This window comes from Anopheles merus, chromosome 2L, assembly GCF_017562075.2.
Source record: "Anopheles merus strain MAF chromosome 2L, AmerM5.1, whole genome shotgun sequence".
Classification (NCBI taxonomy): Eukaryota; Metazoa; Arthropoda; class Insecta; order Diptera; family Culicidae; genus Anopheles; species Anopheles merus.
The window spans coordinates 34720245-34790959 of NC_054083.1; the positions used below are offsets into that span (position 1 = coordinate 34720245).

General features: G+C 44.2%; 6 protein-coding genes across 15 annotated transcripts in view; 4 read left to right on the forward strand and 2 right to left on the reverse strand.

Moving 5' to 3' along the window:
* Window positions 1–11748, forward strand: part of LOC121591692 (tyrosine-protein kinase Src64B) — a 67231-nt gene extending 55483 nt beyond the window's left edge. For all 3 annotated transcript variants that reach the window (XM_041912493.1, XM_041912496.1, XM_041912494.1), the window contains exons 3-6: window positions 6565–8025; window positions 9520–9733; window positions 9812–10065; window positions 10144–11748. In XM_041912493.1, the coding sequence (XP_041768427.1) occupies window positions 7800–8025; window positions 9520–9733; window positions 9812–10065; window positions 10144–11066 (1617 nt within the window). In that variant the 5' untranslated portion in view covers window positions 6565–7799 and the 3' untranslated portion in view covers window positions 11067–11748. The remainder of the gene's footprint in view (window positions 1–6564; window positions 8026–9519; window positions 9734–9811; window positions 10066–10143) is intronic.
* Window positions 11749–16847: 5099 nt separating this feature from the next.
* On the reverse strand, window positions 16848–18395 carry LOC121591693 (adenosine 3'-phospho 5'-phosphosulfate transporter 2). The gene is made up of 2 exons (XM_041912497.1): window positions 17220–18395; window positions 16848–17127 (listed from the first exon to the last, which is right to left on the reverse strand). Exons 1-2 carry the CDS (start codon window positions 18176–18178, stop codon window positions 16953–16955), a joined length of 1134 nt encoding a protein of 377 aa, XP_041768431.1. The 5' UTR covers window positions 18179–18395; the 3' UTR covers window positions 16848–16952.
* Window positions 18396–20564: 2169 nt separating this feature from the next.
* On the forward strand, window positions 20565–49372 carry LOC121591569 (calcium-binding mitochondrial carrier protein SCaMC-2). 7 transcript variants are annotated; one of them, XM_041912230.1, is made up of 7 exons: window positions 20565–20767; window positions 21026–21870; window positions 27001–27242; window positions 27340–27451; window positions 46601–46759; window positions 46830–47397; window positions 47482–49372. In XM_041912230.1, the coding sequence occupies exons 2-7, from the start codon at window positions 21631–21633 to the stop codon at window positions 47685–47687; spliced, it is 1527 nt and encodes a 508-aa protein (XP_041768164.1). In that variant the 5' UTR covers window positions 20565–20767; window positions 21026–21630; the 3' UTR covers window positions 47688–49372. The 7 variants fall into 7 exon arrangements, with proteins under 7 accessions (XP_041768164.1, XP_041768165.1, XP_041768166.1 ...); XM_041912231.1 differs by having other exon boundaries at window positions 21350–21870; XM_041912232.1 differs by having other exon boundaries at window positions 21543–21870.
* A 2296-nt stretch (window positions 49373–51668) lies between these two features.
* LOC121593047 lies at window positions 51669–52455 on the reverse strand. Of its 2 annotated transcripts, XM_041915087.1 has the most exons (2): window positions 51959–52455; window positions 51669–51886 (listed from the first exon to the last, which is right to left on the reverse strand). In XM_041915087.1, the coding sequence occupies exons 1-2, from the start codon at window positions 52388–52390 to the stop codon at window positions 51773–51775; spliced, it is 546 nt and encodes a 181-aa protein (XP_041771021.1). In that variant the 5' UTR covers window positions 52391–52455; the 3' UTR covers window positions 51669–51772. The 2 variants fall into 2 exon arrangements, with proteins under 2 accessions (XP_041771021.1, XP_041771020.1); XM_041915086.1 differs by having other exon boundaries at window positions 51669–52455.
* Window positions 52456–52791: 336 nt separating this feature from the next.
* On the forward strand, window positions 52792–53247 carry LOC121593048. The gene has a single exon (XM_041915088.1). It carries the CDS (start codon window positions 52843–52845, stop codon window positions 53185–53187), a length of 345 nt encoding a protein of 114 aa, XP_041771022.1. The 5' UTR covers window positions 52792–52842; the 3' UTR covers window positions 53188–53247.
* A 5407-nt stretch (window positions 53248–58654) lies between these two features.
* Window positions 58655–59571, forward strand: LOC121593289 (spidroin-2-like). The gene has a single exon (XM_041915532.1). The coding sequence runs from the start codon at window positions 58707–58709 to the stop codon at window positions 59208–59210; it is 504 nt and encodes a 167-aa protein (XP_041771466.1). The 5' UTR covers window positions 58655–58706; the 3' UTR covers window positions 59211–59571.
* The last annotated feature ends 11144 nt before the right edge of the window (window positions 59572–70715 follow it).

The window sequence follows — 70715 nt, forward strand, 5'->3', positions numbered from 1 at the left end:
AACTCTCGCCCCACAGGCCCCACGGCGGGGGCTCTCTACTTCCAGCTGTGCGAAGTAAAGGGACGCAAAAGTGTGAAGGCGTGACATTACAAAAGACGAAAGCGCTAGCTACTGCTGTGTGGTTTAGTTGAGCGCACCGAATAGGAGCCAACTCCTGGCACGAAAGGAGAACTTTACTCTGTCAGGTGTGCTCAAGTGTTTATTAGCGTTTCTTTTAGTTCCTTTTTTTCGACCATGTAACCTACTTTATTACTTCACATGATCCCCGTAAGGAATGTGGAATGTGTTACCTTTCGCCCAGGTTATCGGTCACGTTACATCTAGCGTGTTGTGATGGATTTAACATTTTCGGTGCATTAAAACAGACCCTGAACGACAAATATTCAACACTCCACTGACCATTATTGTGCAAGCCGGCGACGTGCTCCACAACTCGCGTGTGTTTGCTACGCTTAATGACCGGTTTGTAACGTTCCACAAGCGGAAAAACTAAACGATTAGGAAGACGTGAATGATGGTACTGGTGGTGGTGGTGGTGGTGGTGGTGGTGGAAGCGTGTTGTGCCACAAAAAATAGCTCACTTCCCGAACTGCCACCACCGACTCCTAATGTGCACGGATGGATGGGATGTTGGGAAATGAAATATTACTATTTGTCATCGTGCTCGAAGGACCAACGTGTGGTGCGTTACTAGTTGAGAGGGTGGTGACGACGACGACGACACCATGACGGGCGTCGATTCTCTCCTCCATCGCAGTTTCACGGCCTCCAGTGCCTGGGTGTTGTGTCCGATCGATCGATAACGACCGGTGGGAATATGTATATTTATTTGCCACCGTAGTTTTTTTTTTCTTTTCGGCAATGAATGGTGACAATCACGCTGGCGACAACGATTACTTCTCTCTCTCTCTTTAGCTACCTTTGGCAGTATGTGCCCAGGTAAGAGAGTCGATACTGAATGTGATATCGATATATATATTCTTCCTGCAAGGTGTGGATGAGTGTTGTTGAAGAAGAGACACGTTTTGACAAATTACCCTTAGCGTCTGGCGAAAGGGCCATTAAAAATGGCAATGAGTAGCAAACGAACCTTCCAGCTCCCTCAAAATCCTACCAAAAAAAAATCAGATATTCCAGACGTATAGCACCGAGATTCGCAGCAGATGATCATTTTTCTTACCATCTGTCATAAATTTCTGCCCGGTCCGGAGGATTTCTTGTTCTGTGGCAGCAATTACGCGCCAATTTTTTTCCTTCTTTGCTGCTCGAATGTCTCATTTTGAAAATGTTTTAATGGCATTCCAAAATGTACAATCGAAATTGATAAACGGTAAGGCCGGTATGCGATGGGTGAGAAATTTGTATAATGATGGCAGCTTTAATCTAAACAAAGAATAATATTTGAATAATGGCTCTCAGTATAATAGCCTTTGCGTTTGGAGCTGCTTTCAAAACTTTCGAAACAATAAAGTGGCTTCGAAATTAAACAACGCTCCAGATGTACGGTATCCTTCACGTGACGTCATAAGGGGTGTATGTAGTTTACTTCAGCATGTATGTGACGTTACGAGCGTTAGCACCGTTATGATCATAACAGCATTACTTGATGGCTCATACCGAATCTTGATGACCACCAATTCTACATGATTCACGAAATCAAACCTTTGAGTCAATATTTTTTAATAGCGATATTTGTTTTCCACTATCTTTATCCATTACTATAAGTTCAAACACTAAAGTTTGCTAGAGAGAAGTACGGTGAAATTCAAATTCCATCTGTAAAATTTGATCCCAAAGCCTCAATCGTTAAAGAACATAGAAATATGCGACTAAATGTTGTTTTATAAACGGATTCAGTCGAGATTTTGTCCACGTTCTAACTTGTTGCTATCCTGCATGTTATTAATTGTACTATTGAGTGGTTCTCAAGAACCAACACTAACTGACAATATGAATCCATCCTCATACTATGCTTGAGAATGCTTTGTTTTCTTGTTCATTTGGCTTTTTTTGAATAATGGCCTGTTGTCATTTAGCTAGTCGTTCTTTGAAGTACTATTTCCATCCCGATCCTAGGAACTCATTTGAAGGTTGATATGCCACAAAAAGATTGCTCAAATCACGTAAACCTTCCCTCGTTTCTGTTAGAAAAATAAACATTAACAGAGCAACGGGACGACGGGATAATCTGCTTCGCCGGCACAACTTCCTTCGCTCGATCAATCTATATAATCCGCTTAAAATATTCAATCATTCATCCGATTTTTCCCGCTCCCCTGCAACAACAGACCAAAGTCTTTCTGCAAAACGCCCCCACGGCACTCTGTGCGTGGGTCACGCTGTTATCTTGTCCTGTTCGATGTCCTGTAAATTCTAGTGCTCAACAACATCAACGTCCTGGAAGCTAAGGTTCTCGAGCCGGCATGAACCACTCGCGTGGCGCATGGAAGGATGATTACGTCCGGTGTGCAATTTCCTCCATCTGTTGCGCGACATTGCGTCAGCGTTTGTGCCAACTGCCTGCTGGAACTGCTGGCTGCCATCAAACTTTTCCGCTTGCCTGTTCGTTTCATTTCTTTACGCTGGCGACGTTTATTGACATGACCGATAATTAGTGGTAGGTTGGTGAGTGGGAAAGGTTGATGTGACGCAATCTCTTCCTGTTTGTACTAAGGGCAAAAGGATATTATCCTTTGGTCTGCGTGTATGTGTATTAGTATCAATAAGCGCACCGGTTATGGAACTTAATGAGGAAAAATATTTATAATCACTTCGCCATTTCACTTTTTCCGGTTGTCGTCTCCTGTTTTTCAATTTTCCACCCTGCGCCGTTTGTTGATTCCGTTGGCGTCGTGTCGAATGGGGTGACATTTATTGGGTGACGGCGCGGTGTGGTGTCATTTGCACGTCATTGAACGACCTGTTGCCCTGGAAAGCGGGAGCCGAAGGACTATGGTGGAATTTGTTTGTTTATTACCGTTGCCTTGTACCATCAAGCACAACACAAGGACGTAAGAACCCATTGGAGTCAACACAAACAGGCTTTGAGGTGATGTTCGTCGGTTCTAACACACTCTGGGACACTTTCATTTGCCCAGTTAGTCAATTTCGTCCTGTGTGGGTGTACAGTCTGCTTTGAACTAGAAAGCTTTCAGCATGGTAAAGCTGTTACGCATTTCATCGCCCAAGGATATTAGACTTCTAAATTTTGTTGTACCCAGGATTGCTACGGCATCGGGCGCAACGTTTCTGATGTTGAAATATCGTTTGGAGCAGATTTTCGGCTTTCTCTGATGAGAGTGCATTTTCATCCAAATGCGTGTACACACACACTTTCTTGTCCCGGAGTTGCCCGGACGTGATTGATGCGTATTTTATGGCTGTGGCATTCATCTATCCGTTCATCATCAAGTAGATTCAGCAGATTATTTTTGCATTTCATCGCGAAGGAGTATCGTGTTGCGAAAGACCTTGGTCATCTTGTTTTCATTCGAACGCGAACGTAAAACGGCTTATAGTTCCCTTGCCGGCTATAGAACCCTGCGAAGTCTAGTCAGAAGATTAAAATCCTCGACTCATTCGGTGCGTTTAAATAACTGTACATTAAACAGCGCGTCCGTGTTGTGGCTGACATTGCATTCCTGCTCTTAGAAGCTGCTATATTACTAGAAATATCTTAATTAATAGCGGTGGTGTGTTCTAGCCAAGCTTGACTACTAGAAGACATCATATAATACATAAATCTAGTGGAATAGTCATAGAACCAAAGTCGAAAATGATCAAAATTACGTATGCTTTTACCATCATCCAGGACTCCTCTCTCGATAGGGAAGCAGTTTAATTTGCACAGGAACTAGGTCACAACTCCAAACTTTTATTACCCAAAACTCATTTCGCTCATTACATTCTTTTTTTCCAACTCCAAACTGGACTCGTTAATAGGCGTTGATGAGGTCTATTAGTATCGCCAGCCAGATTTTAAGTCATTTATCTCATTTCTTCTCCTTCTCCTTGCATTTACATATACATCTCGCAATTCTAGTACAACTCACAATAAGAACGGAAGGAAAAAGAAAGCAAAAAATCGAATAAGTTCACTTACAAAATCGCCAAACAACGGGGGCCAATCAGGTGTGGAGAGCAGTGGAGGAAATTTAAGTGGCATTGCTTATGCTTTGACGTTGTGCCAATTTTATTATTGCTCCTGGTGTAGCGACAGGAATTGTTGCCGGTTGCGCAAATGCTTAAATGCGTGAAAGTGTAATTTAATAATTAAGTTTTACTGCTCCAATGTTAAATATGCGTATGGAGGTAAGATTGTGTGTGTGTGTGTGCGCCTCCGAGCGGAAGTAACGAAACGTCAACCACCGTCTGTCAACGCGACTACTTACCTATTGGGGGACCTTGCTGGGGACAAGTTTTGCTCGAACATGGGGGGGATGAAATTTAACTGCAGCACTTCAAAATTTTGCTCTCATTCAATTATGACGCGTAATGTAGCGTGTCGATTCATAAATCCTGAGTGATGGGCGACTTGCCGATACATTTTTGTATTTGGATTGGTTGTTAGTGAATTTCTTTCCAGTAGTAGGACAGTCGGAAGAGCTTCACCGACGACTTGCGTCAACGTCTTCTCCAAAGAGTTCCGTAATTGGGCTCCCCGTCGTCCGCAAGGAGTCCATGGTCATTAAGAACTTGTTGAAGGATGCTACCTTGAGGGAGAGATTGGAGCGTTAACATGGGAGGGCAATCTGAAATAGCTAAAGGTTATGATTAGGTTGAGCAAATGAAAATTACGCTGTTTTCTATCTTATTTACCGCAGTTGCCGTTTACGGTTTCCGTCTGTATGACTGCGGGTACATTTAAACATTAATGTCACAATTCCACTACATAGAGACATACGGTGAGTGACGCCCGGTACTGCTAAGCCTGGAGTTATAAAACCTGGAGGGGATTGACGTCCGTGATTCGTTGTGGAGAAGGGTGTGGTATGGGAAACACGTGGTATGGGAAACACTCTTTCCTGGATTTATCAATAATTAAAATGCATATGTTTGTAGCACTTACTCCCCGTCTCTACGCCACTGCACCGCACTGCAGTATAGGTAATGCATGGGCTCAAACGGGCGCCATCAGCTTCCTGTACACCCAGTACACGTTCCTCAGTGCAGTGGCCCGACAGTTGCCTTCGTCTGTGTGTTTGTTTCGTACAGATTTCAAATCGTATGCAGCACGCATATGACGAGGGCTGGCGGTACACCGACGGATCGAATGACACACGAAGTGCATATGTGCATCAACTGCTGCTGTTGGGGGAAACCCTTCGCTCGGTTGTTTGAAACCATTCAAAATCCCATCTGGCTTGCACACGCGGGCCGGAGGTAAACGGACTCTCGCATACGGCGGCGCTATATGTTTTCCGTTTTTAATGTCCCTTTCTCGTGTGTGTATGTCCCTTTTCTAGATGTGTGGAGTTTGCGACTTGCCTGGAGCTAATTTAAAAGGACCCTTTTTGTTGAAGGTTAACGTATGCATTTGAAATTACATGCAAAAATCATATCACTGTCCTTCAGTTCCCTTCGAGATCTGATGATAAATCTGTTTTTAAAATGCTAGAGAAATGTAAACCATCAGATCTTTTTATCACCAGAAAAACCATCACACCTTTCCAAGCCACAGCTTTAAGACCCATTTGGTTGGGGGCATCTTTTAATTCCTCAACCGTGTGGCAACTATGGTCCCCAAAGTGAAGCAAACACGTCGTCTTCGTCGTCGTTTTATTTAGCTTCTGGGTGCGAAACCATCCGGTCCCCGAGACCAGTTCCACGGGGCTTGTTGTTGTGTGATTCTTTAATATATGTGCCACACATTGCCCACTGCCTCCGTCCCAAAACTGCTGTAATGTTCTTCAACTACTACTGCTGCTGCTGCTGCTGCTGGTGTTTTGCGGTTGTGCGCGCTGGTACGATGACGGTGGTGGCGTGCAAGAATTACCACGCTATTTCGCGGTGCGATATCTTCGCTCCCGGCTTCGGGGCACAAAATGTTATCCGCGACGCATGGTGGTAGCCGAGGCCTTCACATCTCTTCCCTTCCTCTCGACCGATCGCGCAAATGTTGCTCATGCTTTTTAGATGCCTCTTCCCGATTTGCTGCGCTACTGGTGTGGCGGAGCCGCCACGGCAGCACATCTCGCAGACGTGACGTTCATTTTTAAAGGGGGCGTTTTGGCACCAGACGGCATTACATTTTTAAAATGTGCTTTGGGTATATAGTGTGGTGTGTTCGTATGTTGGGCGTTGATTCGTCCGTGTGTGTGTTTTATTCATAAAAAACCCTCCCGCAATCAAGGAACATCTGAAATGTGAATCGTTTTCCGATGATGGCAAAGCATGTAATCTCAATAAACGGCTATCAAGAAAGAGATTTGTGTTAGAAAGATGTTACCGGGAGAAATCTTTGAAATAACCTTCAATTTTATTTGTAGAACCTACAAATAATGTCTGATACATTATATGGTAATATTTCTCTTTTCTTCTTCTTCTTTTTCTTCTCCAAAATAGATCATCTCTGAACATCTCCCCGTATGGTTCTTCATGCATCCACAACCGGCATCCTGTGAAGTGAAGCGACCAACCTTAAAAGGGAACTTCTACCCCAAAAACAGAAATTCCCGCTGTCTCAAACACACTCTCACGCTAACACTATGATTGCACTGGTCACGGCAAAAGCGAACCGACCAACTACAGCACCGCCGGCAACAGCACCAAAACAGAATCGTTGCAATTTGTCGTTCGGCGATTTGCATACTTGCAGCTGCGGCACAAACTTCCCCGAAGGAATTCTGTTCGTTTAAGGAAGAGGAAACACTCTCTGTGTGTAGTGGCCTCCCAATCAGGGGCTTGGAAAGTTCTCGTCGTCGACGAACAAGCAAAGGACAGCTCGTGTTTTTACCCACAAGGCAGCATAAAGTGTAGAGGAGTTCTGACTGTTGTTGTTGTTCGGTGAAAGTTTCACGTTTTCGCTGGGTTGGCTAATGAAAAAAGTTACCGTCAGCGATTAATACTACTACAGCTGCAACGATCACTATCACCAGTACACGACTGACAGTGAGAAAAAAGGAATAGCTGTGCTGGTGTGTTTATCATGTGAAGAGGCTATTAGTTCGACGAGAGAGGAGATACAAGCTACGAAGAGAAGAAATTAGAATCCATTAATTAACTCGGAAAAACGAAGACCGACCCGACCGCGCATACACAACAAAAAAGGAACCAAACATCAACCGTCCTCTGGTCCATTTGTCCAAGAACCTGCGCTCACTGGTTACCACGTTGCATCGGTTGATTATCCTTTCCCCCCAAATGTGGATTCCTTCAACGAGCATCGCACGTTCACGTCGGTTGTTGTTGTCATCGTCAGTTTCGGCCGGCTCGCGGTTGCCCTCGCCAGCATCATCCTGTCCGTGCGTTTCGGCCGCGTTTGCACCGGTACCGGGCTACTACCCGTGTTCACGAACCGGCAGCCGGACGTGAAAACAAGCAGCAGCAGCAGCAGCAACACGAGCAGCATCACAAACAACCCTCGATAGCTGATACACACCGAGTGTGTATGAGAAAAGCTTGCGGCGCCATCTGAGTTTCACCGTGAAGTGGACCAGTAAAAACCTCAGCAAAAACTCCAGATAACGTGCGCCGTACCGCGAGCACCCGTAGAGCGAGCGGTATCGTTTCGCTTCGTTCCGCCTTTTTCCCTAAATCCGCTCCCCGGTCCTCCGCTGTTTCTTCCTGTGCGTTCAACGATGGGCAATAAATGTTGCAGCAAGCGTCAGGACCAGGAACTAGCGCTTGCCTATCCCGGCGGCTATAAGAAGGGCGACAGCAGCTTCAACTCGAACCTGTCCGGCGGTCCGAAGCACAACAATGGCGGCTCGATCGATTCGCGGTACACGCCCGACCCGAACCGGGGCCAGCTCATAAAGCATCCGAAGGGTGGTGTGGACATCATACGGCCCCGGACGACACCACGTAAGTTTGGGGGGCTGCGTTGGGGATGATTAGGAGCTCCAGTAAGGTTTGGTGGGACTCCATGGGCCGTTTGAAGTGTAGTGTTGTGATTGATTCAGACATCTTAGGCGATTAGTGATTCGAAAATTGATTCTCCAATAATTCATGAATCGCGAAAGATTCATATCTGAAGATTAATGAATTTCCAAAAATTCATGAATCTCTAAATCTTTATGAATATCTGATGATTCATGAATCGTTTCAAAACCTCAGAATCTCAGAATTTCTATGTATTTATTTCGATTCTTGAATCTCTATAGATTTATTAAACTAAAGAGTTTAATAAATATATTTTAATATATATGTTTATGAATATCTAGTCTCTAAAAATCATTTCATGCTGAACTTCAGAGATTTTTGAAGCTTCAGAGACACTGGAATACTTAGAGATTCATGATTCTTTGAGTTCATGAGTTCACGAATCTTTATTTATTCATGATTCTATGGAGATACATAAATCTCAAAGTTGGAGTTTCAGATTCGTCCATTCATTTCAGAAGATTAACTAAGAATCATGAATCTGAATCAGAATTTCCCATCTCTGCTTTGAAGTGCTTCAGCAAATGTTAATCTGGGCAGGATTTTCAGATACGACGTCGTCTGGCCCTTTGTCAATGTTCCTAGGAACTTCAAGTTTGATGACGCTTCTTCAACACACTGCAGGCTTGGATTGAATGCAATCAAAATCTTGCGTTCAATGCGTCCACTATCATCGTCTCTCCAGCGCCTAATGAGTGCTTCCTGTGTCTTTGCGCCTTCCAGTGGCGCAAATTGGCGCTATCGACGTTCAAAATCCAATGTTTCTCATGCGCGCGTCCCGCGCAAGACAAAGAAACGGCCACCAACACCGATCTTTTGTTGTTTGCCACTGTTTTGAAGTGGAATTTACAGAGCGTTAACGCTCCTCCCTTGTCCTGTTCCCGGTGTTCGATTCCGTCCGTGTGCGTGTGTGCCGCTTGTGCAGTGAGTCGCGGCCGCCGCCTCTTATCTATTTGCTGCGCTCTCGACTCGACGCTTGCCATTGAAGCCAGCAGCCAGCCAGCGGCTCTATTGTGGATGATGATGCTGATGGGTGATTACATCAGGGGCAGTGTGCGCTTGTGTTTACGGACCGAATCGCGGGTAGCTAACGGTTTCGGATCAGCACCAGCTTTGGCCTGCTTATCGCTTTCTTATGTTCTTGATATACCTCCCCATACTCCGGGGGTCGCACCAGCAGATGATGTGATGGCAGGCAAAACTGAGCGTGAGCGTGTGCAATATTGTTTGCGATTATGATCCCGCAGGCCGGCTGGAGGCTCATTAGAAAACTACGGGAGTACGCACAACGCAAGAGTATTTATTGTTTTGCTTAAAATGAAAACATCCACTGGGAACACATAACCTCTTCCGGGTATGGGTGATGCTTTGTCGTCTTTTGATTAATTTTTGTTTAACATTTTTTGCTATTTGTAGTTCTGCCCGGTCATAACACACGAAGGATAGTGGTCGCACTCTACAACTACAATGCCCGCGAGGAAACGGACGTCAGCTTCGTCAAGGGCGACCGGATGGAGGTGCTGGACGATACAGAATCCGACTGGTGGCGCGTCGTGCATCTGAAAACGCGCCAGGAAGGGCTCATCCCGTGGAACTTCGTCGCCGAGGATCGCAGCGTTAACAGTGAAGAGTGTGTATCACCTTCTATCCCATCAATTTGGCATCAAATAAATAATGAAAATTACTTTTCCCTTCGTGTCTTTGGCAGCTGGTTCTTTGAAAATGTCTCACGGAAAGAGGCCGACAAGCTGCTGCTGGCGAACGAGAACCCGCGCGGCACCTTCCTGGTCCGTCCGTCCGAGCACAACCCGAACGGGTTCTCGCTCTCCGTGAAAGACTGGGAGGAAAGCCGCGGCTACCACGTGAAGCACTACAAGATCAAACCACTGGACAATGGAGGCTACTACATTGCAACGAATCAAACGTTCCCGTCGCTCCCGGCCCTCGTGATGGCATATTCAAGTGAGTGTGCGGCAGCTTGAGCGAACTTTTGCTACGGTTTTTTTTTTAAATTATATTTTTCCCCCGTTTTTCTCGCAGAGAATGCCCTCGGCCTGTGTCACGTGCTGTCCAGTCCCTGTCCCAAGCCGCAGCCACAGGTGTGGGACCTCGGGCCGGAACTGCGCGACAAGTGGGAAATCAACCGGAACGAGATCCAGCTAATTCGCAAGCTCGGCCACGGCAACTTCGGCGAGGTGTACTACGGCAAGTGGCGGAACAACATCGAGGTGGCGGTGAAAACGCTGCGCGAGGGCACCATGTCGACGCAGGCCTTCCTGCAGGAGGCGGCCATCATGAAGAAGTTCCGCCACAGCCGGCTGGTGGCGCTGTACGCCGTCTGCTCCAAGGAGGAACCGATCTACATCGTGCAGGAGTACATGTCGAAGGGCAGCCTGCTCGACTTCCTGCGCACCGGCGACGGCCAGTTCCTGCAGTTCGAGGATCTGATCTACATCGCGGCGCAGGTCGCGTCCGGCATGGAGTACCTCGAGCTGAAGCAGCTGATCCATCGCGATCTGGCCGCCCGGAACGTGCTGATCGGCGAGAACAACGTGGCAAAGATCTGTGATTTCGGGCTGGCGCGCGTGATAGCGGACGACGAGTACTGCCCGAAGCAGGGCTCCCGCTTCCCGGTCAAGTGGACCGCACCGGAGGCGATCGTGTACGGCAAGTTCTCGATCAAGTCGGACGTCTGGTCGTACGGCATCCTGCTGATGGAGCTGTTCACGTACGGGCAGGTGCCGTACCCGGGCATGCACAGCCGGGAGGTGATCGAGCAGATCGAGCGCGGCTACCGGATGCCGAAGCCGACCGCCCACCACCTGCCGGACGACATCTACAGCCTGATGCTCAAGTGCTGGGACGCGATACCGGACAAGCGGCCCACGTTCGAGTTTCTGAACCACTATTTCCAGAACTTTACCATCACCTCGGAGGTGCCGTACCGAGAGGTGCAGGATTAAGCAAGGGGTGGGGGGAGAGGGGGGGGAGTTGTGTGCCACCCGGTTATTAGGGTTTAAGAATCGTACCAGATGTGTGTGAGTGTGTGTCATGCACAGACAAAGAACACATCACAAACAACGTACCACGTGTTGCGCGCTACTGTTCTTCTTTCGTCCCACGCACGCACGCTTCAATTCTTTCGATCGTTTAAATATTGCTTGGTAGTTGGTTGTGTGCGTTGTTGTCAGATCCTTACCTTCGGTCGGTATCCTTAGCCGCTAGCGATTCTAGGAGTAATAAGGAGAGGCATAATAATAGGTAGAGCCTCCGAACTACTCGCCACAGAAGGTTTCCGCCGGAAGAGCAGATGCGCACAATTTCATCTAATTAGTTAGATGCTGCAATCTTTGCTTTAGTAGAGAGGATACACGACGCCACACACACACCGTAGCTTGACGCGTGTATCCGTTCAGCGCTCCAGTTGCCAACAAATTGATTATCCCCCAGTGGATGGGGGACGGGTGAAGATGGCTTGTGCGTGCCTAGGACACGCATCCTAGGACATTATTCACTGTGCTGGAGGGGTGAAGGTTTTGTTTTAAAAGTGTAAAGCAACCGTTACTGCTAGGAAAATGTGAAATATTTAAGATCACACACACACACACTGCGAGTATGTTAGAGCACAAAACACAGAAACACTGTGTGACACACCAAATCAATCACACACACACACATACCCGATAGTGTAAATTTACATTTTTTGTGTGTGGTAAGGAGGAAAGTGAAAATACAGTTTTTGTGTTTGGTCAAAACTGTATCCACCTACGACGAAGGGCTGTAGCGAGCGCGTACACAAGAAGAACCAGTAGCAAAACGTGTGGTGTGGTGTGAGGGTACAGGCTTTTCCTGAACGTTATTAGTTTTAAAAATGATCGTATATTGCTTAAGAGGAAAAAAAACAGTGAAATCGTTAGTGATTAATGGAAATTCGAGACCTTTGTCTCTAACGCTAATGACAGCTAATGTGTGTGTGCGTGTTTGTATGTGCTGCGTACAGAGAGAGAGAGAGAGAGGAAAAATCATGTAGCTTGCGCGCAAAACGAACGGTCCTCTTGTGCGAGCACAGTAGCGATTAAGGTGTCGTCACCCAGCAGCGGTTAGAAGTTAACTAGGAGGAGGTGGAAAACGATTATGTTCCCTTTTTTCAAGATGGTTAAACGCAATCAGACACATACACACACATACATACAGTAACAGTAACAGCTATTTGTTTCCAATTGTTTGTGCTCTTTTACATCTCTTCCTCTGAATTTCACTCTCTCGGGACAGTACACACCTATAGAACGTACGTTTCGGACGAACAATTCGGACAGAGAGAGAGAGAGAGCGAGAGAAGGGACAACGCGTAAGGAGCTTTAGGGTAAAAGTCAGAAAACGGCGAAGCATAAGGAAAAGAGAGAAAAAAACGAAAGAAAGAAAGAAAAAAAACCAAAGTTCAAATGTTATTCTTCTAATTCTAAACTTATGTGTAAACGTGCGTAGGTTTTGAGACTAATTTTTAAAAACAACAAACGAAACTGACAAAACAAACCAATCAAGCAAGAAGTGCAGCTAAGGCGCGTTAGACGAAGGGACATGGGACTTTCTTGAATCAATGGGAAAGTGTTCGGTTTGTTGTGCGGTGCGGTATTTGTGTAATTATTATTGGATAGTTTTGCCTCCTTCTTCTCTCCTCTAACTCCTCTCTCTCTCTTCTGTTCTGTTCTCTTCGTTGCTCTTTGTTTTTCGTCTCCCTTCTTCTTATACTATGTGTAACTAAAACTAAAAAGGGCAAAAAAGGGGGACGCATAAGAAAGCATAAAATGAACAAAATGAACTGGCCAAGTTAAAAATGTTGTAATGGATAATCAGGCCCGAGTTGTAGCAATTCGCACACAAAAAGACGTGTAGGAGCAGTGAGTGAGTTTGATTCTCACAACTGTTTAGCGGGGCAGCAAAGTAAACGACGGCATTAGAGAATGTATGAAGAGATGCACAACACAAAAGACATTTCCAGTTTGTTTTTAAGAACAACCGCAATGACAGGCATAGTATACCTATTGCTTCTTTGTTGCTTGCGAAAATCGAAGCTGTAGGAAAGCGAAGGCAAATCTCTAGTCCCTACGGTATGTGTGGGTGTGTGCGTGTGTGTATAATGCTGCCTCTCCACAAGCCAATGACAATGCGTGTTTTACATGCAACACAACGTCCTTAAACGATTGTTTTCTCGAAGAGCACAAATGTTTTAGTAGTAGAGATGAGGTGGTGCGCGCTCTATCTTTGAATCAAACGTGTCTTCAAACTGCCATAGAAGAGGGAAGCAAAAAGAGGGGAGGGGTGGAGAGTGCATAGATTGTGCTTCTACTCTACTATTTCACCAACTCTTCCTTCCATTGTTACACATCAATCGGTTGGTCTTTTCCTTTTTTTGGTCAATCTCTGGGCTCACTTACTCTTTTGATACGTCGTTTCGCTGTTGTGAGCCTTTTTTTAGTGTGAACTGAATTAGAAGCGCAAATAGACGAATCTTACTAAAGGGGGAGACAGAGTATGTGTATGTGTGTAGGTATTTTTCTCCTCCATACACAGCGCAAAAGCCACAGACACACAGAACCGGATACAATAATGAACATGTGCATTTCGACAGGTTTCGATCACAAACCCATCCACATACACACACACACACACATACAAAGCATAAGCGCATAAATTCGCAAACACATGTGTGTGTGTGTTATCACCATTAGTGAAAGGAGGAGAAGGACACTGTCTGTCCCAGAGGAAGGCATCCGTCGTGTGGCGGTTTTGGCCAATTTTATCAATACTTAGGACTAGAGGAATACACAAAAGCTGAAACACCACAGACACACCATATACATATACCATAAGATAAGACACACCAAGAGCTGCTGCTACCCTTCAGATACCAGAAACAGATAACAAAACAAAAAAAACCCCTTTAAGAAGAGAGGGAGAAGAAACACACATCCATGTACGAAACTAGCAGGAGGATGAGAGAGACACACACATTACATGGTACGCGTAAGTAAAAGCATAAAGTAAACACTAAATTAAATTAGATATATTCGAACATTATAAGTGAAGGCAGTGAATTGGAAGAACGAGCAAGGAAAAAACTGAAAAGGAAATGTAAAAAAAAACAAAAACGAATTAAACGAACACATTAAAACTCCTCGTACCGCATATGTGTATATATGTTGTGTTGTGTTGAGCACGAAACGAAGAAGGAAAACCCGGAAAACACGTGAAAAAGACGCAGGAGAGACACACACACACACACACACACACACACCAAAACCAACGCCAAATCAAACAGAGCACAGAGCCAACCACCACCACTAACCTAGATCGGCATCTTTCATCATTCGCTGCGCTCGTCCTGATCATACAAACCGCACATCGTTTGTCGGTCATCATCATCATCATCATCATCGTTCTTATACACTTACACCTACCTACCTGGAAGCCTTTTTAAACTGGTCGTTCTAGCGAGAAGATGCTCGTGAAGCGCAAGGAGCGAACATTAGTAGCACAGCGACCACTTAGAACAATGATGACGCAGGAAAGCGGTGATGGGACATTTTACAAGTACCTCCTCGATGTGTGTGTGTATGTGATTGTGTAATGGCCCTTTTTCCTGTGCACGATCGTTGCTTGAGGCGTGATTTTTGACCCATTTTTGCTGCCATACTTCCCGTTTCTTCTTCTGCGTGTACGCCAGAAATCGGCAGAGAAGAAACTTCACAAAACAACGGAAACGGTTGAGGATCTTTTTATTTAGTGGAAAGCATTTTATTAAAACTAATAAAAACAAAAACTGGAGGGAAATGTTCAAATCCCCTCCAAAAAAAAAGGGTACACATGACGTCTTGTTATATCATTTTTTTAAAGAACAACAAAGTAATCGCCTATAAACTAATACAACAAAAAACAATACAACAATACTGAACAAATTTCCAAACTATTGCACACCCCCGGGAACCCCACAATAAATACTAGCAGGAGAAAACTATTCCGACCAAGGAAGGGAGAGGATGCTGAAGGTGTGTGGGGAATTTAAAACGCAAATATGGTATTTCATAATGAAACGTAATCCAATCAACAAAACCAGCCAAGCTACTAATGCACACTTTACGGGAAACTATCTTTTACACCAGGTCAGGGAAGCTGTTGTGTACTAAAAGCAAGGGATTTAATGGAAAATCTTTAACTTAATCGAATGCACCCCCCTACACAAAGCGCGAAAAACACAACGCACACATACGTACACGTTCTCTTTAGCTAACCCTTTTACCCGTTTTTCTCAAAGAACATTAAAAATAAAACTCCCCGCAACACTATACATACCAAACCCATTAAACTAGAAACGGAAGGCGTAAAACACACAGTAAAACCACAGTAAACCAATCTACCAACTAAAATAACGAAACCCTTAATCGAGAAGTAGGGGAGTTCCTTTATAAAACATGAAAACGTAAGGAGCAAACGAAAGGAAGGAACGTCATCACAGTTAGCAAACTACCGAAACATACCAAAATCAATAAATAAACACGGGGGAAAAAGAGGGAAGAAAACATACAACTTGTAGCATATATACTAAACATAATAATAATAATAACAATAATAATAGTAATAGTAGAACAAAACGAAAATGAGAAAAAAAGATTTTTTTACTAAAACGAAACAAATTCAAACGAGTGCTGGTAGTGTGGTCGCGGTAAAAGGGGAGACATTTTATACAAAAACAAGCTGGTGAACAGAACAGAAAAGAAAACCCGCACAAGCAGAGAAAGAGGAGCAACAAGAGGAAGAAGAGAAGAAGAAAACGCTTGTAAAAGGAAAAACAAAAACAAAATAGCGCAATCTTCGCACTTTAATCTCACTCCGCCATGCCCAGTACCCCCAATCTCCCAGTTCCAGTTGCGCGAAGAGGCAAAACAGATACGTTGGTTTTAAAAAGAAAAATGCTTTCTGTAAATGATGATAATCAGCATAAGTGGTGGGGAGGGAATTCTCGCAAGATTTGAAGCCATTAAAGGGAAGCAGGCAGGCTTACAATCAAACCAACTCCTTTGCCACGTGTTGCAGATCCTTTGCAGATTAGCTAGTGTGTGTGTGTGTGTAGTAGCGTGCAAGGTAGTAGTGCAGTTAGTGAACGTGAGTACTGTCGTAAACACACATCCTTATGAGCAAACTACCAGCAACGGAAAGTGGGAGAGATCGTGTATAGAAATGAGCTCATCCCGAACCCGAACGAGAACAGCAGCACGTGCGTTTCGCGGTGGAAAAGCGAGATTTTCAAATTCAATGTTACAGTGGTTTGTGTTGTGTATACCGGTAGCGGTGTATCGATGGTGCCGTTAGCTCAGAAGCCGCAAAAAAAAACCTAACCTTACTACATAATTAAGATTTTCGCATAAAACAAAACGAAAAACGAAACTCTTTGCCTCTTTGCACAAACAGAAAACGAGCAGAAAAAAAAACCCGGGGGAGGGAAAGGAACGTCTTACGCGTGAAAGAGCGGCAGTGCATGATTATTACACAGAAGGCGCAACACGGGAAGACGTTGAAATGAAACATTACAAAACGGAAAAGAAAGTAAAAATTAAAGTGAAAACAATGCTGCTGCTGTTTGAATTTTTAACGGCTTTTGATAACGGCTAAGAGACTTACTTCTAGCAGTCCGTCATAAGCCATCAAGCCATGCTTGAAAGTATCCGAAACAACTAGTTTCAATTCCATCGACTATTATACGTCACAGTATGTATTTTTCCTCCCCATTTTGCTTGGAATATGGAACAACGTTTCCCTCGCTAAATCTAAAGCCGCCCCGTTGCGGAGCATAATCACACTTCCAGCAGGGACGTTCTGCTGCCGCCATCCTTCGCCGGTGGCAATCGCAACACCCGCCGGTACATCGTGCTGGCCATGCGGCCCAAATCGGCAAACGTAAGCTTGCTGCGCTTGCTGTACACGTTCAGGTAGATGCCAAACACGACGATCAGCCCGGACCAGAGATACCTAAAACAAGAGAAGAAACAAACCGAATTAGCGTTTCACTCGGCTCCATTTTGGCTTTTTCCCTTCCCAAACCCCCCCCCCCCCACACTCACTGGATGGTGAACGGTTTGCTGAAGAACACAAACGACAGCGCTATCGTGACCGCCTTCCGTGCCGTCGTAACCGTGGCCGCCAGCGGGGCACCGCACGTCCGCACCAGCGTCAGCACGATCTGTATCCCCAGGTACCCGGTCAGGCTGAACAGAAACGCGTACCCGTACGTTTGCACCGGGTAGCGGGCACAAAACGCAACGCCCTGCACCAAATGGCCCGACAGCAGCATTATCACCGCCAGATACACGAACCCAATGCCGTACGAGTAGATCACCACCTCATTGTTCGGTGCCCGATGCTCCCGCATCGCCTTTTCCTGCACGTTCCCGATCGCCGCATCGCACAGCAGCGCCAGCGAGATGAGGAACACACCGAACCGGTTGAAATCGGGCTGCACCTGCGAATCGGCCAGCGTAAACAGGATCAACCCGAGGCACATGGCCGTCGCGGCGAAAAAGTCCATCGGGCCGTGCTTCTTGCCCTGTATCAGCACGCTCCCGATCAGCACCGGGATCAGCTTGCAGCACTTGAAGATGACCTGCGTCGGGTAGTTCAGATAGCCGACGCTCGAGTTGGACAGACCCATCGTGCCGAGGGTGAGGAACGCTAGCAGCGCGTACGTGCGCAGCGGAATGCACCGCGGAACGGTCGTGCGCTCCACCGATCGTTCGATGTACCCGAACGCGGTGTAGTAGGCGAACTGGACCAGCGTCAGGTACCAGCCGTACGGGCGGAATCCTTCCAGCGTAAAGATCAGCTCCTGCATGTACCCGTACACCAGGTAGAGGGCGAACACGCCGCCACAGCACAGCAGGAACTGGGTCGTCCGGTTGTAGTGCGTGAGGTCGAAGAACAGTATCTTGATCTCGCGCTCCGGCGACTGGTCCCGGTCCCGGTGGCGGTTCCGGTTCAGGTCCTTGTCGCCGAGATAGATCACCTCACTCTTGGCGCCGGCCATCGTTTTGTTGGGGGCTTTGTTAGATTTACACTAAACGCTAATCAAACTAACGCTTATATTAGCATGATCATTGGAGATTGTAGTTTAAGTGGAAATAATTAATTATTTCATAGTGGTTCGTTTTCGGCTAAAGTTTTCTCGTGGAATATGGTTGCGAATTTCCAATACGGGACCGCAACGTAAACAAAACAGATGATTCGCTTTGACAGTTGCGTGGCCAAGGTTAGTATAGAGCGATTCGAGATAAAATATCTATAAACAGCTTGGCCGAAGACACGCAATGCACAGTGGGATGAGTAAGTCGTCAAAATTGAAATGATAAAATAAATTTAATGGCAATAATTTTCGTTTTCGCATTTGTCTAATGTTATTGCGCGCAACATTTATAATTTAGGCCCGGGTTTATGAAAATGTTGTGGGAACATTTGTTGCCGAATCATATGGACGAATTGTCGAACTCATGTTGCGGGAACATTTTTGTTGCAAGAGAAACACATCGATATGTTTCATGTATGTTTAACCTTTAAGTTGGCAACCGGATACCCGGGTATTTTTTTCAACTTCGAACTGCAATAACTTTTGATTCATTGCTTTTATTGACCTGAAATTTTCCGTAGCCTCCCAACTTTTAATTTATGATTTTTGGTGCATAAGTTGTAATTTTAAACAGCCTGTAAGTATTTTATTTTGATTTTTTTTTAACTTTACCACGTAAGTTGGCAACCAGCATACCCGGGTATTCCATACATTTTGTATGGAGAATGACGTTTCTCTTCTTCCTCTTTTCGTATTGTGCTTATTTTCGAGTCAAAATCAAGCGATTCCAAATTTCAATTTGACCGTTATTTTTATCAAAAAAAATGAAAAAACTTAATGAATAAATGAAATAGAAGAGAATATATGGTCGGCATTACTTGCTTACAGCATTAAATATAGAAAGCATTGTTTACCTATGAAAATCGTGAATTTTTTACATCAAAACGTGTGGAATACCCGGGTATGCCGGTTGCCAACTTACGTGTGTAAATCTGGTTGCCAACTCTACGGTTAAGGTTTGCACATTAAAACGAATAAAGAATAAATTCAACCTAATTTAAAAATGGTTTTGTGAGTAAATAAGTGCACAATTTTTGAAATAAACAGAAAAATCCAGAAATGTTGCCATTGAACAAATTTTGTATGGCTGAAGTCCAATTCACGCCAAAGTTTACGCTTTGTGCGACGTCCGTATTTAACGAAAAATCGTTCCGATATTGTACTTTGTGGATGGTTAACAGATGAAGTACTTTGTGGAACAATGGCGCTTTTTAACACGCTCACGGTACGCTTTCGAACTTTCCCAGGCACCACAAATTCAGCTTAAACGGCTAGAAAATCGAATATTTTTTCCATATTCCGTTTAGGTTGAGAGCTTGAGTCGTTTAGAACCCGTTTAGTGGTCGTTTAGTAGATTTGTGGCATTTGGGCATCTCATTAAGCAAACCAGTGAAGCTATGAAGCTTTTTTTTCTATTGATATTCAATTTTCCAGTCGTTTAAGCTTATTCTGTGGCGCTTGAGATGGAATAAGTTTTTATAATAAGACTTATTATGTGCTATTATCCGGGCGAGGTCAATTCCGGGGGAGGTCAAGTCCGGGCGAGGTCAAACGACCCTCCACTGTACATAGAAATTTGATGGAAGTGAAGTGTGTCCGTGGAGCGTACACACTGCACTAATATATTGGATTAGAGATATTGCAACGCTTGCGGTGGTCTAATATCACTTCAATTTAGGTGTTAATTAGATTTTCATTGGCGGTGGCGTAAAACGGAGGGGATGGAAAAATGCAACGGGGAAAGAGAGCGAATAGCAAGGCAATAGAGTGTAGTGTGTGTGTGTGTATGGGTAGGAAGGAAAGTAATTGGGTCAAGAAGCAGTAACGGGAAGGAGGAACATTTGATAAAGTTAAGGAAACATTTCATTAGTTAAACAACATGAAAACCCAGCTTTGATAAAAATTTCAAACAAATACAACGAGCAGATAATAAAAAAAATACAAGCTTTGAAATCCGCTAAGCTGCAATTTTCCATACAAAATATATGGTCCTATCTGGGTGGGCGGTCATTGACACTAGGGATAGTTATTATTTGAATGACTTTTTTTAAATTTTAAGCAATTGCAGCTTCCTTTTATAAAAAAAAACAAAATTTCATTTCAAACGTGTAAAAACAATCATTTCCGGAACAGAAGCCGCCCTTTTCCGTTAATTTGTTTTGAATTCAAAAGTTGGATGCAAACCACCGCCGCAGCCCATAGTGCGACCGGGGCTGGATAATTGATCGGTTTTCGAGAAATAAAATTTTCGAGAAACACGCTCCCGTTGACACAAACTCGTTGACAGTTGCGCAAGGCAAGCACGACGACGACGACGGCACACGCACGGGGCAGATGTTTTGATAAAACTCACGCTCGCGAAGTCGGGTCGTCCTTTCTGTGCTCCATCCATCCATCCAGTCAACCGGGAGTGTGTTCCGAGATTTATCCACCACGGCGTGATTTCGCGACGACGCGTCCATCCGGTGGCTACTGCGTTTGCGCGCACAGAAGGTAGGAGGGAAACGCCAACCTGTGTGTTGAATTTTCCCCCACCGGTTCAGTGCGATTTGGCCCGTTTTTCAGCTCACACAGCTCCTCCGCAGTGTGTGCGTGCGTGTCTGGTATCCATCCGCGTGTGTGTCCCGCGAACTCGTGGCGATCCCGTTTTCCGTATCGAGCAGCACGCGAAGCGCACGGAATTTATCACGATTTAGTGCCGTTAGTTCGGCAAAGAAAATAAGAAATGGTGTTTTTTGCTACCACCCCCAGCGACGTGTGAGAGAGAGAGAATGAGAGGTTGGCCACAGTAGGCCATGTAGCAACGAGAAAAGAAAAAAGAAAAAAAAACGGTGCTTCTTCTGCCCACCTCCAGTGGAAAGTGTGTGTGTGTGTGTGTGTGTGTGTGTGTGTGTGTGTGTGTGTGTGTGTGAGGGGCCTTTTTTGTTGCTTCTTTTGTCTCCCCACCCCGGCGTGTGGTGTCCCGCATGAAGTGCAAAAAGGAAGGTGGAGAAAGTGTGTGTCACGTTTGCTCACTTCACTATTAATCCATCTAAGCCTTACCCACTCCCTTTCCCCCAACCCTCCTCCCATTAGTGCGAATCGCTCGATTGAAATACCAAAGTGTACAACACGTGTGTGTGTGTGCCAATACCCTTCCTTTCCGCGCGGTGCGGGGGCCCTTGACTTCCAAGCATTGTGTGTGTGTGGGAGCGGCCAGTGAAAAGTAAAAAAAAAAAAACGTGTGTGTGTTGTGCCCGTGTTGATCTTAGCAACGTGTTTCCCCCAGCTGTGTGTGTGTGTGTTAGTGTGGTGATCAAAAGGCAGCAGGCTGCGAATTTTTGTTGCTGTTGTTGTTACACCCTTCGTACCACACAATGGTCAACATTAACCGAGGACCGGCGACGGGGAATGATGCCGGCAACGAGGACAGGCAGGCGGGCGGGGCGGCAAGCACCCCGCAGTACCCGCAGTATCTGCACGAGCTGCCCCAGGCGGACGAGGAGCGGCTGGAGCGCATCTTCAAAAAGCTCGACCGCGACGGCAATGATCGTATCGACATCCACGACCTGTCGGCGGCGCTGAAAGAGTTTGGCCTGTCGCACCAGTACGCGGAGGTGAGGAAGAGGAAGAAGCGGCGGAGCGATGTCCACCAACCAACACTACTTACACACACACGTACCCAAGGGAGAGAGGAAAGAGAGAGAGAGAGAGAGAGAGAAAGGCACACATTCATCATCATCTCCACATCAGCACATTCACCACACTGCGGAACCCGTTAGCTATGGGTGGGGAGGCGGAAGGGTGGTGGGGCCGCCCTACTTGATTTTTTTGCAGCTGACTCATATGATTTCATGCTTTTTTAGCTCCATAAGCTCACCATGCTGGGTCGCACAGTCCATGATGTCACTGTGAAGGGGGATGAGAACCACCACCTCCTTCTCTTCGAACCGGTTCTGCCCAACAAGGGTGGTGTGGTGCGCATAACTTCACCTCCCGACCGACCGTAACCAACGGCTCGCCCCGGCTTGCTTTTGTTTATTTTAGCTTGCATGAAAACAACTGCACGGGGAAAATTTTTGGAAGGAAAATCGGATTTTTTTTTCGAAAGATGAAAACGCTGCAAAGGAATGCTGCGGAGAGACGGCCAGCAAAACCGTGTGTGCGCACACTCACCGGCTCACGGGCGGTATAATGCAGCTTTTCGTCCCCAGTGCCGTGCTCTCGCGCCGCCTGTGTTGTCCCCTCCCGCTCACGCTTCACGGGCACGGCACAGTAAAACCCGTGGCGAGCCCACTTAGCAGGCTCGCACGCCCTTTCCCGAGGTCATTCGGGGCGACGGTAATAGAAAGGGTGGGGCGGAGAGGGAGAGGCCGAGGGAAAATTTCCTTCGCGGACGTCTGACTGTCTGCCCCGGACACTGTCCCGGCACGCACGCACAGACAACTCTATTGTAAGATCGATTTTCCTTTTCTTTTTGCGCTTTTCCAATTGCAGTGACACTCTGTGACGGATTTGATGGAAGTGAAGTGTGTCCGTGGAGCGTACACACTGCACCTAATATATTGGATTAGAGATATTGCAACGCTTGCGGTGGTCTAATATCACTTCATTTTAGGTGTTAATTAGATTTTCATTGGCGGTAGCGTAAAACGAAGGGGATGGAAAAATGCAACGGGGAAAGAGAGCGAAAAGCAAGGCAATAGAGTGTAGTGTGTGTGTGTGTGTGTGTGTGTGTGTGAGTAGGAAGGAAAGTAATTGGGTCAAGAAGCAGTAACGGGAAGGAGGGCGAAAGACATGAAGGAGAAATTTCGCGAAGGTGTGGTAGGTGGGTGTGGAGGAAACAAAAAGTGGAACAATAAGGTCGTTAACGGAATTGGCTATCAGAAAAGTTGAGTTGAGTTGATTGATAGGGTTGATTCAGTGTTAGAATAGAGTGCGATTTTTTTACATTAATTTTGAGCAAAAAGGCTTTTTCAGGTCAGTTTCGAATGTAAACATTGTTGTTCACCGTGTGCAAAATGATATTCCACATCGAAATGACATTTCATTCCCATCATAATAATTTTTAATTTCTTCAGCATGATTTTCAACACTTCAACGGGCTGCTGTCATCGTTTTTCATTGGGGTTTTGAAGCGGGATCTCATCGCTCGTTGACAGGTGAAGTGTTGAAAATCATGCTGATGAAAATAAAACTTATTACACGGTTTTACAAGTCACTTTCGCATGTAAACATTGTTTTTTTTTTGTTTTTTTTTTTTATAGAGACTTTGAACCTATTGGCTTCATTTGCCTTTTACAGTAAACATTTTTATTATCCACGTGCAAACTGTTATTCCACATGGATCTGACATTTCATTTCCATTATAATAATTTTTAATTTCTGCAGTATGATTTTCAACACGTTTCAAGCTGGATTTAGTTTGACAGTTCACCGCATCCAAGATATATTTCAACAGCTATCAAATGGTTCATTTGTTTCAACATGAAGTTTCAGTTTCAACACATGATTTTCAACACATAACAAAGAACTGAAAAACTCAATGCAGCTAGAGTCGTGTTGAAAATCATACCGTTGAAATTAAAAATGATTTTTAACACGCTTCAGGCTGGATTCAGTTTGACAGTTCTTGATGTGACTTGATGTTCTTGACCTGATGTGTTGAAAAATCAGGTGTTTGAACTGAAATGTTATTGTGATGCGAATACAATGTATGGCAGCTGTGGAAATTAATCGTATAGTCGGTAAATAATGATGTGCACATTCGAATGACTTGGAAAACCCTGCATTTTCATCATAATAATTTTGAATTTCTTCAGTATGATTTCAAAATTGGAAAATGGAAATTTAAATTTCAACATGGGATTGAGTTTGACAGTTCTTGGTGATGTGTTGAAAATCATGCTGAAGGAATTAGAAATTATTATGATGAAAATAAAATGTCACATTAATGTGGAATAACATTTTACGCATGGTGAATAACAATTTCTACATTCGAAATTGACTTGGAAACCCCTGTAAGTTCAGATAATGTTCTGAAAAAGCTCCCAAATTTTGTTTGATTTTATTTTTTTACAAATATCCCAATTGAACTCAAATACACAGTTTTACGAGTCAGTTTTTCACTTTTTCAAAAGCGCAGCTGTCAGAAATATATGACAGCTGTTGAAAAACATCTTGCGAGCGTTGAATAATGCTGTTAACATTAGCAACTGACTGAATACAGTGTACTATTAGGCAAATTTAGTTTAAACTGTGTTTATTTCTTATTTATATATTTTTTATATTCAATTCCACAACCAAGAATAGCTCAAAACAGGCATCTGCAACGTCGCAACAAAACAATGACGCGTAGAAAAAAACCCATTTTTGGACGTTCGCTAATCACAGCGAATCGCAAATCTCTTCGCTTTCGGTATGCTAAATTCTAGCCCACAGACACAGATAATTCAGGAGGTTCAGCTTTTATCGGTATCGCTTTCGGTACACTTGAAAATGCCACGGTGTTGTGTTGTGTTATCCGTTCAAAGCCCGTCGAGCCAACGGGAACGGGACTTATCTGCCGCGTGCAAATGCGTGCTTCATGCTTATCGCTTCCGGCTTGCGGAACTCTTCTCCCATTCTGAAGCCATTTTTTCCCGCGGACAGCCGGCATCAGCTGTTTGAGCATATTTTAAATCAATCGTGTAGCGTGTAGCGGGGCACGTGTTTCGCGCATGCAATGCAGTTGGAGGAGAGGCACAAACCGGGGCACGCGAATGTTTAGCCACGCTTCGTTGCATTGGTGCAATCTGCCGTTACGACAAGATCGTTTAAAGAAGAGTAGAAGAAAAAAGAAGGGGAAACCGTTTTACCAACCAACCAACGCGATGCAATTGCAATCAAAATGGATTGCAGCAGCAGCAGCACCACTCGCTGCGGTGTCCTCTCGGCGGGAGCCGCCGTATATAGGAGGAAGATGAACGTTATTTTTAAAACCGTCTCTTTCCTTGCTCTCTCGGCAGGGGTGGACAGGCAGACGACAGGCGGCACCACTGGCGAACACCTTGTTGCGACATTGACCGTGGTGTAGCATCAGCACAACCAGCAAACCGGCTTCTCCATCTGGGACCTGGTTGTATTTAATAATTTCTGCTACGACGTCAAAAAAAAGAGGGAAAACGGAATAGAGCGTGGGTGTGCTACATCATTTTCCCTTTCGTTTGGCAAATTAACATGCATACATTAATAGAGCCAGCTTCTGCTGTGAATGAACTGACGTATTGCGTTAATTGCTTTGCCAAAGTGGGTTATTTAATCGGATTTTTCCGATCCTAAACTTACGTTTATGAAGAACGTGATTTTGATTTTTATATCGAACACGGTAGGAAAATTCCGAACGGCCTTTCTGTTGTTTGTGTTTTTGTTTGTGTGGGCGAAGGTTAAAACGCGTTTGACTGTTTTCTTCCCCCCCACCAATACGAATGCCGGGTGTTCGACTCTGTGTGTGTTGCTTTTATTACGCATCGGGCAAAGAATTGGGCCCAACGACACGCACATTCTTCTGAGTATTTAAACTTGAAACCGGCCGCGTACGGACTGCTGTCCGGTGATTAGTAAGGTCATGCTGGTTTTGTTGATATGATTTCGGGGTTTTCTATTGTGTTTAGATAGGACGGGGAAACGTAGTTTTATCAGCACAAATTAGATTCCATTATCATTGGCTATTTTGGTTCGCTTTTTGATACGCCGAAATGTATAGGAAAACATTGTGTTTCGATTAGGGGGGAAGGGTTAGGAGAGGAAATATTATCAAATTATATTAAAAAAAGAATAGTTTGCGAAAAAATGTCTTTTGGCCCCTTTCGAATGCCAAAATAATACAGGGTTTTCCAGGGGTGCTCGTAATTGTGGGACACTTCCTTTAATCTTTCTTATTGGAAATGAACTTCATTTGATGAAAATTGGACCTTACGGCACCCTTTTTGACCAGCTCCAATTGGAAATTGCTATAGGATTTGTCCAACAAGGGTGCTATTGAGTCCAATTCCTATTACATTAAGTTCATTTCAGGTTTAGAAAAAGGAGTTAATAAAGTGTCCCACAGCTAATGAGAACTCTTGGAAAACGGTGTAAAACAATTTGGTATTTGTCGATTTGTTGTTAAGCTTATAACGACCATTTCTTTTAAAGTGTTTAATACAAAATTAATTTAAAATTATTATAATTTTTTGAATATTTTTTTGGCATTTTTAAATCCCTATCGACAACATCCGTTACAAGCTGTTTAAGGCAAAAACGAACGTTGCATACAACTTTTCCCGAAGATGCAGTATCTTGCATAGCAGATTTGCATACAATGCGCTTCTTGCATACTAGAGCTCGGCCGATCAGCAGCTTTTGAAGCTTGAGAAAAGGATTTGAATTCGGTCGTTACTTTCTCATCGAAATCCTTTTGGAAGTATCCTTCTCGGGAGGCGTTAAAACCCGTTCTAACAAACACAGCATTTATTTACATTTTAAACACTTCATTTAGCTACACTCACCTTCATTTCTAAACTCTACTACTTTTATTAACACGTGTTTTTCGTTATTTTATTTTACTTTATTTTTTCATGTGCATTTATCATCCTCCTCACATACACACACAACACCGCGCCACTGCCTGCTCTACTCACCACATCAACTCATGTTCGTGCGCTTGCCAAAAAAACAAAACAAAACAACAAAACACTGGGCGAAACCCCGAAACAAAACAACTACAGGAATACGGACACCCGTTGTTCTTTCAGCGCTTCCTGAAGCAGTCGGACCAGAACCAGAGCGGCGATGTCGGGCTGGCCGAGTTTATACACTACGTGCGCGAGCACGAAAAAAATCTACGCTTACAGTTTACACACCTGGACAAGAACCAGGACGGGAAGGTCGACCTCGAGGAGCTGATAACGGCGTTCAAGGAGCTCGGCATCGAGATGGACCAGCACGAGGCGGCAAAGCTACTTAAACGGTAGGGGCACACGTGGACTGTTGTACTGCTTTTATTGATAAATGGTTTCACTTCAATTGATGCTAATTGCGATCTCTGTTTTACTGTTTTTTTTTAGCATGGATAAGGACGGCAGCCTAAACATTAGCTACGACGAGTGGAGAGACTTTCTGCTGCTCGCACCATCGTCGGACATTCACGAGCTCGTTAAATACTGGCGGCATTCGACTGTGAGTACCTGTGGCCTGTACCTGTGTGTACATCTCTCTCTGTATTGCTTCTTGATCTTGATTGTGAGACAGCATACACCACCTCGAAGAAAGGGGGGGAAACACAGACTAGGAAAACATTCAAAACAATCCCCCTATCTTTACGAGCGCGTGGCTAATGATAGTTTTACCTATTTTCTGAACCGTTGTCTATTTTATGCATTTTATACACGTTTCGCGCGTGTGAAACGCCCGCAAATAATGATCGAAAAAAAAAAAACATACGAAACGAAATCTCACGAAGAATCTCAGGTACAATGAAGCGTACCTGGTGACCGTTGGTCGGGCGCCGTCGGACGGACCGCCGGTGCGTCCGGTGCGTCTCAGCCTGTTCGATGTCGAGCAGGCGATCGAGCACGCGACGGATCTGCTTTTGAACCCACCGGCCAATGTGTCCTACAGCTCCACCACCACTAATGGCGGCGCCTCATCGCACCTGCTGGTGGATGGTAAGGTACAGTGTACAAGAATAGCATTCTTTTTAAAAATCCCTCTTTTACTATTATGCCTTTTCCGGTCAGTTTTTTTCTTCTGTTCATCCTCCCCCATTACCCGTTTTATCATGCTTGACCGTATCCGATCCGCGACCTCGGCCTGCTGTACCTGTTGCTAGTTGCATTTGCTTTTTATACGATATCGCTCGCTATCAGAAAGGTGCGGAATGTGTGTGTGTATTTGTTGCTGTTTCACAACAGCAGCACAAGTTCCGTTTCTTTTTGTGGACACGATGGCGAGAAAGACGCATCAGGATCATTTGGCAAGATGGAAAGGGTTTATGCAGCAAAATTGTCTTTTTCGTCAATGCGTTAGAACAGGCAAGGCGGCCGCGGGTTAGATTAATGCTTGTCTGTATGCTGTACGTTGTGTAGGAATGAAGTTTTTTTTTAACGTGCACCAATGCTGCTAAATGGTATTTTAATGCTTGCTCAGTTGAAGAGGGGGACGTTGAATTGTTCCGTGAATGATCATGAAAAATCATCACAGAGCATGTTCCGATTTGAGGATGATCTTTCATTCAGCGCTGTTTCGTTGCCAGCAATTCTTTTATATTCTGATGCTCGGTTTAGTTTATCGTTATTCAACATTTTTATTGCACTTTTCTTCCACATTTTTCGGCTCGGTTTTGCACACAGCTCGATATTACACCATGTTCGGCAGAGGGATGATGGTTTTACTTTTGTTCCGTTTCCTGATACGCTGTTTGCTTTCGGTCTCACGATTGTTCATTCATGCGCACAGCGAAGCAAAAGCATCAACTCATGGGCTCATATTTCATTGCACTTATCATCGAAAAGTCATCAGCTAATATAGAATAATATTAAATAACTGTAGATAATTAGGAATGGTAGAAAATATAGAGCATGGGCATAGCTAGAATGGAATTTAGATAGCTAGAAGCAATATTGTAATAGCATTTAGCTGTTTTGGTTTTGTGATAAATGTAATAGTTGCTACATAAATAATGTATATATTTAGAATACCTATTTGTAGCATATTAGATTAAACATTCACTTTGGGCACGAACAGCCGGCTAGAAATCCGTGTGTTGGCTCCATTTCGTTAATTATCAGCCGGCTAACTAGCTACAGCATGTCAGCACCAAACCAAAACATCGATTGTGACATGGACACGCTGACGTAAATGCTCTAATTTGGTCAAAATGTAGCAAAACTTAGACGTAGCGAGAGAGTGCAACCGGGCGGGCTCACGATCGCGCTCCCATTACGAAATGTTCTGACGTGCGGCACGAAAGTGAATGCCAAATTTTACTCGCCCACTGGTTTTATTCTAACCTTCTTCTTGGTCCGCTGCTCAAAGTTCAACCCTGCTGACGTTCTTTCGATCGGCTCGTTTTGCTGATAGCAGGGCACACCAGAATGCCAAAAACTCTTCCCTCCCCTGAATCCGGTTCAGTTCGGTTTTGGCTCGGTCAATCAAACCACTGGTGTGCGACCTTTCACCGCTCGTAAATGATGCTTTCGTCGTCGGCGTCGTCGGCGTCCGTGCTTCGGTCAAGCCCCGGCATTCTACGGCATATTGAGGGCACACCAGGGTCCGGGCTGATCATTGACGCGTGCAGCTCCCAGCGATCGGTTCTTTGTTCTTATCTGGGGCACACCGCAACAGTGTATGCAGCAAGCGGAAGAGCAAGCGCACGGGGTTGTCGTTTGTTGCTGCTGTGTTCGGTGTGTTGATCTTCAAACCTCAATCGGCCCCGCCACCACCGTGATGCGATCGTTCAATGGCCCCGTTTGAGAGAGGAGGGGGAGGTATGCCGTTTGGGACGTTGGGTACAGTGGGAGACAACATAGAGTGCCTCTTTGACAAGCATTAATGGTATTAGTCTTATATGAATGATAATTTTAACGCTAGAAAAACATAGAGCTAACTTGAATTAGAGAGTTCGTTTTTGTAGAAATACATTGCTAAAAGACGAGTTTGAAGTTATGCCACCGCAGTAATGTAATAAATGTAACTAATTTATTTGCCTGATTTCTAAGCTCATTTTTCAAACATAATTTCTAATAATTAAACAGAATTTAATGCAACATACATGATTCAAAACGAGTTGTGTACCTGAATAGCTTAAAATCTAGTATTTTTGCAGGTTTTAGGGACTATGTTTTACTATTAAAAGTTCACATTCACGTAAATGGCTACTGTAAAAATGATTGTTTGGCGTTGTAGCGCCTAACTGTCCACAACTGCGACACCAAAGTGCGTTTGTTTCATACCTAATATGGACTAGCAAAGGGGAATATCCACCTCGTGACAACGCCTAACTACGTCTTGGATTAGATTACTCATCATTTACGCATTTACGCATCATTTACGTAGAGCGTATAATAGAACTCATAAATCGAAAATAGCTTTTCTATTAAATAAACCTATTTACTCCTTTATATGTCTTTGTGAAGGGTTGTTTTCATACAGATAAAGTAGAGGTTATTAAAGCTGCATTCTTCCCAAGTACATACAACAAATCTTTGTTGATAATTATATTGGTAGGTTCTTGTCTTGTAGGCTGATTTGAACATCAATGAAAGGTTAACTACTACGTTTTGACACGTTTAAAATGTTGTAAAGCTGTAGAAAAAAAAATGTTTAAAGTTATTATAACTACCAGCATACCCATTGAACTGAAACAACAACGAACAACAATTTTTGCAACGATATCGGCATCGCGGATGTCGAAGGGAATTAAGACGCTCTTGTCGAAAATAAAACAAGGAACGTTTAAACTTAAGCTAACTTCCCTGGAGCCTGATTTTATCAATGGATGCTATATATTGCATTGAGTGCGTGTGGTCGTTTGTGCGTGTGGACTGTCGGCACCCTCAGTCTGATGACAGCTCCACAGTACGCTTGCAAAATTCCCCTAATCGATTGCAACACTCCCCTATATGATTGCAAACTTCCACAGCTTGCATACAACATTCCCCTACCGATTTGCAACATTCCTCTAAGTCAGCGGTCGGCAAACTATTGAGGCAAAGGGCCAACTTTAGTAAATGATCGAGTGCCGCGGGCCAGGTGAATGCGGTTTTTATTATTGCGCTTAAATTATTACATTTTAATCTTTTAAAACATTTTAGGTTTTTGTTGTTGTTTTTCTGTAATTATATCATCCAAGTACGGTTCATCCAAATTAATGGTACCTACTTTAAAAACTAATTCTAATTTGAGAATCGGCAATAGATGGCCAAAAATCTGATCAGTCAAAAAATAACAAAATGGGATCAATATCGCTTCTTGAAGATCCCATCCTCCCACACCGCAAAAAATATTGAATATATTCCGGGGATGATACAAAAGTCAGAAAGGCTGAAAAATTATCGAAACAAACATAGATTCAGTAATTATAAAAATGATTTATGGACAAGTCAGATGTCATGCCATGTCAGATCAATTGATAGGTTTTTTGCCCATGAGAAACAGAACAGAAAACTCTAAACATGATGACCAAAAAAGTGAACCAACTAACTTATAAGCGTGCGCGATCAACGAATGCCACCCCGTAGCGTCTTAAATGGACGCTGAAAAGTCTGACGTCGCATAAGAACATTTCTGCGTATTGATCACCAACATCTTGGCACTTTTATGCAACCATCAAAGCATCGCAGGAGAGCCCATGTTCATTTTTGAAGTTCCAAAAAAGCTAAAAAATGAAGACAGAGGCACAAGTGGCTACATTACTGGGTTATCTGGGCCGGGAGATCGATGCAACCCGCTAAACAGTGAAATAGTATGGGAAAATTAACACACATATCAGGAAGCAGAAATCGCGTCCACTGACTTCGCAATGGTAAACAATGACGTCAAAACTCAATGCGTTCATACTAGGTGAATTTCGGTAGAATTTCGACATGACACCCTAGTCCGCAAACTGGTACAACATCTGTCACATGTGTTCAATCGATTTTTTCTGGACCAACATGATGCAAAAGCTTTTAAATTAAGTACGTGTTAAGAAATTACGTCTCCTAGTTTTTGCCACAGCAAGCCGAAAAAAAGGCATTTTTTTCTTGTAAACATTACGGGGATATTGATCACGAGTTCGAACATACCGAACGATCCGACATTCCATAGTACTTTAATTAAAGTTGAAAGAGTACGATGATATAAAATGTTATTTTTAAAGATATTCAGTAATTTGTATACGAATAGTTTCTTCACATCTTTCAAAATCAGTCAATCAGTTCGCGGGCCGGATTGAATGTTGCGGCGGGCCGCATTTGGCCCGCGGGCCGGACTTTGCCGACCGCTGCTCTAAGTGATTGAACTATTCCCTTATATGATTGGAACCCCTGTAAGAAAATTTTAGGTCATCTAATCGAGCTTTCATTTCAGCACGGACATGTTTTAAAGCCCTGTGCTTTCGATTACTATACTATTGCCTCGGAATTGATCATAAAATGACATGACATTACATTTATTATATTACAAGAAGAATTTGATTGAAAATGCTAACACATGTAGGAGGCCTAGTCTTGAATGACGGTCACTGTACCCCTACAACACGGTGCAACCAACCAGAGAATAGACACACAAGCTAACTGCCCAGTTTCTGCTGTAACCTTGCGTGTGCGATCAACTCGCCCCAAACCACCCACCGAACGGGGCCACCACAATCTATTCCACCTCATGCGGGGCGTACTAGTGTGGACACGAGCCGCCAAAAGTATAAACCCCACCTTCCCTTTGTCCTCCCATCTTGCTTTTCGTGTGTGAGCTCCCCCCGCTGAAAGCGGTTTAAGCCAATCACACAGACCGTCGCAATCCGAAAGCCGTCGCGTTGAGGCGAGCCTCCACCGCGATTGCTTTGTGTGACGTGACGAAGGAACGGCGACAAACATTGGCACGCGCGAAGAGGGAGGGTGTCTGCCTTGTTGGTGTTGTGTTTCTACTTCGTGGCCCTTTATCGCCCTTTTGCCTGAGAGAATGTGTCCAAACGGTGAACAAACACACACACACAGAGGGTAAACAAACAAAAACTATGACGTTTTTGTATGTGCGCGTGTGCTACAATCACATTGCAATACCAGGGCGTTGTTGTTGGTTGCTTGTCAGTGTTTAGGGCGTTAATTGTTGTGGCAGTCGGCTCTGGTAGAAATGGTTTCAAGAGCAACACCGTCGTCGTTGCGGCTGTTTCCAAGGTCCGATTAGGTGGGTCTAACACAGCTGTAAAGGGGGTGCGCGATCTTTCTCTGTTGATTGCAAGCTGCGTCTGTGACGTCATGTTGTTGTTTTGTACAGGTCGGATGCGAGACAAGAGAGATGTCCCGATCGAATCCAAAGCAAACTGGTGGTTTGTGCTTTACAAAATGTCGCTACACTGCTTCTCTGTTCCGCTCAAGGATAGGATAATCCCTGACAAACACGATCCTCTTCTGAACCCTGCTGAACCCTCCTCCCGTGCGTGCCGGAAGATGGTTCGGTTTCCGTTTTAGACCGAAACCTTCACGCAGGGCGTTACACTCCTTCTGCCGTTTCAAGGTGGCGCGCCGATAGTGGCGATTTCAGTGTGTAGTTTTGGTGTAGCAATGTGTGTGTAGTGTTGCTTCTTGTCTCGCGCATGGAATACCGTTGGGGGATGGATTTGTACTGTTTTGCTTTTTTTTTTTACAAGATCCGGCTTCGGTTAGGGATTTCACGTGGCAGCTGCCACCCGTCTAGACGTGATATATACGCACTTCAGATGTTGAACCTTTCTTATATGTCGCAGCAAGCGACCGTTACCATGCATGTGTAAGAGCTACTGCTACTCTCTTGTGTGTTTGTTGCTTTTTCGATCTTTCCTTCGCTCGTTGGTGTTTTGGCAACACATGTTTACAACCACCGTTCTGCTACCATCGATCATGTGATTCGCAGAATCGGCGTATTTGTGCGTGAGCTTTGCATGTGTGTGCGGGGGAGATGTTTTTGCATTCCGAACGGAATTCCCAGAAACAATTCCGCCGTATTTCGCCGGTCGTTTGGTGGGCTCCTTCACCCTCGCTCGTGTGCGTTAGAGGGATGTAATTTTAAAATGAATGATAATCCTATTTTTAAAACATTGAGACGCTGTCCCGCTTTCTGAACGCTGTGTGTGATGCGTCTTCAACGTATTTGTTTAAACAGAAAATACACTAAAAAGGTATTGCACACTGCAAGTTTGATTTCAATACCGCACCAAAAGTGCCAAAGTTGGAAATTGTGTTGGTATTTTAATGTCTTCTAAATACTGAAATAGCTGAATCCGCACGTGCGCCACGTGCCTACTGACTCGTAGCATAGCAGAGGTGTCAATACCCCTTTTGGTCAATTTTTAGACCATCCTTGCTCCCTCTCAGCGCCTGTTCTAAATACCTTATTATTTGCAACCGAAAGCACAACACTCTTGTTTGGTCTTTTCAATCGATTTGTCGCTCACGTTTGACGCCAAACACTCCCACTCAAGATCGCTATTTTGGATGCTGCGGTTTGTAGTGGATCCCGATGTACGAAAATAGTATCCTTACAATGGGAACGGGAAGCAGCCAACGTCGGGAGGTGGCCATCTGCCACTGTGGACAAAACGGGACTGATGATGCTATTTATAGAAGTAATTTGTTTGGCTTAGATTGTTTAGATATAGAAAATTAATTTAGGGGAAAGAGCCGGCCTCTCTAAGCGTGTTATTTTCATGTCGTTCGTTGTGGTTAGCAAAAGGAAACGATAGGAATTATAGCCAAAAAAGGCTCAAGAAAGAAACTTGGTAGCATGCGATTGCTCAAACTATTTGCATTGTTTTGGATGTGGTGCTTTTAACAAATGGGATTTTCTATCAATTCTTTTTTCTACTCTGATTTATTTCTCTTTTTCACAGATTCTATATCCTTGTTGCATGTTTTATTATCATTTTTATCTACATAAATGGTTTTCTTATCCCCTTATTCTTTCTTCTTCTTCTTCTTCTTCTTCTTCTTCTTCTTCTTCTTCTTCTCTCTTCCTCTTCTTCTATTATCATCTTATTCGTCTCTCTTTTCTTCTTCTTCTTCGTACTCTCATGTTTCTTTTTCATTTTCTGTTTCTTCCTTCTTGTTGTTTGCTTGTTTTTGTGTTTGCTTTTCTTTCTCTCTTTCTTATTACTTTTGATTTTCTTATTCATCTTAATTTCTTTATTTTTTCGCTCCCACTGCCCTCTTTTGATACTTTTCCATACCCTACCACCTTGCCAAACGTAAAATTTCATTCATTTTCTCGAGCTGTGTTGTTCGGTATATGTGCAAACACCGAGTTGGTGGCAAATTCTGCTTTCCCATCCTCATTCCCCCACCCTCTACCGTCAGGGGGTGAGCGTTACTTTCGTGCTAAAATTAGCTCAAGTAACGATCTTGCTCATTCTTAACATCGCGCTCAGGTGGCAAATACCATGTAGTGTCTTAATTGCTCTGTTGCGAAGGGGCAGTACAGTACTATAGGAATGTTGGCCGAAGAGACAAAGAATTTAATATAAAATGATCACACGGAACTGCTTAGTTAGTTTGCAATATGATGTTCTTCTGTTTTCCACTGATCGATCTCACTGTACAATGTAGACACCGTTCTTCAAGTTCTGGTGCAATCTAGTTCCAGAGGACGTCCTCCAAAATGTTGACCAGTTCGTGTAAAAAAAAACAAGCGTGTTTATGTCCCACTCTGTATATGGCTGTTTGTTTCAAAGTCTTCCCACCTCTGCCGATTAACGCTTCGAAGCGATCGCAACGAGAGCATCATCCTTTCTTCTGCCCACGAGCTGGAGCTAAAATTAATGAAACATCGAAGAGGAGGAGGAAGCCATACAAAACACACTCCACCCCGCACACACATGTGGCCAGTTGTTTTGTAAATAGAGCGTCCAATGTCCAATCCTGCCGGTGGAAAAGTACTACCGCAGTGTTTGTAGCAATTGGCTTCTTTAAGTGCATCCGCCTTCATGTCACTCTGTCTTGCTCTGATCTGTAGACAAAACCAGTTGAATCCAGCTTAAAGCTGTGCTTAAGAATTACTCCTAATGAATGTCAATTGGTCCGCTTTTCATCTCCTCGCCTTCAAAGTGCATTAGTCGTGCTTCCAAAAAGTGTGGAAAGCCACCTGACCACCTGCCATTAGCCACGCGTCCTAAACGATTTGCCAGGTCAGGTGGCGCGTGATTGTCGCGAAACGTAATTGCAGGGCACATACCCCGCTCCTCCGTATCATCCGCCCATAAAGCCCACTTACGCTGGGGGCATTTTACTTTGATAAAAAGCATAAGGGACCTCGTGATCACTATTAGAGCAGAGAGCAAAAAAAATTAAATGGCACACGACTTCACAGCTGAATGTTGGCGAATTATCGGACTTCTGTGAAGGCACGACGTCGTTGGATAAAGTCACACCTTTTTTCCGACCAGACGGTCAATTTTATTGGCACATTTTTGGTTCCATTTTTTTTTTTGTTCGGGAGGAGTTGAAATGGCGCAGTTAAAAGGCGTACAGAGAGCTCATATTAGATCATCAGGATCAGGATGGAACCAGCTTTTTCCTGTACATCTTGTGGGGTTGATTAGAGCAAGAGATCTTAGATAGTCTGAATTAGTAAACAGATTACAAGATCAGGATACATCCAGCTTTTTCCTGCAAATCTTGTGGAAGTTGCTGGAGTAAGAGATTTTCCACAGTTTGAATTAGTAAACTGGGTACAAAATGGGAAAGAATTCAGCTTTTTCCTACAAAATATTACAAGGATGATTACAGCAAGAGATCTTGAACAATCGTACTTATCAGGGTTCAAGTAGAGATGGGTAATTATGATTCAGATTGTTGCATCTGGATAGAATCTTGGAATCTGAATCTCAATTTTTGGGATTGATGGATCTTCAAAAAGATATGAATGTTCAATGATCCAAGATCTCAAACCTCTAAAGATGTATGAGTCCTCAGATATTCATGAATTCTATTTTGATGTAAATGTATCTTTGAAGACTCACTTCAAGATTATAATCCCTCATCGTTGAAGATTCATATGAGTGAATCTTTACAGAAGATTCAGGAAGTTCATCACGAGTTCCAAGGTCTAGTGTAGCTTGAGCTTAATGATCTAACTTGATGCACTCCTGTACTTGATCTTGTTAATTAAACACATACCAACGCTTCGCTATTTCCTTGTCGTTAGGTACAGCAAGCAAAAACCGTTGGCTACATTACACGTTTTGCCGTCGCCTCGCCGCATTTAATTCAATCAACGTGTCTCTGTACATTTGTAGTTCTTTCACGGGGGCACGTTGTTGCCAAAATAATTAAATTACATCTTGCAGCCTCTGCACATTAGGAAGAAATATTATTGTTGCCGTGCCAGGTACTAACCCGACGGGAGGGAAGTTTTGGTGTATTGCTTTCGATGTGCATTGCATTCCGTTATCAGTTTGTGGACGAATCTTGTTTGCTACCCGAATGACGTAAAAGAGGCTGGAGTTACACACAGCAATGTTTTTGTGGTCCTTTTTTTTCTTGTGCAAACGGAACTGCTTAAAAGATCATAAAGATTGGATTGTACAGCCGTCTTTTGCGTGGTGTTGTCTGCGAGATAAGCCAGGCGGTCAGGCGGGGTGCGGTTGGTGCCGGTTTTGCGGTTTTACGCCAACTAAGCTCTAAGGTAGTGTCCTACCTTCGATCACATGGTCCGGAGCGTGTACCACACACTCGGAACGATCGAAAGGCATCGCCGGAACCAAATCGGCGTCGTCTCTCTTGAATAACCAAATGTCACCAAAGCGTGATCCAATTAATACATTTCCGTAGTTTCGTGACACGTCACGTCTGACGCGTCGGTCACCCGCTGCTGCACGCTTATCAGTGCCGGAGCATGCATGCGGCCAGCAATGTGTGCCAACTGAAGCGTATCGTGTCTAGGGCGTCCCTCTCTCTCACTCTCTTCCTTACTACAAACGATAGTGCTAAAGTCCGGTACGCGCTAGGGAGGAACGCTTCATGAACCTGCTGCGTACACCACTACTGCGTTCTACGCAAGGCGTGCTGCGTCTCTGCGTGCTATACACAACCACCAGAATCCTGTTTACAAACACTAGAAACCGGGCCTTTTTCTGGCGATCGCGGGATGACGTCAGGGCACGGGCTGTGTGTTATAGATAACACAAACAACACAGGTCCGCTTTTCCTACTGCCGCCACCGTTTTGGGCGTGTATGGTGACGTTTTCGCACACGAAATCTTTTGCCAAAGCTGCTCCCCGTCGTCCGTATCCGGTTCGTACCGGTTCGGTTCGGTTTGTGGGAGGGTGGGTGAACAATTTTTAGCACCACCTAGGGTCGCTTTCTGCTTGAATGATTGGTCCAAAGGTATGCGCATCGTTCTTAAGGCGCTGCAAGTGTCTCGGTGGAAAGGGGTTTGGGTTGCTCTTTCTATCATTTGATGGACATTGGACGACACGCGAATGTCAATTTGCAGCTGTGTCGGACAGTAAATTGCTGTGAATTGAAGCCAATCCCCCGCCTAACGTACAGTGAACTACTGCTAGAAAGCGGTAGAATGTTCCTGAATGTTCCACCAGGACCTAACTGGCACTGACTTGACCTGGTCAATGTCGAAGTGCCTGAAGTTTTCTCTATATTTTTAGTGTTCCAAATAGCTTCCACTGCTCTAATTCTCCATTTATGAATGCTTGCCGTACGAAACAATTGCAAAAATTGTCCTCCACTGTGTGTGTCCGCAACATATTGCAGTTTCACTTGTACGACGATGGACCGCTTCACGTGCTTTTACGTAATGATGTACGAGGTGTACCGTTTGCATCCGCCTGTGTGCACCAACCTCCTTCCATCCACCCTGCTCCTTATCTTCTAACGTGCTTCGGTCGGTCTCGACGACAACGACGAACACTCTCGCTCTCGCTCTACCAAACACACTTACCGTCTCGGTCACCCTAGCGCGCTCTCTATCGGACCTCGTTGCGATAGCCGTTGGCGGGGGATTGATTTGCCGCGAGTCGGTCCGCGCTTGTTCAGTGAGAATCTTGCCACCGTTGAGACTGGACGTGTGGTTTCGCTAGCAGTTTGCGAAATTGCACGAATTTTCTAACAAAATCTCGCGCCAACAACAACCACCTGGGGCTGGCTGGTGGTGAAGAGAACCTGCAAACCTGTGTCTCATTAGAACGGATTTTGTGGCACACACACACTACTCAAAGTCAAAGTAGGCATCGAAATTATCGCTCGAACCCAAAACTGACGCAGCTGGATATTATAATATCCAAAGAAGAAACCAAATTAGACGTGATGCTGTTGTGCCTAGAATCCTGCAACCAAACGAAGTGATTTTAAAGTGACGCTACAGTCCCTCCATTTTTTGTTTGTTGCTCTCTTTCTCATCCTGGGGGATGTGTGATCTGTGATTTATTTTTTTGTTTCTGTTTATCCCCCCACTGCAACAGAAAAGTCTTGCAAAAATCAGTGAACCTTCGGGTTAGAAGCGGCAAGAAATAAGAAAGGAAATCGCCGCGTGCCTGTGCCTCGGTCATTATCTTTCATCGCGAACCGACCGCGTAGGTTATTCCGATTGTGTGTGCATTAAAAAGCGAGAGAGAGAGCGAGAACGTGTGCGCGCTAGTGTGAATAACCGAAAGAGAGCAAACGAGCGTCTGATTGCTCCCCACACAACGACTACTGAACCTGACGCTGTGAACGAAATTTAAGTCGCTGTTGCTAAGGGCTCCCCAGCTTCAACGCTTACTCGAACAGCTGTTTGATACCGTACCAAGCAGTCGAATAGTCGTGAGAGAGAACTTGGTGAGATAGAGAGCGGCAATCTCTCTGCGAACAACGGTGTGCTGTATACGTTAGATTGGTGCCTGAGGATGCCTTAATAAAACTCCACGTGGTTGAGTTTTTGGCCAGAGGCTGCAACGTACGCTTTGGGGAGTTGTGTTGAGAGTGAAATCGACTCGGTTGGCTGGTGAACTTAGGATAGCAGAGCACCGATAGAGAGAAATAGTGAAGAAAGTCGTGAGAGACATCGTTTGTGACACACATACCTTAGGCCGTGGTGTGGTGGTGTACTGTGCGTTTTTATATATATACGGTCGGTAGAAGATTCTAGAAAGAGGACCAAACATCCTCCAAACTCCCAACAAAACATTGTGATATTTGATAGTTTCTATTGATCAAGTTTCGATCGCAAACGAACCGGTGTTACACGTCGAGAGATCTTATCCAAAAATCTCTCGAAACGTTAACAAACTCTAAACAAACATCGTCTGTGTGATATATAGAGCCTCACGTGTAGAGCAGGAGGTGTGGTCTTGCCCGTACATTTAGTACCGTAGTGTGGTGATTCTGTTTTTAGTACCTGAATGGTGCGGTAATCGATTGACGGTAAAGGAACAAAAAACACACAAACAAAATGGCATTCGAACAGAACACACTGCAAGTCAGCGGCGATGGGCTGGACGACTTCATTCTAGTCTTCAAGGAGCTGCTGTCACGGGTAAATATCTATCGCGTCCGTCCGAGCGTCATCAATGCGCTCTTATCTTATCACCTACAAAGAGGGGTTATTCTCTAGTAATTAATGGAGGCTACTACGTGCGTGGAATTTTACACTTCCGGTCGTCGTCGTCATCATCTCTCCCGCCCTTGGTGGGAGTACTACTGAAATGCATCCGGAATTCGGAGGAAAACAAGATGATTCATCGCGCGAGGCCCTAAATACTTCAACTTTCAACTTGACTCACATACCCACAAGTCTGTGGCTTTGATTGGGGTGGAATTACCATGGGGAAGTTCCGCTTGTTTGGCGAGAGAGAGGGTGCAAGAGAAACTCGGCGTCGGCTGCTCGCTCGCGCTTGCCAAACTGGTTTTTTCAAATGAGCGGCTTGAGCGCGCTTGGCGCAAAGAACGTGCGCGCGCGCACTGTTGCTAGGCAGCGTGCGCTCGCGCAAGCCCTCCGCGTGGAAAAAGCCGAACGCTTGGAAGGTCGCGTTAAAGATCAGCACCCGTAATTCAAATCCCAAAGCGTGATGTGAAGCTTTTTGTTTGCATTTTCTTGTTTGGGGGTTTCTGTCACTCTTGTTATTTCGTTTGGAATAATTAAAACAGATTGCACATTGCTGTCCCTTTCGACTTCGCTGTCGCGGTACTGATCCAGTGAGCGTTAGTAATTAAGTGTCAATTAGCTAAGTAACTACGGGGACAAACACACACACCCCCCAATGGCCATGACAACGCAGCGGTCTGTATGGCGTCGTGCATAACTTTTAGGCGCCGGCATGCCGTTTTGGCCCCACAGAAACCACCCACGTTTGTGTCGTTAGGAGGATATTTTATGCTTCTTCGAGCAGACGACCGACGGAATGAAAATGAATAGAGCTTCCCTCCCTGGCCTTCCAGAAGCCTTTAATGTTTGCTCTGCTGTGTCTGTGTGTGGGTGTGTGTTTGTCTGCATACGATTAAAACTGTTTCTTTGCTCCGTTTTCTTTCTGTTTGTGTTTACTTTTCCCTAAACTATCCCTATTGAAAAGGACTTCTGCATTTAGCCCCATGCTGTGTCCCAGTTTCAATGGTTAGTTTCTACAAGCGGCGCGGAATTGCCTTCTTTTGAATGGCTATGTCAACGGCACGGTTGACACGCACACACACACACACACACACACGCCGGGCTTCTCCCCTAACTTCCCTTCACTCACAACTGGGGGGAAGGAAAATGTTTGGTCCTTTTTTGTAGAAAATGTCTATTTATAACAAAAAAGGCAACACTGTTTTCTACTTGCTCTCTCGTCTCTTCCTGCTGCGCTGCCATTCCTGTCCACTGTCACATCAAAGTTGGAAACCAACGATGCACACTCCTTTGGGCATGCGCATTGGTGGTGTTTGGTCGTCGACGACTGTTTTTGATGAACACACAGTTGCTGAAAATGTTAGAAACAAAACTTTTTGCTGATGCTGCTGTCTTTGACTTGTGTAACATTTAGAGTGGCATTTCCTTTAGGTCCTCTGGTGTTGTTTTTTTGGGGTTTTAAACACAGCTGTACGCCGAGGAGAGAGCAAGAGAAAAAGCACCTTTGCTTTGGCCGTCCGAATGAGCCAAAAACATCTTCTCGTTCGTGTTGGTCTATTGCAATGGCATTCAGCTGGTGTTCAGCGATGGTTACGTGTCCCTCCGAGATCGAGACTGTGCTCTGGCATTTGTGTGAATGCAACGAAAAAGCGGGAAAGGATTTCCACGGCCCTTCGACGGCACAGAAACCCAGTGAACTGTGAAGCGAAAAAAAACGCCGCAAAACCCTCGCTCAAAGGAGAAGCAGTGTGGCGGAAAGAGCAGCACCGAACAGCAGCGAGAGCATACATTGGCTGGCAGGTGGAAAATTGCCGCTCCGAAGAGCTTTTTCCCGAACCCACACGAACACACAGACACACACCGGGTGGCCGGCCCGAACATTTCGCGAGAAGCGATTTTTCCTTTGCTGTGCTCACACACAGAGCGAGCACACTGAGAATGGTTCGTGTTTGTGTGTCCCAGCACCTGCTATTTTCTGTAGGGAAACTACATCCACGAACCCGAACCTTCCCAAACACTCTTGGCGCTGCTCTTTGCTTTTGGGGGTCCCGCCAGCGGCGCCCGCGAATGAACACGGGAATATATCCATTCGGGTTTTGCGGTGCCAGTTGCTACCAGACGGTCGCGTAACGCGTTGCTACACTGTGGTCGTCCGGTTACTCGCTGCGTCAAGGTGCGCTGGTTGGTGTCGTGTTGTGTCGTGAGGTGCCTCCGCAAGCCGTGCAGAAAAGTCCCAAGGACGCCAATAAAAGCGTCGAGAAATAGACGCATTCGGTCGAGGGAGGAAGAGCGTGTGGTGCCACGGCACAGCAGTGTGCCTGCCGACGGTGAAAAACGGAACCACAATCATTCATCGTGATGAGTTCGTTGGCAATGTTTCGCGTTTTTGGGTGAATTCTTTGGGCGAAATTCCCAACCCCGTGCTCTGCTCGTTTCCGCAAACGAAATTGCTGCGCATACAGACAACAGCGGAGCGGCGAACCCTGCGTTAGGACCCTCGCTGGACGCGGAAGTTACGTTATTCAGTTCCGCTGCTACCGACAACGACGACGACGTTGGTGGCAGTTTATCGATCCTGCCCGCCCGCACGCACGGTTAGAAAGGACTCCAGGAAGGTGCAAATCAGCTGCCGTCCAGCGCGCGTATGGATACACTGGACAGTGATTTCTATGTCGAGCTAGTGATCAAGGTACTGCATTTAACGATGTTTTCGAAAGCTAAGCGAGATCAGAGCAGTTCGTTCGCGTAACGGGTTGCGCTACAGCCACAGTGCTGCCACCCCGTAGTAGTACTCACTCCTCCTCGGGTGGTGGGGAAAGGAAGAAGAAGCTGTTTCTTTTGCGGAGTACTATTTTTGTCGACTTAAAGTCTTAAAATCGGGGTAGAGAGAAGAACGTCACGTTTGCTCTCCGCAAGTCGTCTGGTCTTGTCTTACGTAAGTTTGGTGATAGAAGAGGAAGGTATCGAGAGGAGAGGATGAGAGGAGGATGTATCGCTTGCCGCCGGTGTACAATTTAAACATTGCCAGCCGAATTCTGGCTTGCATCAAAACCCCACGATTTCCTCCCATTTATACATTGTGTGTGGAAAGAATTGGGCTCAAACGAACGCTGGTTTTTGGTGTGTTTTTGATCCCTCTGTGTAGGTGTTGTTGCTGTGCCAATAAGACGTGCCGTGCCCACACAACATGCTGATAAGGTAGCTCCACAAATCGGACACAACATCATCAACAGGAGCATGAGTTGTGAAAGTGTGCTTAAAAGCAAATCTTCTTGTTGCTAGGCGTAAAACCCAAAGCCGCTTTAACATTGACCCACACCCCGAAGAGATGTTTTCGGGGAGGGCGATAGGAAGACGTTCGCCTGTTTGATGTATACACACAGGCCCCCTTCAATAAATGCTGTGTGGCCCCCTGTTTCCCCGGGCTTTTGATAAGGGTTTGCTTTTTTTCGGTTACTTCTGGAACACGGACAGACCCTCCAGAAGTAGATTGTTATGTGGAATGTTCATGCCGCCCATACTTGCCGCCGGTGTGAGGCAACTTGGTTTGGGGGAGAACTATGAATCGACAATATTCAGCAATCAGCTGTAACTTTGGAGCAGTGCCGATGACGGCAGCTTCACGTGATGTCAACCCGTTTAAACGTTACAAACGCTCGATTAAACAACGACAGCAAATTTAATTACATGTCCGCGCTGTCGTGACGATGACGATGACGATTGAAAGTTGTAGAGACACAGGGACATAGACAACCTCCCCGGGGGGGTGTACTGTCAATAAAAGTAATTATCTTTGCGCTGCTGCTGCACCATGCGATGTGGTTGGTGGTAACTCTTCCATCCTTCCTTAACTGCCCCATAAGGATGTGTCGTTAAAAGGACAGTTTTTTTGTGTGTGTGCTTGGTTAGGTCTCTTTACCACCTCCATGTAAACCATGTAATACCAGCGGAGGATCATTAAGGCATCATAACTCATCAATAATAATCCTTACGGGGTTTTTTTTCCCAAAGTAAAAAGAACTAGTGACCTCTACTTCCCGTTCCCCGAGCATTGCTCTCTCACTTTCTGCCCGTCAAAATCCGGTCGTCCGGGCTTTCGACGAGCGCTTCAACTACGTGAGCATCGTGTTAAAGTAAACGCTTTGCTCTCGGATTGGGCAGTTTGTTATCAATGACGCACGTTTGTTTGGGGGTTTTTGTTTCTCTCTTTATTATTTTGTTGAAGGCTTTCGCTCTGGGGTTTGTTTGCACGGTTCACAGGCATGACGAGAGCGATCCGGCTGAATCTGGTTCCGAGGTTCACATTCCCGTAGGGGGGCATGCATATTCATTTCGTGACGTTTCGCCACCGGCCTGTTTGGACAGTTGCCGTTTAGAACAACAATTTCGTTCGGCTGTAGAATGCCTTAAAACGGAGACTGTCTGCTGCTAATTTCTATCACCGTGTGTCCCTGAACCAGTGATGGCCCGAATTTATCTGACATTGAATGCCTATTAGCTCGCGGTACACCTGCCTGCGGCGCTGGTCAACATTGTAATTGTGCTCGGTAATTGTATGCGTTGCTCTCCAGAATTCTAGGGCGAGAAACATGCACCAGAGGCATGTTGGCGCAAGCATGATCGGTTTGTTATGCTCAACTCCCTTCTAATGGCTTGGTCTAATGAACTTTAATGACCGACACCGATGTATGAGGTCTCCCATGTTTACCGAGACAGCAAACGCGCTTTTACTACAACAAGCAATGACGAAATATTGCCTGCATGATGGGAGGATGCCCGTCTAGGCCCGAGAGACCGCCCTTTTGCATTGGGTGATCAAACAAACTGATAATGTCACTCACTGACAGCATGTTTAGGTCACGATGATAGGCGATGATGATGCAGCAGCTACTGCTCACATGTGATGCGTTTTGTTCGGAGCTTTGTCTCGTTGTTTCGGAGCTCCGTTGTTAATCGACACTAATCAATACCGGTTCGGCCGAGGGGAAGCGAGATTAAACCAGCAGCACAGAAACGTGGCATGATGCGACAGACAAAGGAGAAGATGTGGGCTGGTCACGTGGATTTACTTCCTCGAAGATCAACGTAGTGTGGTGTGCTAGGACACCATTAATTAGCTCTAATTGTGGATAATAAGAGAGGAAGCATTGGTCAAAATACGGCGTTTGTTTGTTAGTGCGTAGCTTTGATTAGTCTTGAGGTGTGTGTGTTTTCGGTATCAATTAGCGGGAGGTTAGTGGTGCATCATTTCATCGTATCTTCATTACTCACCCGCACAAAACATCATGTTTCGGTCTAGTGATGGGTAGGAATGGGGGAAAACTGGAATCGGCTCTCGGTGGAATACGAACATTTCCTGAACTGTCTCCGGAATGTAGGTTCGATCAACATTATTCGGAACCGGAGTTCAGATTCGTCCGGAGTCGGATCCTGATTCGGATTCGTCTGGAGTTGGATCCTAATACCGATTCGGTACTTGATTCGGAGTCGGATTCGGATTCGGATACGGAGTCGGATTCGGATTTGGATTCTGAGTCGGAGTCGGATTCGGAATTGGATTAGGAGTCGGATTCGGAGTAGGAGTCAGATCTGAATAAGGAGTTGGATTCGGATTTGAATTGGGATTCAGATCTGTAGAAGGTTTGTGACTTATTACTGACTGAGGCCTTCTATGGCTTTGGCTGACTCAGGCTGACACCGAATCTGACCCCGGACGACTCCGAATACCTTGGATGCTGATTGATCCAAGGCCAGAGTCGGGTTGGAACCGTTGGAGCGCTCCAGAAAGCCCATCACTAGTTTGGTCATCTCGCAAGCACCTCGCGCCACCCATCGATCGTTACCTACGCTTGAACCTACGTTTGATCCCATATTGATCATTAAAGTTGTTTAGAAAATTTGGGTGTTGTATTCTTAAGAAGCAGCAGCAGCAGCCCAACCACGCTCGTAAAAAAGCTACTGCATTAATGCTAGTTGATTGTTAATTCATCGTTGTTAAAATTTGTGTCATTAAAACATATCTCTTTTCCTTTTTTTATCTCCCTCACACAAAAACACAGTACTTGGATATCGGTGAGGATCTAAACGTACCTGATGACTTCACACAGAGCGAAATGCAAACCGGTATGTGGTGGCGCCACCTGGCGGCCGGTGGAATTGCCGGTGCAGTGTCGCGGACGTGCACGGCCCCGCTGGATCGGCTGAAAGTGTTCCTGCAGGTAAATAGCAAAGCATATGCGAACCGAAACAAAAAGACCATCTTCTAACGGTCCTTCTCCCCCATTGTAGGTTCAAGCATCTAAACAGAGAATCTCAGATTGCCTGCAGTACATGCTGAAGGAGGGCGGCGTGCGGAGCCTGTGGCGCGGCAACTTTATCAACGTGCTAAAGATCGCCCCGGAGAGTGCGATCAAGTTTGCCGCGTACGAGCAGGTGAAGCGGCTGATCCGCGGCAACGACAAGCGCCAGATGACGATCTACGAGCGGTTCGTGGCGGGCGCGTGTGCGGGCGGCGTCAGCCAGACGGCAATCTACCCGATGGAAGTATTAAAGACGCGGCTCGCCCTGCGAAAGACCGGCGAGTACAGCAGCATACTGGACGCGGCGTCCAAGATCTATCGGCGCGAGGGCCTGCGCTCCTTCTACCGCGGCTACATTCCAAACATGCTCGGCATCATCCCGTACGCCGGCATCGATCTGGCGGTGTACGAAACGCTGAAGAAGAAGTACCTTAGCCACCACGAGACGGAGCAGCCGAGCTTCTGGCTGCTGCTGGCGTGCGGCAGCGCCTCGAGCACGCTCGGCCAGGTGTGCTCGTACCCGTTGGCGTTGGTGCGGACGCGACTACAAGCGCAAGGTAAGGGATTGCAATAATGTGCGCTGTTTCGTTGTGTCTTTAGCTAATGTTTGCTTTCTTTGTTCTTCTTTCCCACCCTTCCAGCGGTCACAATCGGTCCCAATCCGGACGGTAGCGTAGCGGTCGAGCCGAACATGACGAACGTGTTCAAGCGAATAATACAGACGGAGGGCCCGGTCGGTCTGTACCGGGGCATTACGCCGAACTTCATCAAAGTATTACCGGCCGTCTCGATCAGCTACGTCGTGTACGAGTATACGAGCCGTGCCCTCGGCGTCAACATGACGTGATCTGTTTCCCGCGTCGATCGTACACACCAGCAGCAGCAGCAGCAGCGCCGGGAGGTCGCACACTCTTCGCTTCGTGGTTTCCGCGCCTCCCCGCTCCATCTTACCACGGGGGAAACGTCATCCTTCTTCGCACCCAACTCCTTTTGCCACCTACCATTCAACCTGCCTGTCTGCCTTGTGGCTGCCCGCGAAAGTAGACATGATTTTAATGCGATCTCTTCTACTGTATCTACTTGCAGTAGTAGTAGTAGTAGTAGTAGTTGGGATGATCGGTTGATGCAGATGTCTGTTTCGGTTCGGCATTTGCCCGTCTAGTGGATTGGAGGAACGCAATACAACCAAAACACCAAACATTTCCCACAACATGTTGTTGAACAAGGAGCAATAGAGCCTTTTTCTGATTACTACTGATACCCCACTGCAAAGCTCTCCATACAATCGTCCCTTTTTCCTGCGCTTTCTTCACCTTTTTTGTGCTGCGCCGTTGGAGTGCGGGATGAGTAGAAGGATGAGATTGTGCAGTAGTTGGAAGAGAAGTGAAACAAGGGACGATGGGAGTAAATGTTAACCGATGAAGCAGCAGCAGTAGCAGTGGCAGCAGTGTCTGTGCCTGTGGCAGTTGGATTTGCAGTACGCAGCATTGGCGAACGAAGCGACAGCGAGTCCCGAACAACACCTAGATACACGAACGAATGAATGGCGGATGGTGGATTAAATTATTTCTCTTATTTTTAATAGTAGCCAATTTTCAAATTATTTCACCCCCCAATTCCAATTTTTCAATTTATTTAACCTGCAAAAACGAAACCAACGAACTCGCAGCGCACTTGTGCGAGCACGTGCCGCACGCGCACGCGCATGCCCTTCCGGACGCGAATGGGGACGAGTAATGATAGAAATTGTGGAAGCGGTGGAAGTGATTGCATGTTTTGCACGATCAAGACAACAGCAACCCACACACACACACACACACACGAACCTGTTCGTTCCTTATTGCCGTTTGGGAAGCGACTGACCGACAGCCAGCCCAGACCGACGGAAAGGGGGGAGGGCCCTTGCAACTCTCCATTTGTATCTAAATAGTAGCGCTAGTTAGGACTTGTAAAGCAATCAAAGAAAGTGGCTCTCTCTCTCTCTCTCGAGCTCTCACAAACAGACACACTTATTGTATCTTCGTACAAACAAACTTCCTGCTTTTCTATCATTACTCTCTAGTGGTTCGGATTGTTGTGCGAAAAGAAAGGTGTGCGCGCGCGCATCGCTTTTTGGAGGTTATAGAGGTGATAAAAGATATGAAAATGGAAGATTTCTGTTCAAACGGCAAGAAAAACACACTTTAAACTGAGTATGGAATATTATTGGTTCTACGGTCTGCGCCTAAAGGCGAGAGAGCATCAACAGAATTAACCAGACAGTGAACAGCAGGAGAAAAAAAAAAGAAAATCACACACCCACAGAGAGAAGGGGGAGCAGCGGTACACGAGCGTACACAACTAGTAAAGACTTTTACAATTTTAAATTATTTATTATTAAAAGGAAAACGCAGCAGAGAAGTACACAGTATGAAGGTTAAACGAAACAGAAAAGAGAAAAAAAGGGAAGAGGAAGGAAAAAAACAACACAAAGTTGAGTGGAGAAGATGAAAACATATTACAATACAAACAAACAAAGTACTAAATACGAAACCACCCTCTGGGCAAGTTGTGTTTGTATGCGAACGAAGCCGCGCTAGCGCAGCCGTAACAATGCAAGTTGAGAAATGGGATTTTTGTTTGCATGTTTTTGTTTTTGTTTTACCCATTTGTGTTTCCATTCACTATGTTATATACATATACCTCATTATCAGTGTAGCACAAAGCGTTATCATGCACTATCGTTTACATTGTGTTATCTTACTTTCTTACTAGACAATTCATTCATTGCTTGCTGTTGGTTTCAAAGCAATATGTGATTTAGTATCATTTATATTCACTTATCTCTTTTTTTTAATTTTTATTTACATTACCCAAACACAGAAGTAGTCGAGTTGCCAATAACGATAACGAATCCATCTCGTGAATAGAGCGTGAAACAGAAGACTAGTTAATGGAAAACCATGATAAAACCGGAAGGATATTGCAAACAATATACTATTACTACTTCTACTACTAAACATAATTTACTAACCAATAGAAAAAAAAGCAAAAGGTAACGTGCGCAAGCAAGCACACCTTCGTCAGCAAAACATGTTTTGCAAGTTATTTCTCCTGTGATCATGGATGTTAAACTTAAATATTATTATATACTGAAAGCATACAAGTATAATGCGCCTTCAACGAGAGTAAACAATAGAGCGAAAGAAAGAGAGAGAGCCACTAACGATCGAAAAGTACTCTGATGAGTGTGCAACAGCTGGAAGGGAAAAGGAAGCTTACGAGGCTGAACACGTGAACCACAGTTTTGCAGAGTGGAATCAAATGCAATGCAATGAATCGAAAAAGCAAGCAAAAACGTTAAAAACTGCACCCGTCTTTTCTCCGGTTAAACATAGAGGGAGAAGTAGTAGCCACAAAACCAAATTCCTTAAATGAAATAGAAGCGCGATACGGACAAACGGAAAGCAAACGCAACAACTGAAATAGAAAACTACACAGCAGACGGAGAGGGAGATTTAGTTAGGGTGTTAGGGTAGTGGGATGATTTTGAAAGGGTGAAATGAAAACGAGCCAGAAGTAGAACGGCACACTGCAAGAGTGTGGGAAACGAACGGCGGATGATGATGGTGCGGGGAAGGGTGTATAATAACGAAAACTTACGAAAACACTTTTGTGCGGATTTGTTACCAGTGCAGTGATATCTATGTAGTGGAATGTTTTCCGTTTTAGTTTTCGAATTTACAAATGAAAACGTAGTACGGAAATTGTTAAACCAAAATCTAACACACACACACACACACAATTCGAAGTTCATGTTAATTCATCTGTTTGAAGCTCAGTCACACACACGAACACAAACCATTTTCATGTAACTCTAATAGTTAACAACACGCTTAAGAGTGGTTATTAAAAAGGCAGCAAACAAGGTATAACAAGAAAAAGCAACATTTAATCCCTTTCACTCACACACACCATCTCTCTCTCTTGATATCAATAGCTTATAACGCAAACAGCAGTGCAAAAGTGGATGAAAATAGAACCGTTTTCCCTCCATCGTGTTCTGTCGTTAGTTCAAAAACATTTAAATCGCAAACAGTACATGTGTGCGCGCGTGTGTGTGTGCATGTTCGCTGAGTGTAATACTGTCGAAAGAGCAAGCCAAAACTGGTATTTATTATAATGCACGCACACACACACAAACACACATCCGTCACACACACACCACGTGTCAGCCGTAAAACTGGCCAAATTTACAATATAGCAATGAAATGAATAAAGAAAAACAAACACTCAAAAACTCCAAACTTATAAATGCGCTACTTACTGCAAGATAATGTAATAGAACAATTGATATGAATAAATAAAAAAGAAAAAAACGAACACGAAGCAAAATGACAATTTCAATAAACGCATACCAAGCATACAGCAGCAATGATGTTGGTTGATGATTTGTGGTGTCTTTTTGTTTGTTTTTTTTTTATGAAATTTTATTAAATTTAAGAAAATGTCACTAACATTTAATTTTATTAATCTAAAATATACCACAATCTACAACGCATCGCAGTGTAACGACGATTTTGAAACGGACAGCCTCAAATCCCCACCACCAGACGGCGCGATGAGCGGTCCAGACGAGCGTGTATTGCAGTTTGCATAATGTTAGGAGTCGTATGGTGTAAGAGTGAGAGAGACGGGGGAATATACTGTGGTAAAATAATCGATTTATGCGCGTTCTATGGATTCTCTTGATATTTTTAACCGTTGTTAATGCCTTTTCTTAATTGCTTTATATTCTCTGAGTTTAAAGATATGATAAAATAAAGTAAACAACACAAAACTAATAAGCTTCATTGTGGAATATAGTTTGCTTTTATTGCTTTCATTTCGGTTAGAAGTTTACAGTTTGGTCGAAGAATCAGTGGTTCGTTAAGAAGAATCAGCTGTTGTTGGCTACTCGGTAGTGGTCGCTTCCTCTGCAGTGGTTGTCGCTTCCTCAGTTGTGGTCGCTTCCGCAGTGGTTGTCGCTTCCTCAGTTGTGGTGGCTTCCTCCGTAGTGGTCGCTTCCTCCGTAGTGGTTGCTTCCTCCGTAGTGGTCGCTTCCTCCGTAGTGGTCGCTTCCTCGGCAGTGGTGGCCGCCTCCGTAGTCGTAGAAGCTTCTGCCGTCGTCGGACTAGCCACCGAAGTACCCTCGGGAGCAGCCGTACTGGTCGTGGGTCGGTGGAATGGAGGTCTCAACCACCAGGGACGCCCGCCGAAGGGTGGGCGCGGATGCCACGGTGGACGGAATGGAGGGATCCCAGGAACAGACCACCAGGGTCGTCCAGGCCGTCCAAAGATACCGACGGGTTGAATGGCGGGATTACGTTCCGCCGAACCGGAATCATCGTCACTCGATTGGGAGCTCTCCGAAGAGCTGCTGCTGCCGCTGTCAGAGTCACTGCGCTGCACTTGCTGGCGTTGCTGCTGTCCCCTTGGTCCTTGGCCAAAGTGGGGCAAGAATAGGGGCCCCGTAGCAGCGGAAGCAACCGCAACGGTAGCGGCCGCTAGGAAAATGAGACAAAGTTTCATTACGATTTCCTGTCGCTTTACTGTCGTACCGGGAAGCTCGCCGAAGGAACTGATGGCTGATGGTTCGATAGGATGCAGCTTTTAAAGCAAACGGAAACGAAGCTGTATGCGGAAGTCTCGATGGAACCAATTGAGTAAATATCAAGTGTTAAAAACAAAGGCACATGTTTTTCCCTTTCCTATTAAGCTTCCTGCACAGAAGAAAGAGTTTAATTGGAATTTCTAATTTCGGAGAGCGCTAAGAAGTCACAGGAAACGACAACAGCTAGTTTTGCCGGAGCTACTTAAAACAATCAACACTAGATTAGCATTGGAATACAGTTAATAGTTGAACGAAAAACACTCAAAATATTGTCACAGCTGAACTCGAGCCAGCACTGCCTGCCCTATAAAAAGCACCAACCGGCCTGCTAAGCTGATCTTTCTCAAAACTTACATCAACCAGTACAAGGATGAAGTCTATGCTGGTGGCCTTTGCCACCCTGTCAGTCGCGCTGGTGGTGGTCGTGGCCGTTCCGGCCAACTTCAACTACGGTGGCGGTGGCGGTTACTTCATCAACGGAACGGGCCAAAGCTTCAACTTTTCCGGCGAAAGCAATGGTACGGGCATTCCGGGCGTGCCGGATTTCGGTAGCTTCCTGCCGAACCTTGCCAATCTGACGCAACAGTTCGGTGGATCGTCGGGCGCGTTGCCGCAGTTTAGCATTCCGTCGTGGTCGAACTTTACCGATGCGTTCTCGTCCATCTTTCCCTTGTTCGGCAATGGGCAGGGTGGAGGTTTTCCGTTCTTCGGATGAAGCGTGGTGATGCGATGCGATATGAACGAAAGTTAATAAAAGTATATTATGGCAGTCAAATCGGTATTATTATTATTGTTATTATTACTTTTTTGGAGAATATGTGATCTTTTCACATGCTTAATCATATTTATGTAACTTGATAATATATCACTGCTTTAATATTATTATGTCTCTCTACAAATTGTAGTGCGTTTTATGCTATTATCGTTAATTAACATCTACATAGACATAATACGCCTAAAGGTATGCAATTTCTTATGCATATGTATACTATTATCGTTACAGGGGGTTTTCGCTTCTTCACAAGACCGTACTACCCTTACCCGAGTGTCATCCAGTCTTGGAATAAAGTGAACAACTTTTTCCATAATTTTAGCACAATTTTTGAGGCCAACTTAGTGAATTCGAGTCGAGAGCCGCGGGCCAGACTCCAAATTGTATCAACAACATAATTAAATTGTTATATTAAGACGCCACTTTGATGTGTTAGAGAAACGGTATTTTATTATAGCTTGTTACCGCTCTCACGTTACAACAGAAGAGAAGAGCGATTCCCACCACAAGCACACTTATATATCTTGTTGTGAGTGCCCCGCTTGGGTACTCCCTAGCTAATGAGTGTTTTATACTTAACGAAACTACTTACAGTGTTACCTAAATTACGCCGACACAACAAAATAATGTTATCAAATGATGCGATTGATGATTTATTTCATTAACGTTATTTTTTTGTAATTATATCGTCCAAGCAAATTTCAAAATTCGTAGTTTCTATTCTTGAAAATAGTTGTAAAAATTAATCAGTTAAGCATCGGAAACAGGGTGCGCAAAAATGGGATGAGTGCGTGAGTGCGCAAACAACAAGCCAAGAGCAATATTGCTTCTTGATGACCCACTCCTTTCCCGCCGTAAAAACTATTAGAGAACTATATTCTGGAGACCATAGAAAAGTCTTAATGACTGAAAAAATTATCGAGACAAACGTGCCTTTAGTAAATATCAGAATGCTATTATATGAAATTCATGCCATGTCATATAATTTGATTACGATATTCGTGTGAAAAAGCACTTTGATAATCGTTGTACTCGTAAAAAGCAACAATTTGAAATCGTCGAACTCGTAATATCAACAGTGTTTTTTTTTAATTATAGTTTTTCTTTTCAAATATGACTGCAAATATCCCTGAAAAATATAAAAATGAAACCAATTGATTTGTTTGAAGTTAGAAAGAAGCTAGCAGAAATCAACAAAGTATTATCGCTGGGGGGGAAATGCATGGAGCTATTTCACTGTATCTAAAACATTGAATTACATGTATTGCGTTGGCGAGGGCCGAAAGCTCTCTCTCTGTCTTTCTCGTCGCAAAGTCGCAAGCATAACTTTATATAAATTTACTGCAACCAGACTTAGGGCATCTTTTCTTTACAAAATGTATACAATTGTATAAAATGTCGAATGCGACTCCATTCCGAAAGACTTATTGTCGTCGTATTCGATATAAATATCGAATACCGAGATATTGAGGTCGAGTTTAACTACACTGATTGGTCCGTCATTTCGTATTACTATAATTAATGTTGAAAGAGTGCGACGGTATTAAATGTCATATTAAAAGATATTCAGTAATTTGTTTACGAATAGTTTCTTCTCAACTTTTAAAATCAGGAAAATCCTTTCGGGGATCTGATTGAATGCTGAGACAGGCCTGCGGGCCGGACTTTACCGACCGCTGTTCTAAAATTTTTAAAATATCGATCGCATTAACGATCAAGTGCATAATCACATTAACAGCATAAAGAAATGGTATTAATAAAACTTAACAATAGGTCAAAATGTTAGCAAAATAATCGTTGGCAAAAAGGAGCGATAAGAGAAGAACAATTGTATTTAATAACTAATACGTGCAGTATGTTGAGCTTTAATCACCGACGAACCGACGTGACACTCCGAAGAAAATTAGCGTTCAAAAGTAGTACTCCCTAGTAAATGATAGGGACACTTTTGTAACAATAGTTTTGTAATACAGTATCATCGTAGATGATCTTAACAAACTGATTGAACTGTAAGTGACAGACGAAGCAAAGGGTTAAAGAGAAACAAAGTGTTTTTTAATTTATTTTGCATCGTTACCACACTCAATACAATTGATTCAACAGCATTTCAATATTGTTTGGATATTTTGTTCACCTTGATCTTGATATTGTGTCTCAACTTCCTCGCTCTTTGGTTGTCATCGCCGTATCGCCTCGGTGAATGATTGACCGATTAATTATTTGGGTGATTGCGTTTTGCATACGATCACTGACAGTCAAGCAAATATTGAACCAAATGCATCTCTCCCTTCTGCCTATTCTCGCTTCCTAGAACCGTATAAATAAATGCTGATAGTTGGCTGAAACCATCATCATCAGTTCAGTATCAGTGAACGAACGAAACACCATGAAACTTCTCCTTACCCTTCTGTCGACGCTGAGCGTGGCGATGGTGTTTGCACTGCCCGCCCATCATCACTCCAGGGGTGGCGATGGACCGTCTGCCAATAGTACTGGCTATAGCGACTCCTCCAACAGCGTGCCTGCCATTGGGTTCAAGCCACCATCAAACGTTCCTAAATTTGGAATTGGTCAACAATCGAGACAGCAGCAGCAAGGACAGCAATTTTCACTATTCAATCAGGAACAGGGTGGCTTCCCGAACATTGGCAATGATCAACCGGTCTTCGATTATAATCAGCAAGGCCCGTATATTCCGAGCGCTGTTCCGAAGTATGGGGTTGGGCAGGAAAATATTGGACCCCCGTTTTACTTTGGAGCACGGGGGGATACGGGGCTCCCACACATCGGATACATTGATTTGGGCAGTTACCCGATCGTGCTTTGAAAAGTTTCGAAAACAAAGCTTCGCTGGAGTGAAAATAGGCAAAGCAATACTAACAAACAAACTTTCGGATACATTGGTTGCCAGACTTTACGGATGTGTTTCTGAATAGATCGAAAATGTAAATTTTAGTTATAAAATTAATAAACAAAGTTGATTACATAAATATGAAAGATGAAGTAACGGTTGCTAGAATTATTACAGAGAAGGTCGCGTGATATAGTCGATAAATCGCACGACCTAACAACATACCTGCCATGGGCTCAAGCCTCGTATGAAGTCCCCTTTCCCCACGTTGCAAGGACTGGCTATCCGGCTGCATGGTACTGAATAAGGATCGAAAGCCTGTATAGAGCAGCATGACCGGTTAGGTCGTTAGAAGGGAAAGTGGAAGAAGAACCAAACATACAAAGCAGAAAATTAACATTCGCACCAGTCCCTCTAAATAGCGCAAACCAAAAGACTATACAGGGATTCACATACATACTTCTGTACATTCAAAAGGAAGGAAAGGAGAGAAAGGAGAAAATATAAAAGCTAAGAAACGGTACGAAAAAGTGCAAAAAGACTTTAAATGAAATCAGTAAAAAAAACATAAGAAACTGATGTTTTCCGAAAAATTTCTAAAATATTCATTTAATATGGATTTTTGATTAATATAGACAATTTTCAAACAAAAAAAAATTTAATGTTTCAGCAACAGTATGTTTTTGTCACATACTGTTGCTCACACGTCACAAATTTTTTTTGAAGCAATCTTTGATTTTATTTGCAATAATCGCAGTTTTTTTTGGCGACAATCGCTGACTGTTCAACAACATAAATCCAATTCATATCAGTTTGGCAGCGCTGTCTTGACCCAACGAACAATCGGCCGTTTCGGGGAGCTCGTTCGTTCCCGGAAACGTTCGCCGCGACGCTCATTTTCACTCATTTCATAGCCCTCTATGATCAAAAATTAGAAAACCGTCTAGTTTTTGTTCTGTCCAACAAGATCTATTAAGGAGAACAGGTCGATGCAAAGCCCGTTGCTAGGTTGCCATTTTCAGCTCACTTTTGACAGTTTCATGAAAAAGTGTTTACAAACAAACGGCTAATAGTTAACGCGCAAAAGTGGACGAATTTACTACTAGGAAGGTTATATTGGTTAAATTTCTTGCGGTCAATCACTTCTGGACAATAAAGGAGAAGTAATTGCAGTCTACTCTGTATATGCATATGCATACCGTCATTTACTTATAACCCGGCTACGAATGATAAATGAGATCCTTGGATTGTATCAGTCATGTAATATTCTAATTGGATTCTAAATCTTCAAATATTCTAACAGGAATTGAATGTAAAATGCTGAACAAAACTCTCATTCACTCCATAGCAACGTCCATCGCTAAACATAAACAATGTTCACTTTAACTGTCAAAATTTTCCCATGGCTTTCTGTCAATTTACTCTAAGCGCTTCGACCTGTTCTCTTTCAAGGACCTTGCTGTTCAATCTAGTGGTACAACCCTCACGAGTGACGAACGTTCCTTCGACGAACGAGCTCCCCGATACAGCCGATTAACTTGAACGGAAATAGAAACGTTTTTGCAAGCTTACATTAAATTATTCTAAAGTTTTTGAAGGTTGTATAATTGCTGATATTCAGCCGTACCGGCGAACTCGTTCGACGAGAAACATTCGTCGCTCATGAGTGGACAGGGTTGTACCACTAGGTTGGCTAGTACAAAATCTATACGGTTTTATAATTTTTGATCTGGAGGGCTATGAAGTGAGTGAAAACGAGCGTCGCGGCGAACGTTCCCAGGAACGAACGAGTGAGCCGGTACGGTTGAATATCAATTTCGTTTCCGTTCATATAGAGTGGTGTTTTCGTTTCCATTTAACAGTTTTTGTTCTAAATTTCGCGATCGAGTATTGCGACAAGAGTTTGAACAGACAATATTTTGCGACTAGCATATCGCTAGACGGTATTTCGCGAAGAAGATTGTTGTTACCAGGAATTTGGGTACCAACCGACAACGGGTTATATTAGAAAATGATCCATTTTGCAATCTTTTTCCCTGTGCAGGGATCGTGAAGGATCAAGTAGCGAACAGCCTACACTTGTTACAGGGTCACCATGGAGATCTTGTTTGTGATTTTGTTTGTTTTCTTCGGCAGTGATGGCGACACGATTTGTGGTCAAAAACTTGAATCGTCTAAGGGCATGTATCAAATTGAAAGGAATTGATCTTGCATAAACTTTGTTAACTGTAACTGAGCGATGATGCAAGATTAAGTTAAAGCGAAACAAATCGTAAGCGTTTTTTTTCATAGTCACCGAACTCTGTACAACTGATGCAACAAAATTTAAATATTGTTTTGTACTTGTCCTTCGCCTTGATCTTTTCATCTTCTTCACACTTTAGTTGTTGTGACTGTAGCGCCCGCTTGTTTGGCCTATTAATTATTCGGGTGATTGAGTTTTGCATACGATTACCGACAGCAACAAGTTGGATGAGTGTACATTGCAAAACAAACAAATATTGAACCAAATGCATCTTTCGATTCTGCCTAGAACCATATAAATAGAAGCTGACAGTTGGCTGAAACCATCATCATCATCAGTTGAGTATCAGTGAACGAACGAAACACCATGAAACTTCTCCTTGCCCTTCTGTCGACGCTGAGCGTGGCGATGGTGTTTGCACTGCCCGCCCATCATCACTCCAGGGGTGGCGTTGGATCGTCCGCCAATAGTACTGGCCAAAGCTACAACAACTCTGCCGGCGTGCCTGGCTTTGGGTTCAATTCGCAATCAAACGTTCCTGGATTTGGAAATGGCCAACAACCGGGACAGCAGCAGCAAGGACAGCAAGGCCAGGGATTCCCATTCTTCGGTCAGGGGCAGAGTGGCTTCCCCACCTTCGGAAATAGACAACCGTTCTTCGGGCAGAGTCAGCAGGGTCAGGATGGAAATGGTCAGCAAGGACGAGGCATTCCGTTCTTCGGACAGGGAGGCGGTCAGGCCGGTATTCCGAGCTTTGGAAGCGGACAACAGAATGGAGGTATTCCATTCCTCGGCAACGGACAGGGACAGAGCGGATTCCCGAGCTTCGGAAACGGTCAACAGGGTGGCAACTTCCCGTTCTTCGCTTAAAGTGCTCGTCTAAGCTAAATATTATTGAAAATTGAAGATGGAACATCGATAGAGCAACCAAATTTGTGAAACATTTTCAGCTTTTACATCGAATATAAATATCAGGTGACTAAAATAAGTGTAGTGTATTGGAATGAGAAATTTATTTAATTATTATGCATGATAAAATTGGTTTGTCTAACCAGCTGTAGAGTCATTCTCTGGATCCAAGTAGGCACTGTATCGATTCTGTATTGGTTTATTCGGAATAAATTACGGATGCGCTGGATCCGTTTCGGTTCTGAATCCGTTCCAGCATTGGATTTAATGCAGGATCTGGATGGTTTCGGTCCTGATGGCATCCCGGCAGTGATCCTGAAAACAGTGTACTGCGTCGATTGCTCCGTTACTAGTAAAAATCTTCGAGGAATCGCTACGTTCATGCACCTTTCCTGTCTCTTGGAAGGTCTCATGGTTAACACCAATCCATAAGAAAGGCTGCAAGAATGAGGCTTCTAACTATCGCGGCATTACATCGCTAGGGGCCATTGCAAAAGTGCTTGAGCTGCTTGTTTATGAACCGTTTCTGGCTTCTGCCCGCAATTACATCAGCCCGAATCAGCACGGATTTGTCCCTAACAGATCAACAACGCTTTCAAGTAGATGTCATTTACATCGATTTAAAAGCCGCCTTCGACAAGATATCTCACGTCATATTACTAGCAAAACTCGCTAGACTTCAGGCCTTCCAGATCCTCTAGTTGCTTGGCTGATGGGGCGTACTTATTCCGTTAGGATGGAGCCCCATTCATCTAGATCCCTCCGTGCTTCTTCTGGCGTTCCTCAAGGCAGCAATCTGGGACCTTTACTATTTGTCCTTTAAATAAATGATGTTTCCACGATCCTTCCTGCGGATAATCAGCTGCTCTATGCGGACGACACCAAAATCTTTCGGCAAATCCCTGCTTCACTAGAAGAATTTGATAACTGGTGCACGCGAAACTCCTTAACCATTTGTGTTGATAAGTGTGTTACCATCACCATCAGCCGTTCGCGCTCTCCAGTGCATTTCGACTACTATACGGGCAAACTTTGCCGAGAGTCGATTTTGTCAAGGACTTTGGTGTTTTCGTCGACGCGAAACTCACGTTTGAGCAACACCTTGATCACGTAGTGACAAGATGCAGTCAATTGTTAGGTTTAGTCGTTAACATGACTCGCGAGCTCTCTGACCCAATCTGCACCAAAACTCTTTACTGTGCTCCTATTCGGGCAGTGCTGGAGTAGGGCCGCGTTGTGTGGTGGCCCTCCTCTGCTCGGGGGGTTGCGCGCTTGGAGTCTATCCAGCGTAGGGCTACCCGTTTCGCGCTCCGTGCGTGGGGCAGCAACAACGACTACACAACAAGGTGATTGTTGCTCGGGTTAACCCAACTCGACGACCGAATACGAAATGCTAGGTATCGTTGGGCTTCTCAATGGTAGCATCGATTGTCCAGTTTTGCTCTCGTCGATACAGCTGTACGTGCCTGCAAGAACCCTACGCCCTCGGGCGATGCTGGCCATCCCAGAGACAAGGACCGCCTTCGCCTCCCGAGACCCGTTTTTGCGTATATGTCTTGCTCTGAATGCGGAATCTGATGCGTATGAGCCCGGCATGATGATGGCAAATGTGTTGAGTCGCATTAATTTACTTCGCACCTCTCGCCAGAATCTTTAGCTATAACAAGGGTTGTTGTTATTGCTGTTATTATTGGGTTATTGTAAAGCGTGTGACTATTTATGTTATATACCTATTGTATCCTTACATATATCGAGTGGGCTTATGAGGTCCGTCGATCATTTAATAAATATACAAATATACAAATTCTAAGAACGGTATTAGTTGAACGGATCAAGTTTTGGACCGGTAAAAGATAATTATTTCAGGTCCTCTCGAGGGATCATTTCAAGGACCTGTATGGGGTCAGGGCCAGTTCCAAGATCGTTATGGATTTGGGTTCAACTCCAGAAACGGAATTGGCTCAGGATTAGAGTAAAATCAGGTATGAGTGAAGCATATTTTTCACGAACAATATGGATTCTGAATATTTCCCAGAACCAATACAAGTACATACAGTGAATCTAAAAAGTATTCGTCTTGCTTGAAAAGGCGAATAATGGCCACAATAGGCATACCAAACTAGCCCACAGACATCTGATTGCGTTTGGATATTATTACGCAAATGTTGCGTACAATCTACCGAGGATCGAGCCCTTTTACTGGTTTAATTGATTATCCTGTTTAACTTATCCATCAAAAGGTTAAAATTCCACATTGCATACCTGCAGGCGCATATCAATTCTGCCACCGTTTCCAGTATTTTAAGTGTTATTAAACTACACCACACAAATCGCGCATTTCACCAACAAAATTGACGAAAAGCTCATATTATTGCATAATTTCACGATCCACCAAATACAAAAATGGCAAAAAATCGGACCACCACTCTCGCACACATGCGCCCCACAGTATCTAGAAAAAATGTAACTTTCTTCGGACTATTTTTCTTTACTCTTTACACTCACCCTAATCTGCAACATTTCCGACATTTTGCCCGGCCGCAACAGCCCGCAGCGCATTATCGTAAATGTTTCATTTCCTCCCGATGTTCACCAATTTTGCAGTAAATCCATCAAGGAAACACTGTTTCTACAAAAAAACAAGTCGAAGAAACGCAAAACGTTTACCACCTCCCGCGATAAGCGATCGCAGAGAAAGCATGCCTCAGTTTTGATGGAACAATAATGAAATCATTTCATCTCCTCCCGGTTTCATCAACCCCCGCCCGTATTAGTGGCTGTTTAGAATGATATCACGCTTATCTTCCTCCCGTCTGGCTTCACTTTTCCCTTTCGAGACCCCCACTCCAGGCTTCCTTTCTCCTTTTTCACTTCGATTCCGGTACAGTGCCGTTAGACTGATTGCTGGTGAGGTGGTGGTGGTGGCAGGGGCCTCACCGATTCTGGAAAAACCAGTACGGGCTCCACACGTTCTGGCGGTTAGAATTTTGGCTTCGAATGTTAATTCTGCCCGTGCCAAGCGTGCCCAAGAGCGCAATTTATTTATTATCCAATTACAGCGCCCGTGCGCCCGTTATGCTCCCCGGGGCGATGTTGGAGGAACCCGATGGAACAAAATATATCTCCTGCTAATTTAATTTAGTGCTAATAACAATAATAATAACTGTAAATGGCGAAAGCAGTGGAAAAACTGAAAATGGTTCGGAATTATGATTGCCGTGTGGTTGTGATTGCACAAGAGCGAGTGGGCAACACGTGCTTCAACACGTTCGTTGACAGAAGAGGTGAATAATGCGCCCTCCTATTGTTTTATCAGATATTAATTTCCATACGGTTAAGTTTTGGGACCACTTGCTTTGCGTAACACAGGGCGTCTTCCACCAAAAACTGGGCGCAAAATCAAAACTGTCCCCTCTTCAAAACCGTTGCGTCAACCGTTGCTGCGTAGCGTCCGTCGATCGCGTACTTGCGATTAGCGTTTTGCTATGGTTTTGCGCAGCGATCGCCTGAATAAGAATCAATTTCTCCCCGAAGCAAGTCGCCGATGATCGTACGTTGAATTATTAGCATTTTCTTAATGACCAAATAGAGGGGGGTGGGGCCCACAAACAAATCAAAACGAATCCACCTCGGGTCACAGCGGCACGTGCTCTGGTGGAGCGTCAAGCGTCAATTGTGCGTTGCACAGGTTCGATCGATCGTGTCCAAAGCGCACGCCCGCATGTACCGTGGGTGTCATCAACAATTAGTTTCTGGTTTATCAACGCAATGCTTATGCAATTGAAAATTGAAATCGAACAAAAACCAATAGTGCGGACATATATATAAACACACTGCCCACAGCATAAGTTACAGCTTCTTGGCGGGTTGCAAAAAGGGGGAAAGAGATTGCAGAGAGTGGCACTGGGTGGCGCCGGCAAGCGAAACAAAACCACCGCCTTTTTTGGGGACACCCAGTGACGTGAAATAGTGTCCGATTGATGAATGAGTATGTCCGGTAGGTGGTTTTGTTTTCGGGGGGGAGCGATTATGCTACGCTTACCGCTGTGGCACGACCGTGTAACCTTATTTCACATCCTGGCCCGTATTGATATTCTGATAACGCGATACAAGGTTTTTTTCGGGCATTTTGACGGCGTCGGGCGGCTTTCTTTCCTGTGCATAAGTATGCGGCGTGCGGCTTTGGGTTGGTGTTCGCGTTTCGTTTTATTAGTTCACTGTAACGCATAGCTTTCCGGAGTGGAGCAACGGGTGATGGATGATACATTTAATTTTACATCAACTATTTGCGCTTGTTTGACATAAACTAAAAACAGTATACCATGGAAATCATATTTTCGTTCTTACAAAGGTTGAGTTTATGATTGCATTTTTTCAATATAATTAATTGTGAAATATATTCACGAAAGTGTTGGATTGTGATATAAGCTTAGTATAAATTTGATAAGGAGAGGTGCAACCTTAATCGCCGGTCTGTTTGCAACTGTGTATTCGTTTGTCCCATTAATTCATTACAAAATTCATTACAAAGTTCATTCGTGTAGTTCGAGCAGTTCATTTCATGCAGTCCATAGTAGTCAAGTAGTTTTATCTACATCCCATGGTTTAGTTCCTTCTAATTCATATGTGTTTTCTTATTTGAATTCATATTCGAAATATCAACTGTATGCACCCAAAATCCAACATTAATAAACAAATATGTAGATGAAACTGTATTTAAAATAAAGACAATATAACTTTAATACAACGTTACGTTAACATAAATAAATTCAAAGAAAATGAAAGAAATATAAAGAGAATATGATAAAGAAAGTGTAATGTAACATGAAGTAAAAAAAATCAAGACTTGGTATAAATAAAAGCACACAAACACACTATTAAAAGTCTATTTATACCACAATAATAAAAAGCGGCATAAAAAAAAGTAGAAGGCGCAAATCAAAACAACAAAATTAACTAAAAATAAAAACTTAAAAAAACGACTCCATGCTAGTTTAATAGTGTGAATAAATTTCAAATTGAGACATTGAATGTTAGTTTTATAAGGAACATTAACACATCCATTAAACAAAATCGCAAAATACATCAAAAGGGTTCTAAAGTTTTCAAAAAAGAAAAAAAAACAATAAGTGTCATCTTTTATTGAAATGAATAACAGAATGACTTAAACAGAAAACAACAAAAAGAACAACACAACTAAATGAACAGAAACGAATCACGAACAATACATCTATAAACTGAAGAGAATCATTTCGGATTGTAAAACAATGGGAGCGTTTTGCTTCGATTAACATCCATTCGCCGGCAGTTTTAGCGGTAGAATCGAACATTTACATCAACAACACAAACTAGCGATACCATCAACAACTATCCATTGCAAACGGCAGCACGCAATTGAAAATGTAATTAAATTACAAGCAAAAAGCGAAACTTACTCTGCACCATTTACACCTTCTTTCCCATTGATAAAGGCTCCATTTTGAGGCCAGAAGGCATTGGGCGAAAAAACAAGCTGAGCTATCAGTTTGCAACATCTTACACAGCACTGTAGGTGTAAGAAACGGGAGAAGTGAAGGATCGCAGGAAAAAAATGAAGTGGGAAAAACTAAGAATATAATGAACTAAAACATAAACATAGCTACAAAATATATGCGAAGGGCGAAACAGAAAAAAAGCATTGCACGTACATACACACATTATTAGGCGCCGTAAAAGGCACGTGTAACATCTATCAAGCTCGTACGATTCAATATTCAAACGTTACGTCAATGGCCGTTTTATTTGTAGTTTGCCAGGGTTGAGAGATTTTTTTTTATTTTTCCCTTCTTTCTTTTGCAACATTTCTGCAAGAATGCTCCGATCGCACCGGTTGGTACGATCGCGATCTAATTTGTACGATGAAGCGAACGAACGGCAATTCCGCATCAGCCCAACGGTTGATAGTACTAATGCGCCCAGAACCAGCTGGAGGTTCTAGCGAGCCGTAGAGCAGGCAATCAGCATAAGAGAACGAGCCACACGCCATTGCCGCTACCGTGCTGGTGCTACCGCGAGCTGGGTTGTAATTTACATCTTGAGCGCTATAATTTACCTTGCCATGGCTTGGCATGGCTTGCCGCTTGCTTACGGACCCTCTTTCTCTCTCTCTCTCTCTCTCTCTCTCTCTCTATCTTCCGGCGGTAATCATCCTTTCCGAGGAAGCAGCGCACCCGGTGAGCCGTTGGGCGCTGGGCGCCGGGACTACCGATCTACAATCAAACGGCTAAATTGTGCGTAAAACGGTTGCTTATTTGCCGGCCGGGACTTGTTGCTCTTGTTCGCTTTCTTTGCCGCTGCGTTTAGTTGTTGCTGCTAGAGCGCCGATTTGCTTAGTGAAAGCGGATTGTGCTGATAGCGGGATGTTTTGATGCACTTGGAAGCGAATGGAAGTGCTGAGTGCTGCCTGCAAAGATCGCTTCATCTAACTGATCTGGATAGAATAAGATACGGATGAGCCGACAGTTAACGGTTGATTGGAAAGGAAGGAAGTACGGTACGGTACGGTTATCGGCGGTGTATCATCTAAAGGTAAGTGAGGGTTGTGATTGTGCTGCAGTAAACGCTAATGAAACTGAGTGGTGATGATGTATATTTTTTTCAAAAGGAATGGCAAGATCGTATTGCTCGTATTATTTTCAACAGGATATACAATTGAAGAAAAAAACAAGAATAATAAATCGAATAATTTAACGAACAAATAAAGTGACAAATGAAAATAACATGAAAGAACAAATCCATGTCAAATATTGTAACATAAATAAAAAATAACTGAGTAATTGAAACAACGCAAAAAAGTCCCAAAAAACAAAAACGAAATATAAAACAAAGCAAATATCTTCAAAAACTAACAAATACAAATGTAACAAAAAGCAAAAAGTAGCTCTCCAAATATATGAACAAACACTTGAAAAAATTAACAGAATGTTGAAGATATTTCGGTAAAGCATAATTAAGTAGTTTTTACTACAAAATCCTAAAATGTATCAAAAAATTGTATAAAATACTACTTAACATCGCAACTACATAAAATAAACCCGAGAAAAGATCAATAAATCAAATCACCTGAAATTCACCATCGAGATAAAAAAAAATTGCAAAAAATAGTACATTTAATCACACTGATGCTCAATCCCATTTAAACACCGAAATCACCATAGATATACAAAATCGATATTTGCTCTCTATCGACACACACGTTTAGTTCGCCAGTCCAAACCAAGTACAGTCAAGTACAGTTACCTGCAGTGTTTGCTCGGTAGTGTAATTTGGAGAAATAATTACATTTCCCAAAGCAAACAACAGCAAACCACAGCCCCACGCATAAAGCTAAATAAATGAATCTTGTTATCTCGCGCCTACCTAATCAGCTCGACCGCAAAATAGATTAATTTACCAATTTGCTACCAAAACAAGCAACCAAACAGCCGTACTAGCCTCCAACGCCTTCGAAAGATAATATCCTTTACAACTCGCTCCGTACCCGAGCCTAATTAAAATCGGTTGCAGACTTTAAGCTAATGCCAGCTAACTTTTGATACAATTCCGATGCTCAATGCCTTTAAACCACGGAACACACGGAGGAATGATGCAAAAAACGCACACACACACACACACAGTGCCCGGAGCATGTGCAAATTGTGCAACCGTTTTCCTTCGCCGACCCTGAAACGAACCAACGCAAGACGCTAGGCGCAAGGTTAATGCTCCGTTAACACGCCGTGGAAGAGAAATTGGGTGAAAAATTACATCACACTCCACCCAGCACACTGCGCTGCCCCTTTAGAAAGTATGGGCAGAAAGTTTGCGGATGTGCAGAATCGTGTGCGCGCAATTAGTGTTGCGCTTCGTTTGCGCTTCCCATCCGCTGCGCCATCTGGGCGCATCTGGACTTATAAGGAAGCGATTTCATTAAACGATGAGCGAGAAGAAAGCCCCGCCGAGTTCTGACGTTGATTGGGGGCAGCGACAGGGTCTTGCAAAATGCAATCATGTAGGGCTTTGTATTGTTGGGCAGCTTGGCGTTCTTTCCCAGTCGGCGATAAGTTCTTCTTCGTAGAAGCTGCCGTACAACATTGCAAACCTGGTAACATGGGAGAACGTCAAGCAGCTTTAACCGGAAATGTTGCGTTCCACTTCAGGAAAGATCACCCCGAACAAGATCTTTCCCGGTGTGTAGGCGGCGTTTTGGGTTATTTTTACATTTTTCGGGGAATTATCTTCCCAGCAGTGCCATGTTCTTGATTGTTCGAAGATACCAACGATCGCCAGTCCGGGCGAAGCCAATCATCCCAAAAGCTTGTACACCGCAACTCAACGCACTCCAACGCATTATCCCAGTGCCCATCTTCTTTGGCGATGGAGGGGTGATACCAATAAATCCCAATTTTGTAACAACACAACCTCGGCGAATCGAATCGGCGCTGCGTTGTCGGTCTATTTGGCGTCGCAAAACCTTACCGGTACGGGGGTCCATTCACCTGCCGTCGCGTTCCCGGGGGAGGCAATAAAAGCTTGGGAGCTTGGGGAAAAGAAAACGAACCCCCCCACAGAAAACAAGATAATAACGATCGTAAACCAGACATCTTCCATACTAGCCTGGGTGCAGAGGTGGAGGATAATTCACCACCAACAAGTTTGATCGGAAGATGACTCGCCGAACGGGGTCAGGCCTCAGTCGAGCCAAAATGGGGACGCTTCGGGCTGGCTGGGAAGGAACCGATGTAGCATAATGGCATGTAATGTGATCCCTTGTCTTGTTTCCGGCTGGTAAAAACTAATTTCGATCGCATGGAGCACCTCGCGTGGAGCACTCTCCAACTTAACGCCCCACGAGTCAATTGTTTGTATCGACGATTGATTGTTGGATGATTGAATGAACACTGGGGCAGGCGTCCCTTTTATTTCGCTGTGCCTAAGAGTGAAAGCAACTGACAGGATCGCGTTATTGGCTGTGAGAAGGTGTTAGGAACTCGCGTTGAATCGGTGCCACACTACCGGAACCATACGCTGACAGCATAATTACTCCAAAGGGTGCCACAGCATATACTGCACGCGCGCGCTGGATGGGTAAAATCGGCACAATCATCAATGTGTCGGTGTCCCATTTTGTACCGCGCGAAGGTCAACAGTGGATGGGAAAGGGAAGCTGCTATACTCACACGCGCGCGCGCGCGCTCTTGTGCACGATCATCGATGACCTCGTAAATTGAGAGGGCGCTCTCGATCGGGCACGGAAGTGCAGAAACGTGCTTTCCCATGATGGCGAACGGGGCGCGTTCAGCAGCAATAATAGTGATACAGATAAAAACGGAGCACACTATCCGCCACAGGACGCAGATTGGCACAGATCAACACACTGCTGAATGGGGAGATAGCGGAACCGTTTTCCAAACTTCACCGCGGTCATTCAATCATACGCTGGCCAATATTTTGTTCCCTTCCATATGTGTCATACTTTCGCTTTAGTCTGTCCGGTGGGAGTTGCGATGACGCCGTCTCGCGGCGCGGAACTTGACAGCAAATCAAGCGGTCGCGGTCAGGAAGCGCACCAAGCGGTCTTTCCTTAACAGAGTTCTACCAACCAACACTTGAGCTTTCTTCCAGCGGTGTTGTCTTCGCTGTTTTTGATTTATGTGTCGCCTGAGTTTTTAATAATATCCCCCCAAGAGGAGAATCTGCGTGGTGCTGGAATGCTTCCCGCAGCTTTATTTGGTGCACGAAATTGTCCGGATATCCAAGTGTTCCGTTAGCTGTTGCCAGCTGGTGATTGAACTTTTCCACCCGCTGTTTGTGTGACGCAGGCACCACCCGCGCGAGGAACTGCTCGGTGGGGAAGTTTCTGTCTCGCTTTCAGCAAAGATTCCTGTGCTTTCGTGAGATCGTGTGGGTTTTCCATCGGGCAAGGTTCGGTGGTTTTAGTTTTTTGAAGACCTTTTTGAAATGCTGTCCGTTGAGTCGTGAATTTCGTTTTGAAAATTTTCTGATACTCCTCTTCCGTCATTATGGTTGCCGAAATTTCACGGGACACCTTTGTGAAAGAGTGCTGAATACTGACATAAAGGTCAAAGTCAGCTAGATTACTTCACTGGGTACACAAGTACGGGATGTAAAAAGGATTAGTTCGCATCATCGATGACATGCATCATTTGTCTTCAGGTGGTGTCAAATGATTGAATGAACCATGAGAGGACATGAGTGTCAAATGAACTGTTTTTCTGAAGCGAAAGAGACTCGAAGATGTCCACTTTAAACATTTAAATAATTACAACAAATGAACAGTTTTAGAACTTTATGAAGTTAGGTAATATCTTTACTTATATGTAACAGAAGATCTTACAGATCATTGTTTGACTTGTTATTCTGAGTCAATGCAGTTTATCAAAGGCATTAAACTTATAAATAATTCTAAATTATTATGTTGTATAAAGTAGAATTATTATCGAAATTGAACGTAGGTTGAACTATAGTTATTGAAATTCCAAAGCTACAACAAACTTCAACGATAGTCACAGAAGATATTTAAGACTCTTAAACACCCTGATAGTCGTGTTCTTATGTGCCTGATTAATAGAAATTTTGACCACATAGTACAAATTATACAACATAAAGAGAGAAGATATAATTTAGAGACAAGAAAACCATTGAAATTTTGGATGCTACTTTTATTTTTATCATCTCACGCAAATTAGACAAAATTTTATTATTACGATTTATTATAAAGATATTACCAGCTTCACTCATTTATTGTATGAATGGCTTAGGTCAGGGATAACATTTTAATTCATATTTCTAATACTTGAAACTTTTAAAATAATTTGAAAAAAAAAACTGCTTATGTTGTCCAGTAAACTGTTATATAAAAAGAAACAGAAATTTAAAACAATATGAAATAGGAAAAAATGAAATGCACTGTAATTGAAAGAACGTAAAGAAAAAAAGCAATAAAACTGGTATATGCATAAAAACATTACTTGAAAGAAGATGATCTAAGCGCGATTACATTCAGCAGGAAACGAACCCCTTTAAACTTTTGTTACTCATTGCACAGTTACAATTTGTCTCGCGTATCATCAGTCAGGGATCTTGGTGTGATCCTTGATTCATCACTATCCTTTCGCGAGCATTACCACTCTATTATTACCAAGGCCAATAGGATGTTAGGATTTGCAATCAGGCAAACTCTTGAGATAAAAGATCCAATATATCTGAAAGCATTGTATTCCCCATTAGTACGTTCCATCCTAGGGTTTAATTCAGTTCTTTTCTCCCCATACTGTCACGTGTGGAAGGCTAGGATAGAAAGCATACAAACAAGATTCTCCGGAATAGCAATACACCGATTACAATGGGCTTCATCACAACATTTAGATTACCTGTCACGGTGCATGCTTCTTGGCATACAAACCTTAGAACATAGACGTCAGGCAT

Excerpts from the sequence above, each read along its gene's own strand:
- LOC121591569 (XM_041912229.1), top strand. The coding sequence starts at position 21,631 with ATGGTCAACATTAACCGAGGACCGGCGACGGGGAATGATGCCGGCAAC. Across the intron at positions 27,243-27,339 it reads GCGGCAAAGCTACTTAAACG|CATGGATAAGGACGGCAGCC; the intron begins GTAGGGGCACAC and ends GTTTTTTTTTAG. Across the intron at positions 46,760-46,829 it reads GGCTGAAAGTGTTCCTGCAG|GTTCAAGCATCTAAACAGAG; the intron begins GTAAATAGCAAA and ends CCCCCATTGTAG.
- LOC121593289 (XM_041915532.1), top strand. The coding sequence starts at position 58,707 with ATGAAACTTCTCCTTGCCCTTCTGTCGACGCTGAGCGTGGCGATGGTG.
- LOC121591693 (XM_041912497.1), bottom strand. The coding sequence starts at position 18,178 with ATGGCCGGCGCCAAGAGTGAGGTGATCTATCTCGGCGACAAGGACCTG. Across the intron at positions 17,128-17,219 it reads AGCAAACCGTTCACCATCCA|GTATCTCTGGTCCGGGCTGA; the intron begins GTGAGTGTGGGG and ends CTCTTGTTTTAG.
- LOC121593048 (XM_041915088.1), top strand. The coding sequence starts at position 52,843 with ATGAAGTCTATGCTGGTGGCCTTTGCCACCCTGTCAGTCGCGCTGGTG.
- LOC121593047 (XM_041915086.1), bottom strand. The coding sequence starts at position 52,390 with ATGAAACTTTGTCTCATTTTCCTAGCGGCCGCTACCGTTGCGGTTGCT.